At 41.1% G+C, this 64,850-nt stretch overlaps 2 protein-coding genes across 2 annotated transcripts; one reads left to right on the forward strand and one right to left on the reverse strand.

The window, feature by feature from the left end:
* Positions 1-6,044: 6,044 nt before the first annotated feature.
* LOC132772675 (adhesion G protein-coupled receptor E3-like) lies at positions 6,045-43,072 on the forward strand. Its single transcript, XM_067467946.1, has 14 exons — positions 6,045-6,197; positions 7,611-7,687; positions 14,705-14,791; positions 15,741-15,915; positions 18,481-18,600; positions 21,138-21,337; positions 22,250-22,423; positions 24,444-24,638; positions 30,888-31,123; positions 32,546-32,612; positions 34,975-35,066; positions 37,198-37,366; positions 38,272-38,370; positions 39,817-43,072. Exons 1-14 carry the CDS (start codon positions 6,047-6,049, stop codon positions 39,877-39,879), a joined length of 1,905 nt encoding a protein of 634 aa, XP_067324047.1. The 5' UTR covers positions 6,045-6,046; the 3' UTR covers positions 39,880-43,072.
* A 191-nt stretch (positions 43,073-43,263) lies between these two features.
* LOC132772674 (embryonic pepsinogen-like) lies at positions 43,264-56,748 on the reverse strand. Its single transcript, XM_060771546.2, has 9 exons — positions 56,664-56,748; positions 55,766-55,925; positions 55,407-55,524; positions 54,803-54,921; positions 52,011-52,210; positions 50,960-51,073; positions 48,769-48,913; positions 46,604-46,702; positions 43,264-43,408 (listed from the first exon to the last, which is right to left on the reverse strand). The coding sequence occupies exons 1-9, from the start codon at positions 56,717-56,719 to the stop codon at positions 43,271-43,273; spliced, it is 1,149 nt and encodes a 382-aa protein (XP_060627529.2). The 5' UTR covers positions 56,720-56,748; the 3' UTR covers positions 43,264-43,270.
* Between the last annotated feature and the right edge of the window lie 8,102 nt (positions 56,749-64,850).

The following is a 64,850-nucleotide window of genomic DNA, read 5'->3' on the forward strand; positions in this document are numbered from 1 at the left end:
TCCCACACTTACAAACCTCATGGGTTAAAACCACTACTGCCAAAGTCACCAGTACACAAACAGGAACACACATTTTAAAGCCAGGAACAGAACTCTGTCATCATCTACTTTTTTTAGAGTATGGCTGCCTGGTCATCTATCTAGAAAGATTTGGTTGTGTACTTGTGGCATTCAACTACAGGGTCCTGTTTCTGGGTTATACATGGTTTTTCTTATTATCCACCTGCATGACCTTGGCTCTCAGTATTAACATTCCTCTCTAGCACTTCAATGTCCCTCCTTCAGCCTGTAGTTGGTAGTAAAAAAAGGCCCTGGAGGCTCAGATATGTGGATGTGTGGATATCTGCATATCTGCAAAAGTTCGATTTTATGTGCAGGCTAGAGAAACTGTGCCCTCCATATGTTTCATAAAGTATCTGCCACACAAACAAAGTTCTCGGGGTAGGATTACTTCCGTCAGCACTACACAATGGAAGGGGAACACACACTTTGAAGCTAGGAACAGAACTTTGTCATTATTGTCACTTTTTACAGGCTGCCTGGCCATTTGTACAGACAGGCTTAGTAGTGTACTAATAGCATAGAACAACAGGGTAATGTTCCTGGGTTATACATGCCTGTCTCTGATTGCTCTTTTTGTCAGGAGATATACACATACAACATAGACTAAGGGGCCACAACTTTGTCCTGGCCAGAGAAAATGTGCCCTCCACACATTTCATAAAGAGCCCATCTAGACAGCTGCTTTATTGTGGAAACTTCCACAATAAAAAGGGACCTGTCCAGATGATGCTCTGGCCAACCCACAATTAATTTGCCACAAACCAGGAAAACCCTGGTTTGTGGCAAATTAATTAGATAGTGGATTTATTTAACCCACTAGTCTGGAAAACTCTGGGAATGCCACCCACTCCCCCAAAGCCCCCAAAGCCCTTTTAAAAGTAAAGAAAACTTACCTGGCCTCCATTACAGTCTTGCCAGAGCTCTCCTGGTGCGTAGAAATGATGTGCCAGGAAAGGGGAGGGGGGAAGAGGAGAAGCGATTCCTCCTCCTCTCCTGGCGCATCTTTTTTTTTTTTTGCACCAGGAGAGGTCCGGCAAGACTGTAATGGACACCAGGTAAGTTTTCCTTACTTGTAAAAGGGGTTTTAGGGCTTTTGGGTTGGGGGTTATGGTGCCCTGGTGTTGTACTGGAAAGTCCCAGGACAACATTTGGACACCCACCCCAGAAAGTGCGTGCTTTCAGGGGTGTATGTGAACAGTTTTTAAAACTCAGGTGCTCCTGGGGTAAAGGGCTGTCTGGAAGCACCTGAAGTTTCTGGCACACAAAGTTTTTGCCTTCTACTCAAGTGTTACCTACTTTTTAGGAACAGAGCAATCAGGAACAATCATCTAAAACCTGGGAACAAACCCAGATAAAAAAACCTGTGATTTCCGATTGCAGGGATATACAGGCATACAAATATATTTGGCTAAAAACCACAATATTCTCGCACCTCGAAATCTCACGTTTTTGCCTTTTGTAGCAATTACTTCCAGATTTACAGAGAACTGTGTCTGGGCACTCTCCTGTTTGCTACAGAAGCTCCTGGGATAAAGTTACTGTCTGGATGGGCCCTCAGCTTTCTGTCCCTGGTGTTAGAAATGTACTGCCATATGATGCTCTTTTGTTCATTCTGAGCTGAATTTCTAGCCTTGCCATCAGCCTTGCCATCAGCGGAACATTACGGTGGACGTAGTGTATTATGTGGTCCGAATGTTGTTGGTGTAATAAAGTTCATGTGCCGCTGTAAAGAAGGCTACCAGAGGGTGTTTCGGAATTTGACAATGATTGAAACACCTACAATCAGCTGTGAAAGTAAGTGTATCCATTTTCACTTCCCAGAAACGGCATAATCTGTAATTAAATTGTAATGAGGAGAAATGTGATTTTTCAGCACTGGCTACTGGGATGCCTGGAAACATTTAATTCCCACCGTTTCTGCATATATCTTGTCAGATTAAACCCTGGGTTTAAAAAGTAAGAAAAAGAATAATAGATTAAATGTTGCTCTTCTTGGTGAATGATGGTGAGCCAGATGAGATTAGCAGCAGAAAACATCTGCCATTTCGTTCTTGTTCCATATGGAGCACCTACACAGCTACCCCAGGAATTAGCTGGAGAATTTATTTATTTATTTATTTATTTATTTATTTATTTACTGTATTTGTATACTGCCTTTCTCAGCCAATTGGCGACTCAAGGTGGTTTCCAACAAATCAGTATACATAAAACATTATAGATAAAAACATTAAACAGTATAAGACATCACAAAAGCAATAAAAACAACACCATAAGCATCTCATTATTCTCAAGCATTGTCCAATTCCATTATCAGATCATTTGATTTCCTATATTCACTACTCTGTATTTGTAAACGCTTGCTCGAATAGCCACATTTTAACTTGCCTCTGAAATGTCAAGAGAGAGGGAGCAGACCTGATCTCCCTAGGAAGGGCATTCCATAGCCGAGGGGCCACCACTGAGAAGGCCCTGTCTCTCGTCCCTGCCAAACGTGCTTGTAACGAAGGCAGGACCAAGAGCAAGGCCTCCCCAGATGATCTTAAAGTCCTCAGTGGTTCGTAAGGGGAGATACGTTCGGACAGGTAAATAGGGCCAAAACCGTTTAGGGCTTTATAGGCGAAAGCCAGCGCTTTGAATTGGGCCCAGTAATAAACTGGCAGCCATAGAGAGCGTTGCAGTAGTCTATACGGGATGTAACTAGAGCATGGACTACCGTGGCCAAGTCAGACTTCCCAAGGTACGGGCACAGCTGGCGCACAAGTTTTAACTGTGCAAATGCTCCCCTGGTCACCGCCGAGATCTGAGGTTCCAGGCTCAGTGATGAGTCCAGGATCACACCCAAGCTGCAAACCTGCATCTTCAGGGGGAGTGTAACCCCATCCAACACAGGCTGTAACACTATGCCCTGTTTGGCCTTGCGACTGACCAGGAGCATCTCTGTCTTGTCTGGATTCAATTTCAATTTGTTCACCCTCATCCAGACCATCACAGCGGCCAAGCACAGGTTCAGGACCTGGACAGCTTCCTTAGTAGCGGGTGGGAAGGAGTGACAGAGTTGGACATCATCTACGTACAGATGACACCACACCCCGAACCTCTGGATGATCTCCCCCAGCGGCTTCATGTTGAACAACATGGGAGACAGTATTGAGCCCTGAGGAACCCCACAAGACAAAGGATGTGGGGTTGAACAGGTGTCTCCCAACAACAGCTTCTGCGTGCGACCCTCCAGAAAGGACCGGAGCCACTGTAAAACAGTGCCTTCCAGGCCCATTCTGGCGAGGCGTCCCAGAAGGATACCATGGTCGACAGTATCGAAGGCTGCTGAGAGGTCCAGCAGAACCAACAGGGACACATTCCCCCTGTCTAGCTCCAAGCGTAGATCATCAACTAAGGCGACCAAGGCTGTCTCGGTTCCATGTCCCGGTTTAAAGTCAGACTGTGCCGGATCCAGATAATCCGTGTCTACCAAGAATACCTGGAGTTGTGAGGCCACCACACGTTCCAGGACTTTGCCCAAAAAGGGGAGATTGGAAACAGGCCGATAGTTGATGAATTGAGTGGGGTCCAGTGATGGTTTTTTCAACAGCGCTTTTATTATAGCTTGTTTTAAGCTTGCTGGAATGTTGCCTTCCTGAAGGGAGGCATTAACCCCCACCTTTACCCACTCGGCCAATCCCCCTCTCTCCTCCTTTAGAAGCCAGGATGGGCAGGGGTCTCGGATGCATGTGGTCGCTCTCATTCCTCCAAGTATCTTGTCCACATCCTTGGATTTCACCAATTGAAATGAATCCATCAAAACCGGACAAGCAGATGCTCGTGTTACATTCTCAGAGACTGCCGTTAACATGGTATCCAGACCAGAGCGACTTTGTCCATGAAGAACCGAGCAACTCAGTGAGCTGCTGAGTTGTCAGTGCTCCCATCCTGAGTGGTGGGATTTAATAGGCCTCTGACAACTCGAAACAGCTCCACCGGACGGTTCTTAGCGGACCCAATATTGGCTCTAAAGAAAGATTTCTTTGCAGCTTTTATTGCCACTGCATATGCCCTTAGAAAGGCCACAAACCGTGTTCGATTTGGCTCGCTCAGATCTGAACACCAGACACTCTCTAGTTCCCTTTTGCTTCGCTTCATCGCTGCCAACTCCTCATTGAACCAAGGAAATGGTTTAGCTCGGTTACTTGAGAGGGGACATTCTGGAGCCATCTTATCTACTGCCCTGGCCATCTCCCCATTCCAGAGAGTGACCAGAGCATCGACAGGGTCACCTACCTGTCGATGGCGGGAAACTCCCCAAGAGCCATCAGGAAACCCTCCAGATCCATAAGCCTCCTGGGGCGGACCATCATAATGGGTCCTCCACCCCTGCAGAGGTTAATGTGTGCAGTGAGCCTAAACCTGATCAGGTAGTGGTCAGTCCATGGCAACGGAGCGGTGGACAGCTCCTCTATACCGGCACCATCTCCCCATCCCTGGCAGAAAACCAAATCTAATGTGTGGCTAGGATCTCGCTTTCTGAACATTGTAAAGGCTCTTCCCTAAATGATGAGTGCCAGAATTCTGCAGGAGGCAGCCACAGGATTTCAGATGGGATAATACTCTTTGTCTACTCGTTCAGCTCCAGTGTGATACCAGCCCTTGTTTTTGTTTCTAATTGGCTTTGTAGTGAGGGGTGGGGAAGGCATGTGAAGATACCCAAAAGTTATCTTGTCTGCATGAACTTTTTCCCCTAGCTCTCCCATTGGGGAGGCATCAGAAGTAGGAAGCAGTGCTTAGCTCAGCCAGACAGGTAAATAGCCATCTGACTGAGGTAGAGGACAAAAGATGGCAGATACATTGGGGCTAGGGCCGTTCCTTCTCCTTTCTCAGAAGAAAGGCAATTAAAAATACACCCCTCAAATACCTGAAAATCTGAGGTGCCACAGATTGTAAGGCACATCCTGCTTTTGGAGCCCCTAAAAGGGGGAAAGTATGCCTTAGAACAGAGGTTCTCAAACTGTTTAAACAGAGGGCCACGTCACAGTCCTTCAAAGTGTTGGAGGGCCGGATTATAATCTGAAAAAATCATGAATGAATTCCTATGCACACTGTACATATCTTATTTGTATTGCAAAAAACACTTTAAAACAATACAATAATTAAAATAAAGAACAATTTTAACAAATATAAACTTATTAGTATTTCAGTGGGAAGTGTGGGCCGGCTTTTGGCTAATGAGATAGGATTGTTGTTGTTGTTGTGTGCTTTCAAGTCATGTCAGACTTAGGTTGATCCTGAGCGAGGGCCGGGTAAATGACTTTGTAGGGCCGTATCCAGCCCCCAGGCCTTAGTTTGAGGACCCCTGCCTTAGAATCAGTGGCATATAGTATATATACATGTTGATATACATAACTTTGTTCTTCTTATTGCTGTTCATTGCTGTTTTATTATGGCTTCTAAGGCCCCTTCCACCTTCCACACAGTTGTATAAAATCTCAAATTATCTGTTTAGAACTGGGTTATACGGCAGTGTGTGGACTCATACCTGCCTTGATATTCTGTTTAATTTATATGTCCAACCAATGTTTTTAAATTTGTTTTAATTTATATGAATAATTGTCTTAATGTTGAGTTGATGACATTGAATGTTTGCCAGTTTTATTTTTTGTCTTTGCAAGCTGCTCTGAGTCCCTTCAGGGAGAGAGAGCGGGTTAAAAATAAACTGTTGTTGTTGTTGTTGTTGTTGTTGTTATATTCTGGGTTTTATGGCTGTGTGGAAGAGTCCTAATAAGGGTATAAAGGCCTGGTTAGGAAGTTCATGGCCACGTGCCCTCTTCTGCCTGAATCCTACTGACAAGGAAACTTGTGATGAAGTCAAGGTGGACACACTGCAGCACTTTCAAGCACTTGAAAGAGGGAGGTTTATCAACGTGTTAATATCTCTGTGGTTAAATAGTTGTTTAAAGATTTGTGTGTGTGTATTTCTTTGTTAGAATCCAGTATGGAGACAGGTGTCACTTCAACCTCTGATGTGACTGACGAGGCATTCACTTCAACCTCTGATGAGACTGAGGAGACATTCACTTCAACCTCTGATGTGACTGAGGAGACATTCACTTCATATGCATCTGGCTTTCCACCTTCTCCACCAGGTCAGGTGCAACCACACTCATCTGATATTTGTAGCATGCAATGGCCATTGGCCTGGTTTATTCCATAAAGGAATGTTTTACCTGGGACATCTGCAAATAGCACTGTGCAGCAATATATATGCTGTGGACCTAATACTTATTTTGTTTGCTCTGTGGCAGGTGCAGGTTTCCTTGTCAGATGTAGGACTAAAACTGTCTCTCAAAAACAGTCTCATTTTAAACAACAGGAAAACTTAATTTCACTCAGAATGTGACCTTGCAGCCTCATCACACTGGAGCTGAATCCACTTTAAATCTGGTTTCTGCCTCCTGCAGAATTCTGGGTTTTGTAGTTCAGTGAGGCTCAGAACTTGTCTGGCTGAGCAGTTTAAAGGCCCTTCCCAACCAGGGCAGACATGTTGATGATGAAGCACCCTAAGACGCTTCCACGCCAGTTGGGGGCAGAGCCTCTACCAGAAGTTCAGAAACCTCATGTGTTGGGTTGCGTGCCCATCCATCCCTCAACTGGAGCAGAAGCATCCTAGGATGCTAAAAATTCCTTGTGTGATGAGGTCCTTATCCCTCAGGGTGAATCTACAAATGACTCAATCTCTGTTGAGCTCTGCTTGGTGCATTATATATCCTTTGATGTATATCCATTGTGTGTTATATATCCTTTTAGGAAGTATGATGTTGAGGCAGAGCTTGCAAAATGCAATGTTAAGCCTGCATTTTGAACTATTGGGCTTTGAGTTTGAGGGAGCATTCTGTATGGACAAGGCTTTACCTATAGGCTGTTCAGTCTCATGCACTGCTTTTGAGAAATTCAGCACCTTTTTGTAATGGGTTCTCAAATTCATAACTGAAAGCCATAGTTATTATATGGATGATTTGCTTTTTATTGGGCAATTTGGGTCTAGGCACTGTGCACACCTTCTATAATTTGCTCTTCTCGTGGACCAAATAGGTGTCCTGTTGACTCATTAGAAGACTGAAGGCCCTTTTCATAAATTGTTGTTTGGGGGGCATAGAAATTGATACTATACAGCAATTCTCAGAAACTTCCACAGAAAGTTGCTGACGTGTCAACCACATTGATTTTTTAGCACATAAAAAACCATGCTAAAAGAGTTTCAGTAATAAATTTTGCTTCGAGAATTTTTGCTCCTGGTCACACTTTCCTCTATTATCTAGGATGCTATGTTTGACATCAATGAATTTGTATCACAAAGTATCACATCCCATTTATTGTGTCCAATCTTGTTTTTTCTTGGGCTGGTCAAGATGTCATCACTGGCCTCAGTCCAGTTAAAACTTCTTTTAACTTTGAATCAAGCATACCCATTGAGAATAATCCATCCATGCAGCAAAGTCAGAAATCCCACATGCTGACATGTCAATTTTCATGTACATTATGCATATCTTTCTTTACAGGAATTTCCCATCCCCCACCAAGAAACAGAAACTTGGAGAATTACAATGAAAAAATGTGTTTAAATCCAACAGAAGCAGTAAGTACGTTGTTCTGTGTGTGAAATGAGCATATATTTTGGACCGATTGAACCATCATGTTGAATTTTAGATTAAAGTGTTCCCAGAGTAACGCATAGAAAATAGCTGATATTATACATGTTAAAAATGGGTAATTTAGAAATAATGTTACTGTCTGAGAACTTTATCACACCAGGCTCCTCTCCCAGGAAAATCACATTCTTTACACAAGCACTGTGCAATCAGGATTGCTCTCTTCCTTGTTGAAATCTTACATTGAGTCTTTGTTCATCCTATACTTATAACATGTAGTATTAGGCACTGTAAACTCAGTACCACCCCATTTCCTAGTTTGGCACACATAGACATATATCCCCTCCCACAACAGAATATTAATTAAAAATAGTGTTTTCCCCTAGAGGGAAGAAATTCATGATAAATTAAATTAATCACTGCCAGATCAATGAGATTAATCTTCCAACAACTAATCTATTCTGCTCAGTCAATGGTAAACAAAGGCAGAGGTGACTCAACCCGGTACACAAATTACACTTTTGCGTACAGCGCACTTCTCGGGGGCGGGGGCGCTCTTGAGGAGCTCTTGAGGTGCCCTTGCCCCGAAGAACACCAAGAGGCAGCTCGCTCTCCCTCCCTCCTTCCCTCACAAGTTCCCATTGGGCCTCTCCTCCTCCTCCTCACAGGGCAAGGGAGACAAAAACACCAGCGTGCGTCCCTCTCCAGGTGTTATGAAGTGCACAGAGAAGGAGGGGCGATGGAGGGCGCGCACTTCCTAATGCCGGAAAAGGGACATGCAGCAGTGTTGCCGGGCATGTGGGAAAAGGGGCATGCACGATGCCTCTTTTCCTGCATGCCCAGCAACGCCGCTGCGTGTCTCTTTCCCGGCGTTAGGAAGTGCGCGCCCTGCATTGCCCCTCCTTCTCCGCGCACTTCCTAACACCTGGAGAGGGACGCACGCTGGCGTTTTTGTCTCCTTTGGCCTGCGGGACTTGCCGCGCATGCCTCTCATTGGGCCGAGCCCTGCTGGCCCCGCCCCCTTTCGCCCTCTGAGCCTCCAGAGGTAAGTAGAACGCGCTCGAACCCAAAATGGCCGGCCGCGGCGGGACTTTGCCTTTTGCACAGCTCTCGCTCTGCGCATGCGCAAAGACATAACCGGACATCCTGGCTCACTTCAGCATCGAGTTCTACCCTCGTAGCCTCGCCACTGGCTACTTGCTGCTTTCTTAACTCATGTTGAGAAAGATATTGCTGTCTTCTGGCTTATAAACAGGTCTGAATAATCAGGGTGTATTCTCTCACAAGACAAACATTCTGTCGATTGGTAATTTGCTGTTTAAGATAGACCTCAGAAAAGCAGGGAATGTGCCAGCCATGTCTGAGAGAAATAGGTCGTACTGTACAGACAAAACCATTTAACCCTTTGAAGACTTGCACTTTCAAGGCCTCTCTGTGGATTGTGGCCTGTTTGCATTGAGGGAGACTGTCAATGCAGTAACTCCAGACTATCTATATCTATCTTTGCTGTGGTTAGCATAAGAAAGAGTTAACACCCCTGTGGTGTTTGTTTTGCTGTCAGTGCCTCTGTTCAGGAGGTTTTCCCACATTTTCAATCCTTGTGATAATTAGATTCTGCAAAATGGCACTTTATCTAACCACCTTACTCACAGGTTTTACAATTTTCACTCCTTGCACTTGGCCCATTAAGCCTTGGTTTAATTCTTGTATTGTTTTTATACTCTGTTTCATTATGTTATTGTTATTATTTTATTGACTCATTATGGTATAAATATAAGCATTTTTACTTGATGTTGTTGTGTGTCTTGTGTGTATTTTATTTTGCTTTATTGTAATTGCTTGGGCTTGGCCCTATGTTAGCCGCCCTGAGTCCGGGGTATAAAGTTGTTGTTGTTGTTGTTGTTGTTGTTACTACTACTACTACTACTACTACTCTTTCACGACCGAATTTCCCTTCTGAGTGGTCAATTTCTCTCACTTCCTGCTGTCTCATCCCTGTTTGGGACTGCCTGTAGTCTTTTTTAATGGGTGGGTTGTTGATTTGATCTTCGAGATGTGAAATAAGAGGGATTTGGGTAGTGTTGGCCCTTTTGCAATTGGCTAGTCACTATCTGAAACCATAGTGTTTTTGAATGGATTGGAATATTGGGTTGCTGTGAGTTTGGCCATGTTCTAGAAGCATTATCTCCTGAGGTTTCGCCCATATCTGTGGCAGGCATCCACATAGGTTGTGAGTTCTGTTGGAAACTAGGCAAGTGAGGTTTATATATCTGTGGAATAACTACCATGTACTGTTAACCTACAAGCATCAAGAAATTACATATATTAGAAACCAACTTTCTCATTACTTTCTTCTCAAGATCACCAGACTGGATCACAGCAACGCATGTCAGGGGACAGCTAGTGTATGGATGGCATGGGACAACTTCGGCCCTCCATGTGTTTTGGACTTCAACTCCTACAATTCCAAAAAGCCAGTAGGAAGTCCCAAATTACCTGGAGGGCCAAAATTTGTCCATGCCCCCCCCCCTCTCTCATATATATATATATATATATATATATATATATATATAGGGGTGCCAAAATACTGTTTGCTTACCATTGAAAATTACCTAGGGCTGCCTCTGAGCAAAGGTCACCTAAAGCCTATCCTCTGACCACCTGAAATTGGCATTACAGCAAAACAAAATTTTCATGATGCAGCCGATAGCATGACAGAACTGAGAAAAGAAGTTACTCACAGAGGTTTTGCATTAATGAAAAGAAACACTTTTCAAACTGTCTCCAGGACAGAAACAGGACAGTGATGGCATCGTGCAATAAATCTCAGCCAAAGGTATGATTATACTACTCCAGTTGCTATTTATGGCCTCATATAATTACTGAGTGTAGTAGCAATGTAATGAGACATACTTATCCCTTTTTTATTCTCCAATTTTCTTAATTTGCTCATAAGGGCCATGATTTCCACACATGGCATTTATGCCCCTCTCACTTTACCTTGCTTTATTGTTTTTATTGTTATTTGACATCACATTGGCTTCAATTTGTGGTTGCCCTATAAATAAGAGATGGGCAAATACTCCTGTTACTAACCATCTTACAAACCTACAACTGTAGCTTCCTTGACTGGACCAAACCACTTTCTCCTGCCTTACTTTATCACCTTTTTCAGTGAGTCACATTATTTAATTATATATTAATAATGAATCAGCCTAATCACCAGCACGGCTTGTAGGGATGAGGGAGAGAGCCTTCTCCATGGTGACCCCTTGGTTTTGGAACTTGCTGCCCAATGAGATTAGGCAACCTCCTACCTTGGCAGTCTTTAAGAAAGGCCTAAAACCTAGGTCTTTAGGTGTGCCTTTGACGAATGAACACAAATCTCCATACCATGTCCATCCCAGTATAGATCTGTCCTCTTGATGCACTTTCTCTCGTCCCTTAGTGAAGGTTAACCCCATTGTTCGCCCCTTCTGAGTTTCCCCTCAGACACATTACTCCATTTATTCATCTCACCCAGGGTTTTATAAATTTTATGCTTTGCATTTGCCCCGTCCACTTTGTTTTAATTTCTCTACCATCTTATTTTGCATTTGTTTTATTATATATTTTGTTATTGTTTGCATTTTACTTTGATGTTATTATTTGCTTGTTTGTATTTTACTTTGCTTTATTGTAATTATTGGGCTTGGCCTCATGTCAGCAGCTCCATCCCCTTGGGGAAATGGTGACAGGGTATAAATAAAGTATATTATTATTATTATTATTATTATTATTATTATTATTAGGATTTTATCTAGTTTTTTCATAGCAGACTTTGCAAGTTTTAGCATTCTTCTGATTTCTTAATTATTAGGGGTGTGCACGATTCTGTTTTACGATACTGGGTTTGGGAAAATTCAGGAATTTGGCTGCCAGATCCCCAAAATGGATATGGTGGGGAACAGCTGAAGCCTTAACTGATACAGATCACAACAGCTGGATCATTCAGCTAATGGGGGCTAATGGGGCTTAGTGGCACTCTACCTGAGGTGGGAGCCACAGCATGTGGGTGGTCCCGTAAATCAGGCAAGAGTGGGCGCCTGGCAGCAGTGGCTCCTCCTCTTCTTCCCCAGCACTCTTCCCCATTCCCCCTAATCCCCAGACCCCACTTGAGGCAAATTGGAATTTGTTTTCCCAGCAGCACTTTCCCAGTACAGGATGGTGAGAGCGACCACTTGAGCTCTGGATCCTTGTCTATCCTGGCTTGTTAAACTAGCCAGAGAAGAGTTGTTGGAATGGTTTGTTGCAATAATAAATGCTTCATTGGGCCAGGGAAAATTCCCGTCCTGCCTTAAGCAGGCGGTGGTAAAACCTCTATTAAAGAAAACCTCCCTTGACCCAACGGTATATAATAACTACAGGCCAATTTCCAACCTCCCTTTTTTTAGGCAAGGGTCTGGAGCGGGTGGTTGCCTCGCAGCTTCAGGGATTCCTCAATGACACCGATTTTCTGGATTGCTCGCAGTCTGGCTTTAGGCCTGGGCACAGTACCGAGATGGCTTTCGTCGCCTTGGTGGATGATCTCCGCAGGGAACTGGACAGGGGGAGAGTGACCCTGCTGGTTCTCTTGGATATCTCAGCGGCTTTCGATACCATCGACCATGGTATCCTTCTGGGGAGACTCGCTGGGATGGGACTTGGGGGCATGGTTTTCCTGTGGCTCCGGTCCTTCCTGGAGGGTCGTTCCCAGTTGGTGAAGCTGGGGGACTCCTGCTCGAACCCCTGGCCATTGACCTGTGGGGTCCCACAGGGTTCTATTCTGCCCCGCATGCTATTTAACGTCTACATGAAACCTCTGGGAGAGGTCATCCGGAGTTTTGGAGTACGGTGCCATCTCTACGCAGATGACACACAACTCCACTACTCATTTCCACCAGATTCCAAGGAAGCCCCGAGGATACTGGACCAGTGCCTGGCTGCTGTGACGACCTGGATGAGGAAGAACAAGCTGAGGAACAATCCTGACAGGACAGAGGTCCTCCAGGTCAGTCACTCGGCTGACCGGGGTATTGGGTGGCAACCTGTGCTGGATGGGGTTGCACTCCCCCTGAAATCACAGGTCTGTAGTTTGGGGGTCCTCCTGGACTCAGCACTGACGCTTGATGCGCAGGTGTCGGCCTTGGCCAGGAGGGCCTTCACGCAATTAACACTTGTGCGCCAACTGCGACCTTACTTTGGGAAGTCTGACTTGACCATGGTGGTTCATGCCTTAGTTACCTCTAGACTGGACTACTGTAATTCACTCTATGTGGGGCTACGCTTGAAGACAGCCTGGAAACTACAACTTGTCCAACGTTCGGCAGCCAGATTAATAACTGGGGTAACTTACAGGGAGTGGTTAAACCCCCGTTTAAGGAACTCCACTGGCTGCCATTTATTTTCCGATCCTAATTCAAGGTGCAGGTTAACACCTATAAAGCCCTAAACAGTTTGGGACCCGCATACCTTCGCGACCGTATCTCCCTCCATGTACCATCTCAGGCCCTCTGATCTTCTGGGGAGGCCCTTCTCTCACCCCTTCAAGTTTCACAAGCTCGCCTGGTGAGTGCAAAGGAGAGAGCTTTTTCCTCTGTGGCTCCCCAACTCTGGAACTCATTGCCTGGAGAAATTAGGAAAGCCCCTACCCTAGAAACCTTTAAAAAGAACCTTAAAACCTGGCTCTTCCGCTGCGCCTTTGGTGAGTAGGTATACAATCTCACTTTATTGCTCAGCCTCAATGTTCTGTCATTGGAGTACACATCCCCCCACTCTTGGGAAAGCCTGATTCCACAACCCCCGCTAAAAGAGCCCTCCTCCACAAATAACCTGCTTTTCTTTTATCTTGCCCGAGTTTTAATTAGTTTTTAATTAGTTCTTATTTTAATCATTACATGTAGCCCACCCATTGTCATTGTGTTTGTGCTTATTGTAATTTTATATTGTTATGTATTCACATGTTCTATGTAATTATGATGTTGTTGTTATTGTTCGCATTTCAGTTTGCCTTTTCAGTTTGCCTCATGTAAGCCGCTCCGAGTCCCCATCGGGGAGATGGTGGCAGATATAAATAAAGATTATTATTATTATTATTATTATTATTATTATTATTATTGAAGGAGCCTCTGCACTCCCTCCTGGGGCATGATGGGAGTTGAGGTTTTTCTCTTTCTGTGTTTCACACTTTCTTTCTTAGCCAATCAGAGGCCTGGTTACTGTGTCCATTCTCCTCCCCTTTTGTGGCATGTGCTTGGGACTTCAATTCCCAGAACCCAGTCTTGTGGTTTATTTTTAAAAGTTATGGTAAAAACTTTAAAAAATTTCCCAAAATCAGTGGATTTGTGAAACATTCTGAAACTTGGCATGCTTGCAGCCATTAATGTGGCCTACAAGTGAGGCAAGTTTCATGTTGATAGACCTAAAATAACAGAAAAATAAGCCTCTAAAGTTCCCTTATTGGCACCAATGGACTGAATCTTACAGGCACAAAAACCGAACCCCCTTCCCAATTTCAGTAATTTCCTGGTAAACAGGATGTCGGGTGAACCAAAAAGGGGCAGTTTTTGGCTTAGTCATACACCCCTATTAATTGCACCTCAGTTTTGACTAATGAGTAAGCCAATGTTTATACAACCTTTAACTATTTTAATGTCTTCATCATCCATTTCAAAGTTATGTAAATTAGTTGTCATATTTATGTTTGTTTTCTTAATATTTACATGTAATTCCAACTAACTGTAATTGTGAGGGTAAGTAAGTAATGTCCTTTCCCTGTACCCATTAGTATGGCAAAAGGGAATGGATCATACCCGTGTCACCCCAGCCACTGTTCCTAGCCACATGACCAGCAAGAAGGAGAGGTGATCACATGTAAATGTGTCCTATGAGACTTATGCAGAGCCTCTCCGGTGCCCACTTGGGCTTCTATGGATAGTTTGTTTTTCTCTTTGCCAACAACATAGAATTTTGTTGTTTTTTTTTAGGATAATGCAAATAATGCCAGAAACTTCTACTGTGAATTTATAAATGGCACCATGAAATTTCCCTTTGGTAATAACAGTTCCTTAGAGGTAAGACTTCTTAAGAATGTCAAACATTTGACCACAAATTCTCCTTCTTGAGAATCCGTTGTGCTTTTTCGATTCAACATTGTGTGTTTCTCCTTGTGTAGTACAGTGGAGTAGGATGAAAATGAAATAAAGGGCAGAAATTTTAAGTATCAGGTTTGATGCAATTTTCTTTTATGAGGTTTCTGGTGTAGTTTTGAATTACTGAAATAGCTATCTTATTAATAATGAAGTTCATGGTTATTATTTTGTATTATTTTGAGATATTTGTATCTATTTAGGGCATTGAATGTTTACCCTTTTTGTGTAAACTGCCCTGAGTCCCCTTGGTGAGAGAGGGCGGTCCAAAGTTGTTTATTATTATTATTATTATTATTATTATTTTAAGTTAATTGCCAATTCTAATACAGTATTATTATCTACGTTGATAGGTCAAATGTGCTCACCATTGCAATCAGACAGTGTTGTATATCTGATTGTTTTAACTAGAAATATCTTGGACTGAATATTTATTTCATTGTCATCAGTATGTGCACAAACAGAGATAGATAACTCTCATGGGATAATGAATCACATTAGCTTTAAAGAAATGATGGAGGGGTGCATTTATGCCACACCCATTGCAAAAAATAACACACACTCCCCTGTACCCTTGGGTGGTGGTTTGCAACAGAATGTGATCAAAAAGTTAAGTTCCAGGTCACTTTCGATCAGGAAAAAAGTAGCTGGGGAGGATGTAGAAAGATTGTCCTCAATGGAGGCGGGGAATTAACCATAGTACCCACATGAATAGCCCTAGAGATGATGTTTACATGGTGTCTGTGCTTTTCCTTGCCCCTGCAATTCAGTGATGAATATATTCTGAAAAATCCTCTATTTATTTAACGCTTGTGAAAAATAAAATTAAAAATTGAAATGTTCTAAGTTCTGTTTCCCATCTTTCATACTGCAGAACAAAGTCCAGTTCTTTGAAAATCGTGTCAACAATTACCTTCACAGTGTCAAAGCACAGGAGGAACGTGTATCAGCTGTAACTTTTGCTCTGGAATTTCTAGGCTCAAATGCAGCAAAAAGAGCTCTTGAAAATCCAAGGGAAGGAGTACAAACTGCTGGTAATGGCTCAATAGGTGAGGGAAAGAAAGAGTGCTTTCATTTTATAAGGGGGAGGGAGAGAGGGAAGGAAGTTTATTTATTTATTTATTTATTTATTTATTTATTTACCATACTTATATACCATCTCTCTCAACCCGAAGGTGACTCGAGGCAGTTTACAGTTGGCAGTCAATGCCTCCAAACAACATAAAATATAGATAAAACATTACATATAAACCATATAAAAACAGTAGAACAATAAAAACCCTAAAACACAAGTCCTCAGCGTCTCATCACTAAAATCATTTTTCCGTCACATCGTCCAATCATTCCGTGGATCTAAATTAGTCTGTTACACTGCATCTGCAAATGCCTGCTCAAAAACCCAGGTTTTAACTCTTTCGAAATGTTAGGAGGGAGGGGGCCGATGTGATATCCCTAGGGAGGGCATTCCATAGCCAAGGGGCCACCGCTGAGAAGGCCCTGTTTCTCGTTCCCACCAATCGCACCTGTGAAGGAGGTGGGATCGAGAGCAGGGCCTCCCGAGATGATCTTAGGTGCCTAGCTGGTACATACGGAGAGATGCGTTCGGGCAGGTAAGCTGGGCCGGAACCGTTTAGTGACACCTCTTATGTTTGCTTCCCTTTCTCACATTTATCACTATGGAATTCCTTTGTGATGTGTAAGACCACATTAGCAGGTCACATATCATTCTTCACAGGTGTCTTGGATGCAGTTTTATCTTACCAGCCTTTTTGTAATAGCATTTGGCTTTCTTTTCTTTTCTTTTTAAAAAGGCCTTTTCCTCAAACAAACAAACACCTTTGAGGATTCTGTACCTTATAGTCCTGGCAGCTCTTCAGGAGTTCTGGGCTTTAGAGTCCTTGGTCTTCATGGCAAAAACTGGGCCCATAATCAATGTCGCAATGAAGATTAATATGTGTAGTCACAAACAGCCATGGAAGATTTCCCCCTCCGATCAAGGAGTAAACTCACACCTTTGTCTTTGCAGTAGACTTTATATATCTATATAAATAAAATGTAATGTTAGTTTGTGGGATTAACATAACTCAAAAACCACTGGACGAATCGACATCAAATTTGGACACAAGACACCTCTCAGGCCAACAAGTGACTATCACTCACAAAAACACTGAAAAGCACAGCAGATGAGACTTAAAAAGCCAAAAAAAAAACCCCAAAAATGTATCACAACGCATGCACAAAACCACATACATACACAAACATACATATATACACATACATATACGCATATACATACACACAAAACACATATACACAGACTGGGCCACAGCAACACATGGCAGGGGACAGCTAATATATATATAGAGGGGGGGGGGAGTGAGAGAGTGAGAGACCATTTACAGTGGCTGAAGACTGGATTACTTCTCCAGCCTTCTTTTACTGATACTTCCAAATAACTGGAGACTTATTACTTGCAGCAGGCTGGATTTGTAATCTAATTCTTCATGATACTCCAACCTTCAGTCTTCTCAAGACAAAAGCCTCTCAGAATGCCAATTTTCCAATTCCCCAGCAAACTCCAACCTTCCAACTCCTTTATTACCCCAGCAGTTACTTCACTCTGTCTGTAATTACACAATGCTAGCCAGGTGGTTTGGCTCTTGTTGCCCTGAGCCTTGCATTACTTGTTACTTAAGAACTGATAAAAACTCTAACAATCAGACAGGCAAAATTGCCCGTCCTATGACGGACATGGAGCCCAGTGGACCCCATCACACTACGATTTACTTCCAGCAGGACTCCATGCCTGAAGTGAGGTTGAACTGTTGTAAGAGGCAGCATCGGCAACATGGGAGGCTTCCTGTGTTGCATAGAGAACAGAGGGAAAGCCAAGCAGTGACGCTTATTCTCATGAGATGAAATAGGACCAATGTGAGCAATTCAGGGCAGGAGGCAACAGGTTCCCATGCCCCATGCAGGATTCGCCATGAGCCATGGCAAATACCCCTGCTATCGTCTAGGTTGGTGACCTCAATGTGATGAGGTCCATAGTTATTGTAACTATGAACCAGAGATATAACCAAAAAGAGGGAGAGAGTGTACTACTAATGTGGAAAAAGTGGCAGCCGCATGTATCATCTTTAACCTCCTGCCACCTAAGTAAGAAGGCAGAGGATTAAGGCTTGATATAATAAATAAATTCATTTCAATCCAGTATTCAAAAAAACATGGGAAAAACTAGGTTGTAATTTTTGTTGATTTGGGGGTGTTAGATTCTCAAACTAGCTGTTCCAATTTGTAGGGCCTTTTTCCCCTTTAACTTTTTGTATTAAAGATTAAAAACTTGAAATGATATTAAAATAATATATAAAAAGGCTAAATAAAAATAATACTACCAGAATGATTGCAAAGATAAAAAAGAAGTTAAAAAGATGGATTTTTAAAAATAAAACTTTATTTCTGACTTTTCTGCTTTCCTGCTTTATCATAAAAATAGTTAAAACTGCATATTATTTGTGTCATCTGCTACAGGAATTATATTATATGTTGTATAATAGAGCAATATGCCATACATATGCATGCAGGAATTTACATTTCTCCTTCACTCATTTTAGTAATCCAAACAAATCTTATAAATGAAGAATCAATTTCTGAAAACAAAGCGGTCATTTTAGAAGCCCAAGAGGACCAAATGACTATATATCCCAAAGCAGTAACCAACAATTCCATCAAAGGTATGCTATTACACAATGCTCAGCTTATATATATGTCATGATTCATCTTAAGGAATCCTGGGGTTCACAGTTTTGTGGAGTAGTAGAGGAAATTCGTATTTGAGTAATGATAAACTGGTGAAACAATCCATTTTGCTCTTCTTGAGATCTTTGGGCAAAAAAAACAGCTAAATCGTGTAAAAAGGAAATCAATGCAATTGTATTTTGGGGTCTTGAAGGGAAAGTGTCCAGTCTGTTTTAGCCACTTCTTCCAGTTTAGATGGCGAGCATTCAAGTTGTAGTAGACTTTTCTGTGCATGAAATCCATTCTTTTCCAGCTCTGTATTATTTCCCTTTTCCATGAAAAATATACATTTTATGGGTTCATTCATCCTATCTGCCATGTAGAGAGGGAAAAAGTTCCAGCAATTCGGATGCTTTGCAAGGATTGTATGCACTTGAGGAAATTGATTTTTGAATGCAATTCCCCAACTATTTTTGTGCCAATTGAAGCAGTTTCTGACAGCAGAGCGGCTATTGGCACATCTTCACTACCGCTATAATGCAGTTGGAAACCATTTTCACAGCTGTGCAAAGGATTAAAGTGCCATGCTTGGAACTGGTTTGAATTTAGGAAGGTAATTAGACAGAAGATGGCCTCAAATTGCTATGCAGTTCTCCGCCACCTGTCCTATAGAGATCCAGTGTTCCAGAGACTTTGGGGGTGGGGGGTTCTTTGGAGCATTTCTTGGCAATCACCATTTTGGTTTCTTTCCTGTGCTTCTTTGGGAGCAAGTGTCCATAATGCGTTTTGCGTTTTGCGGAACTGATTTTGCCCTGGGTCTAGGATATACTAGGATCTTCTGAAACACATTATGAAGGTTATTTTGGATGTTTCTGAAACTTTTAAAATGTGCTGTATCTCCTTTAATGCACACTGCAGTGTTCATTGGCAGTGTGTATTTTGTGGCCGCTACACTTTCAAATTGGCTTGGAGCCACATTAAATAGTTAGTGTAGATGGGCCCAATGTTATCAGGTGAATGCATTTTTAATTCAGCTGACCTGGAAAAAATATGCCATCCATATATATCTGCTCTTTTCTTTCAGTATGGATTGTAAATAGTATAGGGTTACTTGAGGGAGTCTGAAATATTAAAGGGAGTATGGCTCCATCTAGCACCGGCGGAGTCCCTTTATCCTGATCTTTATTTTGATTGACCAGAACTACCACTTTCTAGTCTCAGCTTTTTTGCCCTCATACAGTCTATTCTTGACAACAGACATTGATTACATACTAAGACAGCTTTCTCGGAATTAGATAAGAAGGAGAGGTAGAGTTAGGCTGACATCTAAATATCAATGACAATGAATTCCTAAATTTAAAATGACCTCTCTCAGTAGTTTAATGTAGATGTTAAATAGCATGGAGGTCAAAATGGAGTCCTGAGGGATCCCACAGGCCAATGACCAGGGCATCAAACAAGAGTCTTCCAACACCACCTTCACAATTCACCCTTTAAAAATACCAAACCCTATGTAATGTAGTGGTCCTAAGTCCCATCCCAAGGAGCTGACCCAGATTAAAAGGTGTAGATATATACTCTTCCCCATTTTGAAACCCTTGAAGCTAAGGAGTCACAATACATTCCAGAACATTGCCCAAAAAATGCAATATCAGATCCTGGCTGATAATGGTTTAGAATGATGGGATCCGGGGAAGTCATTTTTAGCAATGGACTTACCACAGCCTTTTTTAAGGCGAGGAAACTTCTGTTCTTTGAGGAAGGCAATCCTCACTCCTCTTCACCACTCAACCCATCCCTGATTCTTTCAAGGGCTGCTTTGACACAGCCACATAATCCACTACCACTCCAGAGAGTCTTCACACGTACCCCAAGTACTGTGAAAAAGCTCCTGCAGCATTCGCAAAGCTCTCCTCATCATGCTGAATTGATCCAACAAAACAACTTTTTTCTTACTCCATTTAAAGAAATCCAAGGAATTGTAGCAGCCCATCAGATGGGAATTGGCAATAGAGCTCATCTTCCAACTCAAAAACAAAAAGGGGAACGTGATTTCTTCTTGAGAAGGGAGGGAAAAGGCATTTGTTTACCTTCTTGAGAGTGCCATATCTGACACCTTTATCTGAATTTTCCAGAACTGGCACCATTTTGAAGAATGCTGCATATGTTCCTCCCAAATTTCTGCTGTGCAGCACTTGCTGTAAAATCCAAGATGTTGTAGATTTTAACTGATCATCTTCAGTGCATTTTTAATTATATTTTATTGAGTTTTCTTTATTGCCGATTCCTGATTTTCTCCTGATTTCTTTAATCATATGTTTTCCATGTGGGTGTGCATTGCAGCATGCATTAGGGGTGTGTTCTCTAACCACCCTCCCCTTTTATAATCCACAACATCCTGGATTTTACATCAAGTGCAGATGAGGCCGAAAGCAACTGTGGCTATCTCTACTGTGATGCTTTAGTTACTAAGATATAGCCAGTGTTTTGAAATAATGTGTGTCTTTTTTCCCTGTCTCTAAACTTTCCACAGGCCCTATTGCTGTGGCTTTTATATCATACAGTGGGCTGGGATCATTTCAAGCAGAAGGGATTTTCTTGCAAGATGACACTCTGTCAAACAATGAAGTGCTGGAAGACATTCATGTGAACTCCAGGGTAGTCAGCGTTTCCACCAGCAATACGATGAGGAATGTTTCCAGCCCTGTCAACCTCACTTTTCAGCATCTTGAGGTGTGTAAATTGAGACTGTAGAGGTGGTCTGGGAAATGTCAAATCAAGGAATTGTCAAACCTAGTGGAGAACCTGAATGACAACAATTTAGCTGTCCTCAGCAGAACTCCCTCTTATGATCCAAGAGGGAGTTCAGAGCCTCAACAGACACAGACTGGTTTTAAGTGTTATCAGACATACAGTTCTTTCATGAACCTTTCATTTGTCTCCTATTAATATTGATATTAATATTGATATTGATATTAATAAAGAAGGTCCTAATTGGAGCCGGTGTGTTGTAGTGATTTGAGTTGTGGACTATGACTCTGGAGAGGGTTGAAACTCTGCTTGGCCATGGAAATCCATTGAGTGACCTGGGCAAATCACACACTCTCAGCCTCATAGGTATGCAAAGGCAAAGTTCCTCTGCACAAAACTTGCCAAGGAAATTCCAAGATAGGGTTGCCTTTGAGCTTTCATCAGTTAGAACAGACATGGGCAATTTTTGGCTCTCCAGCTGTTAGGAATTGTGGAAGTTGACTTCCAAACACCTGGAAGACCGAAGTTTGTCCATTCTTGAGTTAGAAACAACCTGAGAGCACACAACAATAGTAAGACCCTAATCTGAAAATTGAGAGCCAGTGTGACATAGCGGTTTGAATATTAGATTATGACATTGGGAAGCCAAAAAATAAATTCATACTCAGCCCTGGGTGACCTTGGGCAAGGCATGCTCTCTCAGCCTCAGAGGAAGGCACGAGCAAACCCCTTTTGAACAGATACTGCCAAGATGAAACTAGGTTCACCTTAAGCATATCAGAAGATGGAATTATTTTGAAGGCACACAACATCAATGACAGTTTGGACATTTGTAGAAAGACTATGCACGTGGCCTTCCTACTTTTCTCCTTCAACAATTCTCTTCTCCTACAGGCTAATAAAGATCTACAGGAAAAAGTGATTTGTGTCCATTGGGATTCTGCAAGGAGCAGTGACACCTGGTCCTCTGCGGGCTGTCATTATCTATATTCTAATGCCACTCATACAAAGTGCAGCTGTCAGTACCTGTCCAATTTTGCTGTGTTGATGGCCACTACTCCTATCCAGGTATGTGAGATTTAAGTTAGAAAAGACTTTGGTCCTCCAGTTGTAGAAAACAAGGACTGTTCAAACTGTTGTTATCCATTTATTATTATCTTGCATATTATTTCATTCACTCCCCTCCTCCATTTTTGTATCACACCTTAGATCTACACTTCTGAAACATTGGTGTAAATTGAGTTCAAAGTGCAAAAGTAACTCAGTAGTGGGGAGAGGAGGGGACAGAATCGCCCCTTTTTAGTAGGCTCAGGTAAAAGCAAAGTGCTGCATGCCTCCTAGCTTGTGTACCTTTCCTCATTACAAAACATCTGACATCTTGACTACATTCTTACATTGCCCTATTAAACCTTGGAGGGTGTGAACCTTTTGATGTGGGATGTGGCTATTGGTGATGAAAAGTTTGATATAGTTCATATGGCTAAAAGTATGGGTGTGTCCAATGTGAAAAACATCACCCGGCTTACCTACAATAGCTTCTTTTAGTTTCCCTCAAAATTATTTGGATTTAGTTTTTCAAGTGTAATTCTTGCATTCACTTTGGATTTTGCTTGAAGGGAAATCCAAAGGTAATTGGGATCTCCAAAACCTGATTAAATATGTAAACACATTTTGCTTTCAGAAGACTGGAGGTATTCTGAAAATTTACATGTGATAACTCAGAATTTATTCCTGTCATTCATTTCATATTGCATATACTGTAAATATGAAAGCGCTTATGTATTTGTTGTGTTTCAATATGTAGCTGAGCACTTTATTTCCAACCATAGGATATCTGATGCCAATGGACTACAGCAGGCCTGCACAACTTGGCAGTAGTGAAGGGCCAAAATTAAAATAGTTTAAATCTCTTTGTGCCACAGATAGGTTTTTAACACTTCATTCAGTGTTTGTGAGAGGGTGCCTTTCCTTCAGAACAAGAAGCAAATTGAATTGTCCTCGATTTTCCCACTTCCCACCACACGTGGCAGGTTACAGTGCTTTTCTGAGGGAAAGAAAAAAATCCTTCAGTTCTTGCCTTCACAGTCCTTCCTTTCCCTTTGCCTCTGTGTTCCCTCTGTCATCTCTTCCTCCTGTCGTTTCCCTTGCTTGTGAGGGAGAAACGTGTATTCATCATGAAAATCCTGCAACAAGTTTTCCCCTCATAAACAAGGGAAATGAACAATACAGAGTTGGCATTTTTTGCCTCCGGAGGAGGAGAAGACAATAGAGGCAATCCAGAAGCAAACAAAAAGGAAACGAAGTACAGTCAAGTTATTTTGGTAACTTTGGTGGCAAGACAAAGGAAACGTGTAGAGGGAGGAATGGCAGGTTCTGACTGCTACTCTGCATTAGTGCTTTATGTGACCTGTCTCTTTAAGGTGTAGACTCAGAGCCTCTGTGGGCTGCACCAATTCCTTGTGAGGGCCGCATCCGGTTCCTGGGCTGCATGTTGTTCAGGCCTGGACTAGAGAGATTTAAAACAGTTAAGAATCTGTAACTTTAAATGTAGATCAAATCAAGTAGATTAGTGCTACTGATATCTGATAGGGGCACCAGCAGCTCACTCTCTCTCTCACACACACACACACACACACACACCAGTGTGCCACTGACTGGCATCATATGTACCCACTTTTCTTTCTTTTCTGGAATCTCTCTAAGGAGTTTTTTTCCCAAGTCAGGAGTGACTTGAGAAACTGCAAGTCACTTCTGGTGTAAGAGAATTAGCTGTCTGCAAGGACATTGCCCAGGGGACGCCCAGATGTTTGATGTTTTACCATCCTGTGGGAAGCTTCTCTCATATCCCTGCATGTGAAGCTAGAGCTGAGATGGGAGCTCACCCTGCTCCCCGGATTTGAACTGCCAACCTATTGGTCAGCAGCCCTGCTAGCATAAGGGTTTAACCCATTGTACCACTGAGGACTCTAAGGACTAACAATAGATGGATCATGGACAAGCACAAGGCTGCACACTCCTGCTTTGAGTAGCACTGAGCTAGATAAAGTGTAATTTTTTGTGTTCTAAAAAGACCTGTTCTATATTACAGGAAAGTCTAATACTCTACATTATTACCTACATCGGCTTGATCTCCTCAGTCATCTGCCTCTTCCTCTCTATTGTCACATTTCTCATTTGCCATTCCGTCCAGAACAACAACACATTTATTCACATACAGCTGTGCCTGTGTCTCTTCTTGGCCAACCTCCTCTACATATTTGGAATACAGAAAACAGATAACAAGGTATTTCAATGGTTGGTACTCTGTCCATCAGAGATTTCTCATGCTTCTAAGGTCCAATTATCATTACGCCCCCTGTTAGGCTTGGTTCTTATTAGTGATCCAAAAAACACAAATTTGGCTGCAAACTCTCTACCTGTGGGGTAACATCATTGAATTTTGTATGATTAATCCTGATGTATATGTGACAAAGGAGGGAACAGAGGTACTCCTGGTCAGTCGCAAGGCCGAACAGGGCATAGGGTTACAGCCTGTGTTGGAAGATGCAGGTTCGCAGCTTGGGTGTGATCTTGGACTCATCGCTGAGCCTGGAACCTCAGGTTTCAGCGGTGACCAGGGGAGCATTTGCACAGTTAAAACTTGTGCGCCAGCTGCGCCCGTACCTTGGGAAGTCTAACTTGGCCATGGTGGTCCACGCTCTGGTTACATCCCGCTTAGACTACTGCAACGCTTTCTACGTGGGGTTGCCTTTGAAGACTGCTCGGAAGCTTCAGCTAGTCCAACGCTCGGCAGCCATGATACTAACAGGAGCGGCACTCAGGGAGCACACAACTCCTCTATTGCGCCAGCTCCACTGGCTGCCAATTTGCTACCGGGCACAATTCAAAGTGCTGGCGTTGGCCTATAAAGCCTTAAACGGTTCTGGCCCAAGGTACCTATCCGAACACATCTCCGCCTATGAACCCACGAGGGCTTTAAGATCTTCTGGGGAGGCCCTGCTCTCGATCCCGCCTGCAACTCAGGCACGGTTGGCGGGGACGAGGGACAGGGCCTTCTCGGTGGTGGCCCCTCGGCTGTGGAACGCCCTACCCACAGACATCACATTAGCTCCCTCATTAATGGCATTTCGGAAGAAAGTAAAAACCTGGTTATTCGAACAGGCATTTGAATAGGCAGTGCAATGAATTACAATGAATTATAGGAAATCGGTACAACGGATGACGAGCTTGGATTATGATTTTAGTTATGAGACGCCAGTGAGTTGTTTATTGATGTTTACTGATGGTTATTGATGTTAATTGCTTATTGTATTATTGTGTTAATTGTCTTTTAAATGGCTGTACGTTGTTTGTATTGATTTTTTTGCCGCTACTTGTTGTTAACCGCTCTGAGTCGCCTAATTGGCTGAGAAGAGCGGTATACAAATAAAGTAAGTAAATAAATAAATAAACTCATTATCTATACTATGGGTATGAAGAATATTCATGAATTTCTTGTCTTTATTAAGAAAAGATATCCTGACACTTGTCAAAAAGTTAGAGTTTCCGTAATAAAATCTTTGGCACAGAAAAAATATATATTTCCCACAAAATAACTGAGTTTGCAAAACAATGTTGTACCAAAAAGCGAATTTTCATTTTTTAAAAAGTCCTGAAAGCCACCCTGAGCCCCCCTTCAGGAGTTGAGAAGGATGGGGTAGAAATGCTGGAAATAATAAAATAAATAAATAAATAAATAAATACAATCAAATCCCCATCAGAAATATTTATTTCTTTGTTTGTTTGTTTCGTACATTTCTATCCCACCCTTCTCCCCACAAGGGGGACTCAGATAAGCATTGGAAGATGCTAACCAATATATATGCCATAAAAATTATAATTAAAACAGTAGAATAATTTTAAAAACATTATACAAATCATCAGTAAATTCAATTAACAATAATTTAACATGCCAATAAAACCAAAAACCAAGCCGGGAAAATCTGTATTGCAAAAAATCTGTATTGCTGGCTTCTAGTCAAACGTCTGGCCTCAGAGCCAGGTCTTCAGTTGTCTTCTAAAGGAAAGGAGGGAGGTGACCAACCTGATGTCCTTAGGGAGAGAGTTCCACAGACGGGGGGCCACTGCCAAGAAGGCCTTGTCTCTCGTCCCCACCAATTACATTGAGTCTTCTATGTGCTGAGTACATACTCAGCACATAGAAGATGGCTTTGAAAGGCAGCAGATCACAGGAGCTGTCTTCATAGACCTGTCAGCAGCCTATGATACTGTGAACCACCGCCTCCTCCTGAGAAAAATGTATAATATCACAAAGGACTACCACCTCACCCGCCTCATAGGAAACCTGCTACAAAACAGGAGCTTTTTTGTTGAGTTCCAGGGCCAGAGAAGCAGATGGTGGAAAGAAGAACAGCCTGCCTCAGGAGAGCGTGCTTCCTCCATCCATGTTCAACATCTACACAAATGACCAGCCACTGCCAGAAGGAACAGAGAGTTTCATCTATGCTGATGATCATGCAATTACTGCTCAAGCAGGGAGCTTTGAGACGGTAGAACAGAAGCTTTCCGAAGCTCTAGGTGCTCTTACTGCCTATTACAGGGAAAACCAGCTGATCCCCAACCCATCCAAAACACAGACATGTGCCTTTCATCTCAAGAAGAGAAAAGCATCCCGAGCTTTGAAGATCACCTGGGAAGGAATCCCACTGGAGCATTGCAGCGCACCCAAATACCTGGGAGTCACTCTGGACCATGCTCTTACCTACAAAAAGCACTGCCTGAACATCAAGCAAAAAGTGGGTGCTTGGAACAATATCATATGAAAGCTGACTGGCACAACCTGGGGATCACAACCAGATACAGTGAAGACATCTGCCCTTGCGCTGTGCTACTCTGCTGCTGAGTATGCATGCCCAGTGTGGAACACATCTCACCACACTAAAACAGTGGATGTGGCTCTTAATGAGACATCAGCACAAACACAAAACAGTCTATGTATAATGTCAAAATATAATGTCAAAAGAGCATATAGTATGCTATTTAACAAAGTCCCGAGTATATAGCTCAATTCAGTGGCCCAAAACAAAATCAAAAGGAGCAACCGCTCTCAAATGTAACAGTTCCAGGTCTAAACAAGGGTACCACTGTATATAGGCTTCAGGGATACATACAATGAGATAAATCATACACAAAGTAAGCATAGAGTCATGAGGCTATATGTATACTAAAGTCAATAATGAAGATGGAGCACCACTCTCAAAAATCTTCATGGAATAAATCCAAATTAAGCCCAGTGAAAATGGAGCACTGCTTCTCAAAATAAATCTCTGTAGGAAAAGTCCGAATGGCATTCAACAGGGGTGCCCGGGTATTTTTGTACCCTGTTTCGGGGAAAGCAGTCCCCTTCCTCAGGAGTTGATAAATTCAGCAACTCTAGACTCTTATCTATAATAAAACATAACATCACATAGAGTAACAAGTATTTTCCAGCACAATTACAGTAGTAAAGATAATGGATACAACAAACATATAACATATACTCACATCATGCCAGGTAGCTAATACAAAAAGTGACTCTGCTAGAAGTAAATTCACACTGCGAGTAATTCTGAAGGGTCATCCACAGGTTTATAAAGAGTAGTTAGAAACTTAAAGGAAACAGCTAAAATTAAGTGACTCGTTAAGTCCTTGAGGGGAAAGGGTTTTCAACTTAAAGATCCAGAACATTTCCCTTTGGGATAGTAGTTCTTCCAAATCCATATGGGGTTTTGGTGTGATGCATTCCAGAGCACAAAATTTAAGGGAATTGGATGAATGTTTGTATTGTGTAAAGTGTGAATATAGAAGGGACTCCATAGATAAACATTTTATTCTAGATTTATGTTCAGAAATTCTAATTCTCAGAGGTCTGGTTGTTTTTCCAATATACCACAAACCACAGTCACATGTTAGAAGGTAGATAAGGTTACTGCTATTACAATTGGAAAAATGTTTGAGTGTGGTGCCCACTTTGTTCCTATAGTTGTGTACCTCCTTAGTTTTCCATGATTGCGGACAACATTTACAGCGTCCACAGGGGTAATGGCCTCTCAAAGTGCTTTTAGGTGTAGTAGTAGTAGTGGTTAAATCTGTATGAATTAACAAGTCTCTTATGTTTTTAGTACGCCTATTACCAAAAATGGGTGGTTTTTGGCAACCTGGAATATCTTGAAGAAGATGCCAGTGTTTTTTGATGATTCTGGTAATCTGTTTGGAATAGTGCGATAGTTCTTGTGTCCAAATAATTTGATTTTTTATGGGTTTGGGGCATTCTTTCAGTAAGGTAGTCCTATCTATTTTATCAGCTTTGGTTAATGCTTTCCTTCTTACATGTTTGGGGTAGCCTCTATTTCTGAACTCATGGCTTAAAGTGACACTTTCCTGAATAAACTGTTCCTTGGTGCTTGAGTTCCGTTTAAGTCTGAGGAGCTGTGAAAATGGAAGATTGGTTTTTAAACTAAAGTGGTGGAAGCTGTTGTAATGAAGATAAGAATTTTTATCTGTGGGTTTTCTAAAGTTCTTGACTAAAAGTTTATTGTGATCTTTATAGACTGTAACATCCAGAAAATTAATATGTGACAGGTTGAAATGGCTGGTGAACTTAATAGACGTATGTATGGTGTTGATCCAATTAGAGAAACCTACTGCGGCCTCGGTTGATTTAAATACCATGAATATGTCATCAATAAATCGTCCATAATATATAATATTGGTGTGATACATATTTAAAGATGGATTTAATAATACAGTGTTCTCTAAATTTGCCATAAATAAATTGGCAATTGAGGGGGCCAATGGACTGCCCATTGCCACACCAAAGACCTGAAAGTAAAATTGATTTTGAAAACGGAAATAATTTTTCTCTAAAACTATATCCAACAGGTCCATAAGGAAATGTGTGGGTGGATGTAACTTGGTTCTGTTATGGAGGACATTCTCTATGGTGGTACGGGCCTCATCTAATGGAATGTTGGTGTAAAGTGAGGTGACATCAATAGTTACTAAAACACTATCCTCCTCTACTTTGAGGTTTTCTATAACATTAATGAAGTGCTTAGTGTCTTTGATATAGGAATCACAGAGAGGGACAAAGGGTTGGCAGAAAGAGTCCAGATACTTAGCGACTGGTTCCAACACTGAAGAAGAACCTGAAATAATGGGTCGGCCTGGGGGGGGAATAACACCTTTATGAATCTTTGGTAAAGTATAAAAGATTGGTATTCTAGGGAATTCTTTCTGAAGATATTTAAATGTGGAAGAAGAGATAAATCCCAGGGATAATCCCTCTTGGCACACAACCCTAATAAGGGACTGTATGTGTTTAGTGGGGTCTGTAGCAACAGGTTTATAAAATTTACTATTAGATAACTGGCAGTTGATTTCCTTAATGTAATCTCTTTTGTTGAGTAGCACTATAGCTCCCCCTTTGTCTGACATTGAAAGAACCACTTTGAACAAACTGAGTAACCTTAAAGAGGTAGTCTGGAAACCAGCAGACACTGCTTAGCCGGTATTGCACCACCTGACATCCGCCGGGAAGTAGCAGCCAATAGTGAAAGGACCAAGGCAGAGACATCTCCAGCTCATCCCCTGTTTGGGTATCAGCCAGCACATCAACGACTTAAATCTAGAAATAGTTTTCTAAGATCTACAGAGACACTCGCTGGAACACCTCAGCAAGCGAGAGTCCAAAAGTGGCAGGCTCAAACCCAGAACCTCAACCAATGGCTGATACCAAATGAGAGACTCCCCCCTGGGCACACAGAGGACTGGGCGACTTGCAAAGCGCTGAACAGACTGCGCTCTGACACCACAAGATGTAGAGTCAACCTTCAGAAATGGGGCTACAAAGTGGAATCCTCGACATGCGAGTGTGGAGAGGAGCAAACCACTGACCACCTGCTGCAATGCAACCTGAGCCCTGCCACATGCACAACGGAGGACCTTCTTGAAGCAACACCAGAAGCACTCTAAGTGGCCAGATACTAGTCAAAGGACATTTAATCAACTACCAAACCCACAAATTTTGTATTTTGTCTGTTTGTTTGCTTTGTTCTGTTAGAAATGTAATATAATTTGACTGGTTGTCCTGACACGACCAAATAAAACCAATTACGTTTGTGAGAGTGGTGGGATCTAGAGCAGGGCCTCTCCTGACGATCTTAAGCTCCGTGATGGTTCATAGCAGGAGATATGTTCAAACAGGTAAACTGGGCCAGAACCATTCAGGACTTTAAAGGTTAAAACCAGCACTTTGAATTGTATACATTCATTTTTACATGGAAGAATGAAAGAAGCAAAACTATCAACCAGAATCCTGGTGAGTAGTTACAAATATGTAACCTAGAGTTATAAAATAGTTACTTTATTCTTATTCCTCTATGGAATTTATTTTTCTTGGTGGCTGAAGTTTGGAATCACTCCACCAGTGGTCTTTTGTGTAACTCCAGTAGCCATTCAAAACCAACTTTTGATTCTTCTGTTTCTGCTCCAGATCCTGTGCTCTGTCATAGCTGGAATCCTGCACTATCTTTTCCTGGCTTGTTTTGTGTGGATGTTCTTGGAAGGTGTGCATCTCTACCTCATTGTCAGGAATCTGAAAGTTGTCAATTACAAGGGTGCCAGAAAGCAAATGAAGATATCTATGTACTTTTGTGGCTATGGGCTTCCTGCCGTGATAGTTGCCATTTCTGCAGCAACTTTCCCTGGGGGCTATGGAACTCGTAAACTGTAAGTATGAAGCTTCTTACAGCCTCATTAGATGGGGGAAGAATTAGTGGCAAGCTCCACTTTGCTGCCCTTTAAACATGGAGGCCACCGGTTTCCATTACACGAAACACTGCTACTTCCAATGGGGCTCCGTGCTTAAAGGGATGTCGAAGTGGAGCATGCAACCAAGGTGGCAACATGGGAGACTTCCTGTGTTGCCTTGGACAAATGGGGGAAAGCTGAATGGTTGACGCTTCCCCCGTGGGATCGTCCTGCCAGTAAGCTGGGCGATGAGAGTTGTGGGGTGATGGGTTCCTCACACACGCTGACAGCAGTCGCCGGATTCACCGTGATGAGTGCCGATTCCAGTGGCTAGTGTGAAGAGGTTCTTAGTAAAAGACAGAAAATGTTATCACCAGTCCTGTAAATGTATTGGCTCAAAATGTATTGCTTGAAGCATCTGGGCTGTTTTGGACTAACAGCCACCAGAATCTCTGCATTTATCAAGCTAGATTTTTGTTCCAAATACAGAGTCTAGTCTAGTACATTATTGTGTTTTAACTTTTGTGTCAAGCATTTTAATATGTGCATGTTTTAATATATGCTTTTATGGTTGTGTTTTAATATGTTAATTTAGGGAGGTATTTAACTATGTTGTGCCCCACCTCAAGCTGAAAAGATAGGCAGGTAATAAATAAAAAAATGTTGTTTTTGTTGTTGTTGTTATTATTATTATTATTATTATTATTATTGGTTTAAAAAACTGTGTCCACATGCCTCAGTAGGTTAATATCATCTGCTTTCTACTTCTGTTAATTTTTAATAAAGGCAAGAAATGCAGTCAGCCGTCCACATTCACTGGATTTGGATGGATACAACTCCCATGAAAGTGGAAAACCATGAATAAAGTAATTATTATTTTTAACCTGGGAAAACACCTCTCTAGGAAATTTTAAATCTCCCAGCGGGATTCTATGGTCAACTTCTGCTGGAAGATGAACACAAAATTGTGTTGGAGAACATAAAGATTCTTACACAGATAGTTTTTTTAAAAAATCTCTAATTCCTCCAGAATGACTGGAGGAAATTGATCATAGAACCTTTTCTCTAGCGATTCCTAGAGAAAATGGTTTAAATCAAACATGTCAATCATCACATTTGCAAAAGTCAAAACCACAAATGAGGAGGGATGACTGTACCTAGAAATATTGCTCTGCTTCAAAACCTAGAATCTGCTGTTGTTATTTTTAAAACTTGATACCAAGTGTTCTTCCAATCTACATTCAGAACAATTCCTGTCCTGTATTTTCACTTGACTTACTCCATATGAAAATTAATATAAGCCTATGTCAATTTTCTTGAATGTGAATACTAGACATATACACGGAAAGGAGTTGTGGACTTTTTGTAGATTTACTGTTGAAGGTATTTCTTTCCTCTTAGTTGCTGGCTTACATTTGAAAAAGGTTTTGTCTGGAGCTTCACGGGACCTGTCTGTGCCATAATTGCCGTGAGTATGCATTGGCCCTCATTCTCAAACAGCAGCAAAAGGAAAGGACTTTAATAGCCTCTACTCTGAATTTAAAAAGAAACTATAAACCCCATAGAAATATTGCAGCATCAGATACATTACATTCCTTTTGTGCTTGTCATTTCTTCACACTTTTCAGATTGGAAAAGATTTTTGGAAGCAACAAGTTCTTAATAACACAAGTGCAATTCAGAAGTTCCATATTCTCCTAATCAGAGCTGCAAGTTTGCAGGGCAGGGAAGAAGAGCCCCTGCTAGGTGGCTAATCACCTGGCTGATTCCCTAATCACCTAGCCTTGCCGAACACCTTCCTGTTACATAACTGTCAAAGGGCCAAAGGGCTCTTTACAGCTTGAAAGCAGGATGGAAATCAGGTTCTCATTCACTGATCAATAAGATTCCCAAAAGTGTTGGATCTGAAATTTTGGTGGTAACAATCAGTTAATCTGATGTTTCTCTCAGGATGTCTTTGCTGCTAATTTTCAACATTGTACAAGATTTCCTTTTCTCTTTGCATAATAAAGAATTGCTTAGTTTACATTCAGATAAGAACTCTCCATATTCTGACTTCCCAAGTTTACTCTCAACATTTTGTAATTGTTGAAAAGTAAGCCTTAATGGGAAGGGGGAAAGTGAATTACCGTAATAGTGTATTATGCAAAAAATCAAATATGAAAAATACAATTATGAAGAGTTTTGTCTACCAGTGATTTCTTACTATCCATCATGGTATATCAATGGAATCCAAAAAAGCATGAAAGAAAACCCCTAAGTCTAATTGTTAGTCTCAAATAGAGTAGATCCATTATTTATTTATTTGTCGTGTCAGGGCAACCAGTCAATTCTATTACGTTTCTAACAGAACAAAGCAAACAAACAGTCAAAATACAAAATTTGTGAGTTTGGTAGTTGATTAAATGTCCTTTGACCAGTATCTGGCCACTTGGAGTGCTTCTGGTGTTGCTGCAAGAAGGTCCTCCATGGTGCATGTGGCAGGGCTCAGGTTGCATTGCAGCAGGTGGTCAGTGGTTTGCTCTTCTCCACACTCGCATGTCGAGGATTCCACTTTGTAGCCCCATTTCTGAAGGTTGACTCTGCATCTTGTGGTGCCAGAGCGCAGTCTGTTCAGCGCCTTCCAAGTTACCCAGTCCTCTGTGTGCCCAGGGGGGAGTCTCTCATTTGGTATCAGCCATTGGTTGAGGTTCTGGGTTTGAGCCTGCCACTTTTGGACTCTTGCTTGCTGAGGTGTTCCAGTGAGTGTCTCTGTAGATCTTAGAAAACTATTTTTAGATTTAAGTCATTGACGTGCTGGCTGATACCCAAACAGGGGATGAGCTGGAGATGTCTCTGCTTTGGTCCTTTCACTATTGGCTGCTACTTCCCGGCGGATGAGCAGATCCGTTGAGACAGGGAATTAACATATGTACTGAGTTATCAGTTTTCCGTTGGTTAATGGGGTCTACTCTGAATGCAATTTACGATTGGATTGATACCAAGGTCTCCTAATAACATTTGGTGTTCCCCAGTGGTTAACCATCTGGGGAAAAGTACCACCAAAAGCCATTCTAGATTCAAAGAAATGCACAGTATTATCATGGGTCTTGTACTTGCAAGTTCCAAGTAAAGTACATTAATTGAAAATTCCACCTCAATATTGACAATTACTTGATAAGTCAATGTTTGTAAATGCCATTGATTCAATGGATATCATTGATTATTAATGTTATTGAGTTAATGACCTATTCTCACAAATGTCTTCAGAATATTGGTGTTTTCTGATGATTTCATACTTATTTGCATATGAAACCATTAAGACTTACAAAGAAAAAAAGTCCAGTACCTACCTTAGTCTTATTATCAATATACAATCATGAAAATAAAGAAAATGAGGTGACATTATTATTGATGTTGTTATTTTGCTGAATTGAAGACTAGAACAAGGGGAAATAAGAGAAAAACAAATTGACATATATAGCATTCTACTTTTATACTGATATGAGTTAGGAGCTCCCAGTGGCACAGCAGGTTAAACTGCTGAGCTGCTGAACTTGCTGACCAGAAGGTCGGTGGTTTGAATCTGGGGAGCACCGCTTTGTCAGGAAGGTAATTGCACTTCATGTAGTCGTGCTGGCATCTATGGACAACCCTGGCTCTTTATCTTGACTATGAGTTAGGAACTATTATGTCAGTAACACTAGAAAATCTGTGAAGTTGGACCTTGCCTTTCTGAATGATGAAGAATCTGTCACCCCACAAAAGTTGGATCAGGTTGACAGTTTATTCCATAATTTCAACTGGAATATCTTTTATCATTTTTTAAATTGTCTTTTTTAATTCTTTAGATCAACTTGGTACTTCTCTGCCTGATTCTGACAAATTTGTATCAAAAATTTGCATCTCTCAATAAAGAAGTATCCACCTTCAGAAATACCAGGTAAGTTGAACTACAAAGCAAGATGTGCAAAAATCAAAGTGGCCAGTTGCTACTGTTTTTTTTTTTTTTTTTTTAAAGCTGAACGGCTGGCATCAAGGTGGTTGAAACTTTCAGTGTTGTTTCACTCCTACAGCTTAGCTCTAGAAAACATTGAATAATAGTTAGAAGATAAATCACAGAGTAATCTGAGGGCCCTTCTACACATGCTGTAAAACCCAGAAGTAACCAGGTTAAAAGGGCGGTCGAGGGGTAATGGGGTGGCTAAATGATGTTTGGCCAAAGTGCAGGAAGAATCGGGTTAAGAGCTAAAAGGCACATTTATTTATTATTTATTTATTACTGCGCTTGTATACCGCTGTTTCTCAGCCTAAATTGGCGACTCAACGCAATTTACAACACTACAACAATCAACAATATTCCGTTTAAAAAGCATAAAAACACATACACAATACACAATATTATTGGGCCACCAATAACAATCCAATGCATCTCTTAACTAGAATCGCAATCCAATTTCATCGTCTGTGATTACCAATCCTTGATCATCAATTTCATTGCACCGAATTAATCGAATGCTTGTTTGAACATCCATGTCTTCAATCTTTTTCGAAACACCATCAGCGAGGGGGCTGATCTTACCTCTATGGGGAGGGCATTCCAAAGCCGAGGGGCCACCACAGAAAAGGCCCTGTCTCTCGTCCCCGCCAGCCGCACCTGTGAAGCAGGCAGGATAGAGAGCAGAGCCTCCCCAGAAGACCTTAGGGTCCTGCTGGGCTAATAGGCCGAGATACATGTTAAAAAGGTGTGCTTAAAAACCCGATTCTGCCCGAAAAAGTGTACCTTTGCATGACTATCCCTGCAGTCATGCAAAACATGAACTTTCCTTCCCTCCCCGCCATGGTAGACTGCTCCAGCACACGTGCGATTTCTAAAAGCCCCTAACAGCTAATCATCTGATTGGTCTGTCAAACAGACACACGGGTTGTTTAAGGAAAGATATTTTTTTTAATTTCCTTCTGTTTTCCACTGGACCTCATAACTGCACATGCAAATCTCCTTATGTTTATATTAAGATATTCAAACGTGCGCTCATGAAGATCAATGCATAACAGAGTGATATATATATAGAGAGAGAGAGGGGGGGGGGGCTTCTGCTGGATGTCCTTCATCTGCCCTCCATCTTGACCTGGGGGACCATTTTCTAGGACTAACAGGTCTGTGTGTTGACCTGCTGTCAGGTCCCAGGATTTTTTGACTCAGTTCTAAAATGTGGATATTGGCATTGCCTGAGAATAATACATGAACACTATTTCCACAATGGAGAAAAACCTGGTCAAAGGCAACAACTTCTAGGTCACTTGTGTCAAATGCAAGGCCTGCAGGCTGAATCCAGTCCTCCATGTCATTTTATGTGGCCCTCTGGATATTGAACTACAGCTCCTGCATTCCTCATCATTAGACATCATGACTAGAGTTGATGGGAGTTGTGATACAGTAACATTTGGAAAGCAGCAGTTTGTTCTCTTTTATCAAGACAGTGTGGTTTGAATTTAGGTGCAAGTCTTGTGGAACTGATATCTGACTTTTAAATGTCCTTTAACCTTTCTTCAACCTCAGAGCCACAAATACTATTGGCGTGCAAATCCCATTATTCACAGTCTGCATGGCGGATAATAAAAAATGATGAGAGTTCAGTGACATCTGGGGACCCAAACTGGGTAAAAAAACAAAAGCACTGACTACAATGTTGGTTACATATATAGTTGGCCCTCTGTATCCACAGATTCCTCATCCATAGATTCAGTGGCCCATTGAAGGCAACCACAAAGCTGATGTGGCCCTCCATGAAAATGAGCTTGACACCCCTTCTCTGGGTATATTTGAGCATAGAATGCAATTCAAAGGAAGCAAGGAATAATTTTACTAGTTTTGTTCCCACTGTGAAAAAGTCTGAAGAATGTGCAGGTTTTGAAAACAATTTGTAGTGATTTGTGTACAAAACCATTCCCAAACTGTGGATGTATAATTAAAGAGATCATTATCGAATATGAAGTAGTCTTATATGGACTCAAACATAGATACTACTTTCCTGTAGTACTGATTGCCACCCCGTTGCTTTTCTTTGTTGTAGGGCACTGATACTTAAGGCTTTAGCCCATGTGTTCATCCTGGGTGTGTCGTGGTGCCTAGGTCTCTTCCTGTATGGTCCACTGGCTACCGTTATGGCTTACCTGTTCACAATCACCAATAGTGTTCAGGGGATCGTCATCTTTCTTGTTCACTGCTTGTTCAACAAAAAGGTGATGTATGAAACACAAGACAGGTGCATTTAAGCAGGAACATGCACTATAACAAGAGGTTTTAATTTACAACATAAGATGGAGAGAAGTTGCCAAGGTAGACTCCGTAGCTTTTGGTGTGCCCCTGATGAAAAGACAGCATTGTCCCATGAGGGAGACATGTTATGGATTAAATAATAAATCAATCTCTCAAGTCATTTACTCAAAAGAAACAGAGGGTGTATCAGATTGTAGAATCAATGCAGGTTTATACCACTTTAATTGGCATGGCCCAATGCTATCATGGAATCATGGAATTTGTAGTTTTGCAAGATCATTAGCCATTTCTATTGAAGGATGCTGGTACCTCACCAGACTATGGCTACCATGATTCCATAGGATTGAGCCATGACAGTTAAAGTGGTGTCAAACAGCATTAAGAGATGTGCTAAAGTGAGAAAACTGGCTTGTTTTGCCAATAGATAAGTGTCTTGTTTGGTAGCAGCACAGATCTCCATCACTCCATGTTGACTGGCTTTTAAGATGTTTTAAAAGGTCAAATGAGGAGTTAAAGCATAGTTACATCATTGCAGCTATGTGTGTGAAGTAGGATTGTGACCATAAGCAGTGGCAGAGCTGTTCAGCAGTGGAACTCTCTGCCCGGATTGTGGTGGAGGCTACTTTTTTGGAGGCTTTTAAGCAGAGGCTGGATGGCCATCTGTCAGGAGTGCTTTGAATGCGATTTTCCTGCTTCTTAGCTGGCCCACAAGGTCTCTTCTAACTCTATAATTATATGATTCAATACAGTGTGAACTAGAGAAAAGTTACACTAACATGTAGGTGAGAGAGGCATATATACAAGAAAGCAGGTTCAGTGGTAAAAGAGAGACAACTTTTATTAGTGATTTTGTATTTTGAATCTTCAGGTAAGAGAAACATACCTGCGCTGGATTTGCTGTGGCAAAAAAATCGAGCCTCCTGTTTCTGAAATGACTCTGTCTTCTGTTCCTGTTACCAATCCTATGGTAAGCCAGTTGCATGTTGCAATTTTTTAATCAAATTTCCAGTGTCAGTTCCTAATATTGAAGTTGTCCAGTATTTTTAAACATCTTTTCAAGGTAAGATTTACTTCATATTTGAGCAGCATAGCACAAATGCCATCTTTACACAGATTGCACAGAGGAGGAGACAGACTGGCACAGCCAGATGACCTTAGTGCACTGACTTGTACTTTTTTGTGTTTGGAGTTATCTTGTTTTATGTTGGAGTCATGTTGTTTTATGTTAGGTTTTCATGTTTTGTAAGACATTTAATTTTGTCATGAATATATTGAGTCCCTTCAGGGGTGAGAAAAGTGGTATATAAATGAGGAAAATAAATAAATAAATAAATAAATCTTCTCCTCTTTCCTATTCAGCAATTAAATAGACCAGAATAACCAAAATCTTCATCAACTACCTTGTGAACAACACAAACTTTCTAATATACCCATTTCCATGTTATTAGCAAACAAAAGGGCCAGCAGAATTGCGGCCAGCTATTTTTTTGTTTGTGGCCAGCTATTTTCTTATTTCTGTATAAACTGCAAGGATGTCTTCTGCATGAATATGCAAATGACTCCTATGGGTGCTGTTGCAAGGCATCCAGCTACAGGAAAATACCTGGACATTTTCTCATTGATCTCTCTGATCTCTGATAACAAGAAAATAGCCATGTTGTGGAGTGACCTCTTAGGCTTACAAGTGATTTTTTTTGGTACCATCGGAAAAGGTAGCTACAGAGACTGGAAGTATGATGCATACATATCTCCTAGTTCAGGAGTCCAGCTAATAAGCCATGAAAAGATTAAAACACTGCTTTGGTCAAGAGTTTGACACTAAAGAATTCATCTAAGCAACTCAAACCTGAAATCATAATAAAATCATTTAAGACTTGTGTCTTATAAACTTTGTAAAAGTATTTTACAGATTCAATATTTCATGGCAAATTCTGTAACTGACAAATTGAGGCATGTGGAGTTGAATACTGGTGTAGTTCTGATTTGATTAGAGCTTCTTAATATGGCTGTTTTCATTAAATATTGACAGTGTCTTGCTATCTTCTGTATCTATAGAGTCAGTTGATATAATTTTACGTTAAAGCCATATAGTCTCTACCACTGGAGTTCTATGTTGCAAACATTAAGGGATATTGTATTGTCAAAGGCTTTCATGGCCGGAATCACTGGATTGCTGTAAGTTTTTCGGGCTGTATAGCCATGTTCCAAAAGCATTCTCTCCTGACGTTTTACCTGCATCTATGGCAGGCATCATCAGAGGTTGTGAGGTCTAGGAAACTAGGAAAATGGGGTTTATATATCTGTGGAATGTCCAGAGTGGAAGAAAGAACTCTTGTCTGTTGGAAGTAGGTGTGAATGTTTCAATTGGCCACCTTGATTAGAATTTAATTTAGGAATACTTTTTCTTTTGCAGAAATGTCAACAAATCAGTAGTTCAACGCAGCAACAGTCGGTGGAATGGGGGAGCGGACCTTGATGCATTTTTTCTCCACATCGTTCATCTCATGCCCAAATAGAACAGAGAGAAACTGGGCCGACTTCAGCCATTTTTCATATATTGGCAGTGTTTCCCCCACCCCCACATGCCTCATTGTTCTCTAAAGAAGTTTCAAGTAACAACAAATCACAGAGTTATTTTCAAGCATTCCCTATCAATATGGGCATTTCCCCTTTAATTTAAAAATAGTGGAAAGTAGGTCTTCTCTTTCTCCAGCATTGCAAATCAGGTGGCCCTCCATACATTGAATGTAGCTAATAACTACCTCCTTCCTTTCAACAAAGAATATATTTATAAGAATCTAAATCCAGTTGCATTGCATGTGTATTTAAGGAAAATTTTAGAATGGGTGATGCATAGTTATGGTGAAATGAAAGGCATGGGGTTGTCTATTTTTATTTCAGATGTTTGTTCCTTCAATCTATTGAGCAATTTAGCAACTCAGCCTGTCAATTCTGGTTTGTCCTGGGCCAACATGCTATTTGTGAGTTTACTTGGAGATATATCGTTTTCCACTCCACTCTAAATTGCTGCAGACATTCAAACCCACATTCCAGCATATAGCACCATAACAACTGAACTTATCAATACCTGATTTTATCTGTTTCCAAATGTTAAGCAAAAACCACCAGGAAATTTGGGAAATCTGGGAGTAGCACTAAGGAAAAATTATACCTAAAACTCTGCTGGTCAGAGTATGTAGGGCAGAGAAGAATGTACCAACAGTATGATTCAGTACAAGCAACTTCCTATGTTCTTCCTATATTATATAAGTCACTTTTGAAGGATGCCATCGTTCAGTTTTTTTAGAATGGGATACAAAGCAGAGGGGGGAAATACGGTTCAGCAAGACCAAAATGCGAGTAGTAGGGATTGTCTTTTTTTCTACTTGCACTCTTGTTTAGATCAAAATGTGATTATGTGCTAAAAGTACCTATTTTTTCCCCAGTGTGGGACTATTAAGATGTTTTAGACTTGAAATCCTGTCATCTGCAGCTATCATGGCAATGCCTTCTGCTGGAGGATAGTTAGGATTTTGGTCCAATTCATCTGAATTAGTAAGCTTGCCATATAACTCTCCCATTCTGCATATTAAATAGTTATTGCAAATGATAGCAAGGCATAAAAATATACCTCTGCTTTTTCACAACTTAAATTGAAGCAGCTACATCTTGTTTCATGAAATATGAGGATATAAATCTGATTCACCACAATCACAACTCACTTGTAAGGAGCCCGCGGTGGGGCAATGGGTTAAACCCTTGTGCTAGCAGGACTGAAGACCAACAGGTCAGAGGTTTGAATCCAGGGACAGCACTGATGATCTCTCTCTGTCAGCTCCAGCTCCCCATGCAGGGATATGAGAGAAACCTCCCAAAAGGATGGTAAAACACCAAAACATTCAGGCACCCTCTGGGCATGTCCTTACAAACAGGCAATTCTCACACACCAGAAGCAACTTGCAGTTTCTCAAGTTGCTCCTAACATGAAAAAAACCTCAGTTGTACAATCTTTGCACCAGTTAATAGTCTCTTTCTTCTGACTACATATCCCACCCAAACCTCAGAGGAGAGGGAAAACAGTTTTGCCCTCTCCTCTGGTTCCCAATATAGCCACTTTCATGTTAAAGAAGAGTAGGGAATTGAGTGGGGAGGTATCTAGCTTTTTTCCTGTTGCTGGATGTTTGGGTACAGATTCTTCAGGTCTGGCTACAGGGTAAGAGCCATTAGGAGATAGCCCAGATATGTACAACACTCTGTCTATGCTCAAAAATTGAACCGATTTTCACTCTCCGGCCTAGGAAAATAAAGATTAGCTAAGAAAGGCTTCTTTTGGTCAAATCTTTTAGGCAGCATCTCTACTAAACTCCATTATTCACTATTATGTTTGGTTAAACTTCACGAGCAATTGAAATGCTAAATACCTTCCCCAGATAAGGTTCTACCTCTCTGGGCAACTAGACCTGTAGTTGGCCAAAAAATGCATTTTAGAAAGGGAATGATGCTGGTAGAAAATGTCACTTTTTTGGCAAGAGTAATTGGCTCTTAAGAAAGACTTCTATAATGCTTTTTCTTAAGTGGGTACTTGTCTTCACTAACCCATGTATCCTGCTTCATGAAGTCCAGGTAGACACACTATGAAAAAGTTCCTTTGTTTTAGAGAAATTATGATGTCATACTTGGGCCTGAGATGGTTTAAAATGAATTCCAAAATCATAGCAATCTGTTATTGGGTAATATCTACGGGAATGCAAAAATTGAGCTACCTGCTGCCTTCTGGAGGGCGCTTGCTAAGCTGAAATCACTCTTTAATACCCCAAAATCCATTATTTTGGCCAGATAATTGCATTAGTTTATTATCTTTTGCCAACTCCGAGCTCTGGCATAGAGAACCTTAGTTATTTAGTCTTCATTTTTCCTGCACTGCCCCAGTCAAAAGGGATCCCTAGCTTCTCACAAGTCCAATGTGACCAAGTAGAGATAATCATTCAGTCTCTTCAATCTATTTTTGGGAAAAACTTCCCCTGCACATTGTAGTTCTAGAAACTACTTTCTCTAGTATATGTTAGGGATTATGTTGTCCTCATTTGTGAACCTCTTTTTCTCATTTCTCCTTAAATAACAATTTCTCCAGCATCAAGCTGTTGTTAATTCCAAACCCTCACAACTTGGTTAGTGTGCTATTTCACCTCACTTTGTCATTTGTGAAGTTGTACCATAATATTTCCTATTCTCCAATGCAACTATTATATATATCTTGATTACTATTTGATCAATGAATGTTCGCCTTCTAGGGAGTTCTGTGTGAATACAACTTATCTGCTTCACTTGAAAAGTTACAAGATCCCTGATAGGCATACATACTTAGAGTATATAATATTTTGTTCACATGTTCTGAGGGCAGGCCTGGTAACAGAACTGGGCAAATCTCTGCTCATACCCAACTCTTCGTCAATGGGGAAATGGCTGTGTTGTGTATGTTTGGGTGCATGCAGTTGCACTGCTTAAAAGATTTAAGACACAGTTACGTCGCCCAATGCAGCCCAACAGTCAGTTCTTAGAATTTGCTTGAACTGAGTTATTCATTCTTACAATGAACTATGAAATGAGTCACCACATTATTCTCATTAATGATAGGCTACTGTACAAACAATAATTTTGAGAAAATTTATTAATTGATTTCTTGCAGACAAATCAGCTCAGAAACACTGCTACTAATGTCTTTGACATCACAGGGCAGAACACTTTTTTTAAAAGAATATCACTAAAGTTACTCCTATTAGCTCAAAATCATTAGTACAACATCAAAATAAATCTGAGTATGTTGATTAGCTGAATAATTTTAACACTTGATGTTGCTTGAAGTTGTTCTAGACTGCCTTTGCCAAGCCAACTTGGTTATTTGCCCTGTCAAAAATGCTGTAGTATTGCCTTATGAACACATCGCCTAAGATCCAGAGGTCTCCAGATGTGACTTGGAAACCACTGTGACACTCTCCTTGTGACTGCTAAAAGAAAGGAAAAGAGAACCATTAGCTGCAGCAGACCACATATATTATCAACTTTAAAAAATCAAATTTGGTTAAAAATGGTTACCATAACATCCACACAAAAGTTATTTCCCTTTAACAAACACCAGTAAAAGTAGGTTGTGTGCAAAATTCTCTACATTCAGTTTAATTGATCTTTTGGTACTATGACAGGCCTTTGCTGGTGGGATTTCCAAATGCCAAAGGGGCATTTGGCTCAAATGTGACTTCTAAGAAGGTTTACAGCTGAAGACTTTTTAATTTTGTTTATTATAGGAATGGTGTTCCTTTTAAAAGCCCTGTACTACAAATTGTACTTTATTTACATTCTTGCCTTCTTGTGTTAATAATGATTACTACCATAATTATTATTTTTGTACTGTCAACAACCATAACCTAGATATTGTTTATTCTTTTTATTGTTGTAGGCCACCTTGAATTATTTTGTGTGATGTAAATTTTGGAAGAGAAATAAAATATGATGTATATGCTTAATGAAAGTCAAGCTCTACTCCTGGGAGGTCTGACAGCAATGCGTTTCATATGCACACAGAGTCATGGAGTATGCCGATAGAAAAGATATTGTGAGCTGTTTTTGGAAGCCATGCCATAGTGACACCTCTGGTTGAATAGACCCACTGAATATGTAGGGTTTTACATGAGTGAAAACTCACAATGGAAGGAGAGTGCCTCTTTTAGTTGGAACCAACTGGTTAAAATACACATATAACACATACACACAATTTAATTGTTTAAAGCATTAGTGATACTTTTTAGTCTGTACTGATTTTAATAATTTATGAATCACACTGCGACTCAGTATTGGAGAGAGAGGATATAAGCAGTCATCCTCCTCCTTCTCATATTTGTAGGAGAGATCGGCTGGAGTCTGTTTGCTCCAAGGCCAGTGGGAATGCAATTCCAGTGCAGCTTTCAAGAACTATCCAAGGTGCTGACAACAGGCTTTAGCCCTGAAATAACCCCTTTCCAGACTGAAACCAGGCTTAGATTCAACATCCCAATGACATCAGAGCCATTAAATGGACATAATTATAAGATTGATTCTGTAATGTCATCATATTATGTCTATTGTTAACCAATTCCATGACTGCATACAAAAAGGCATTATTAGCAAGCATCATCAAGCTTAGCACATCAATGACAAAGATATTAGAATGCTGGGACTATTAGTAGTGTTACATTAGATTTTGTTTGACCTCCCATTTTTAATAGTTATTGACTGTATGTATATTATGAGGTTATATACAACATTGAAACAAAGCTAATCTGCCCGTTGTCATACTTTTATTATATTGAATATGTGCAACATACGTTTATGTTGATCTTATTGTTGTATCTTGGTTATTATATCCCTCCTTTTCTATATGAAGGAATAAAGGATACTTCCCCCCCCCCTCCCAAATTATACAGCTGGTCATACTGGCTGGAAATTCTGGAATATAAAGCCACAAAAACCAAGTAGCCAAGTGGCCAAAAGGTAAAACCCTATCACTACCACTACCACTACCAATATCTCTTTCTGTTGGGCAAGCTATAGTCCAACATTACCTGGAGATGTACAGCTTTCCCACACTGATTTTACATGGTACCCTGCTTAGAGCAGGCAGGGGACAGGGTGCCATGTTATCTTTTAAAATCTTATTGTTATTGCATAGTTACAACTGATGTGTTGGGAGAAGAGCAGTGGGTGTTTGTTGCATTTCATAGACCTCTCTAGATTGTGTCATCCTTACAAAGAGGAACTGATGGGTGATTTTTTTATTTCCACATTCCGCCTTCTTAGTAAACGCTTGCATGCTGCCTAGAGTCAGATGACACCATACAGAAGGAAAGTGTGAGAATTTTAACTTAGCAGTTACATGCAGCATACTCCTGCATGCTATTTGGTTGCTCTTGTTTGCAGCAGGGACAGCTAAACAAGCACAACATCTGGACAAGGGTTCAGCTTCCTCTTTGTTTATTTCCAACTAAATTACTAAAGGAAACTCAAAAAAATTCTAGATCTCTAGTTTATTAGGCTAGAAATGAATCAGAGCAGAAGTTGTACCCATGCTCAGATTACAACCTAAACAAATCATGAAGCAAAACCCTGTGCTTGTATAGCTGTTCTTACTATAAGCAGGTCATACAAATAGAAAATGCCAATTAATCTAGTTCTTGCAGGATTCTGGCTTATTGTGTTGCTTGAACCCATCAATCGCTTGACCCTCAAGTGCTAGGTGTTTAATATAATGTGTGATTTAAAAAACCCTGATGTAAATTTTGTTCTCTGGTAGAGCAAATAGCTTTTAAAAACTACATCCAAGAAATAGCCAGCACAAATATATAAAATGATTATCATTATCTTTTGATGGGAATTAGATTGTTCATCAACAGAAAAGAGTTTTTGAATTTATCCCGCCACCCTAATAAAACAGATATCAAATACGACTTGTTTTGGTCTACCTCTGAATAACTTACTAAGAGGATGCCAGTCAGTATTTCTTCCCACATAAAATTTCCATTCCACTGTTTTTGAACATATGTGTTGATAATTAATTGCAATTTTAGATGAAGATCCTATTGCTCTGTGTAACTTTGATGGAGAAGGGCCGACAATAGCTTGATGTTTATATGTTTTTATTTGTAAATTTATATATGATTATTGATTTTTATTTGATTGTGTTTGGCATTGAATATTGCCATATTGTAAGCAACTCTGAGTGGTTTCACCCCTTGGGGTGAAAGAGAGCAGGATATAGAAATAGTAAATAAAGAAATTGGTGGCAGGGGAAAGTTATCTACAGATGCTGCAGTGACAGGGTGTGTTTGTGTTGTGGTGGGCAACAGCGGAGTCTTCTATAAAGTGATTAAACTATCTTGTAATTGCTAATCTGCTTAGGGACTATCAAGGCAGCTTTCTCTCCAGATGGGAACAGTTTTCCCGATTGTCCCTCTGCCTCCACTATGAACCAGTTGGAAAAAAAATGAGTTATGACTGCCAAAAAGACACTTACATGTCAGTAACCAACAAGATCCTACCCATATCTACATAGAATACTTACAAATCCTAGGATGTGGGTGACAATAAAACTGGTAACAGACTACTGTAATTCAGTAATCTGGATAACCTTATATCTAAGGTAAGGAGAACAATTTCACATTTATTGTTACCTCTAGAGTATAGGCAGCTGGAGTCAGAGGAAACTGAATTCCGTTGATCACGAAAACAACATCAGGCATATTGCCAAGGTTGCCACAGTTGATGTCATACTGCAAGACATTAAAAATAGCAGCTTTCTGTTCTCATCACAAAGGAACTAAAGTAGCAAATCCTTAATGGATAAGAAATGCAGTGCCCCCCCCCCCCCCCATCAAACAGGGAATCTCATGACAGCAGAACTTGTGTAATATCTTTAGTATTCTGGAATTAATTAGGATAGCCATCCTGGTTAACTGAAGAGATATTGCTCTCTGAGATAGAGCAACAATCCAATGACCAATGCCCAGAAAAGATACAGTACATAGTTCTCAAGTTAAGTTAAGTGATTGAAGAAACTGTAGCATCATCATCATACATCTCGCCTTTGAATTAACACTTAAGCATCTTACTGCTAATCTTGGCTAGAGAAAACCCATTGAAACAATTAAATCTGCATTGATGTTGATTTATCATTCAACATTCGATTCAAAGGCTTTGCTCCAGTCAGGATGGACATTTCATTTTCTGAACTTTCAATTTATTTATTATTTATTTATTTCCTATATTTATACTCCACCCTTCTCACCCCCCGAGGGGGGACTCAGGGCAGCCTCACAAACACTATACAGTGTCATCATAATAAAACAATCAACAATACATTAAAATATTTAAAATATTAAACAATAATTAAAACAATTGATTAACACACACCTATTAAAATCAGAGTCTAAAATCCAGTCCGGGTCAAATCATTGCCATAAGTGTTAAAATCTTTTTTTACTTGCTTTTACTTGTTAAAATCTTCTTTGCTTGTCAATGACACTACGGAGCAGCTGCTTAAAGCTGCCTTTTCATTTAGTTTAATGGTATGGCAAGCCCGGAATCCAGCATAGGGATGGAAAGAAGATGCAAGCATATTCAAAAAAAGTGTTTCTTAAGTATTGGGAAACTCTGATTAGGAGACTCCTAGACTGATGTTAATCTTCATGTTTTCTTCACACATGGATTTTGCATAGAATAAGTCACCAACTACATTATTTTCCATTAAACAAATGTTTTCTATGCCAAAATATTGCATGCAATGTTTATCGCCTAGATCCTGAACCGTGAACAGTCTTTGGAAACTACTTATTTCTCCCAGTTAGAAGACATTTTCGGAATTGGAAAAGAATGATTCAAATCAGCCACTGCCTCAGTTAAAAATAATTGTTGTTGTTGTTGTTGTTGTTGTTGTTGTTGTTGTTGTGTTGTTGTTGATAATGGACAGGTACATCTCTAATCCAGTGTGATGTTTGGATCTGATGTTTGGATCTGAGAAACACTTTCATGGCATATAAATAAAAATCTAAAGACGAGCTTCACATCTTATCTGGACCCCACACAGAAAGCCAATTTACCTAATACCAAATAGCATGTTAACCCTTTGATGTGTGACCTAAGTCTGAATTTGGTGCTATTGCTATACACATACCCTGTGTAGTAGGAAGTTGTTTGGAGGAAAGGCTTATACAGCTATCAGTAAAATTATTCCAAAGAAAGAGAACAGAATAAAATAGTATAAGTAAAGTCTCACTGCAAAGTGTAGCCCTCCAACACTTCTGCTTGTAGAAAAGGGATATTCAGAAAGCACAAATTCAACACAAGGGAAATCCTTGTATTGCATTTATTAAAACATGAAAATGCAGGGGTCAATGTAATTATTTCTCTCATGTAGATTTTTTTCTCATCAGTTGGAAATAACATGCCATTTAATCAGAACCTCATGCCTTTCAGATGTTTTGAATTGAACATTGATTATCTTGGCAGATGTTTATGGAAGATGAAGTTCAAAATATCTGGAGGACACCAGATTGGGACAATTGTATGCAGTGGATAATTTTCACATTGTCAGAACTGTGGAGGCAGATTTCTGTAAGGTTTATATTACCACCAATTACTAAATTCTAAAACCAGGGTTAGGCCCATGTTAGGAGTTGTTTCCATTAGGTGCCAGATTTGTCCAGCCAAAACGTTGCTTGAGACTTTACAAATGAATTGACTATAGTGTGTGAACAAAGAAATGAAAGTGATCAAGATGACTTGGTTCTCTTCAACTACTGTGAAAAGGAACTGGCAAATTATAAAGGATTTTTCTTACCTGACCATATTGTCCTGGAGTGGCTCCAATGGCATTCTGGAGGTTGCTTATGTCAGATGGTGAGCCAGCCAAGAGGGAAGTACCTGTGTCAACAATGGCTTGGCACCCACCACTGCAAGCAATTGCTTGGCCATTCACTAAAATACTGAGAAATTGGAAATCATAAAATTATGTCATGCATTTGAAACAAGATGGTAATAGTGTATTAAGACCAGCTATCTGTACTCAATAGAAAGCCACCCATTGCCTTTCTGGGCCTACCGTTTCAGAGTAATGTTTCCAGCTGTGTTATTAATCAGTGTTAACAGAGACTTGTTCTGAATATTAAGTAATAAAAGATATGATTCATAGGTTATACAAATTTAACGTCAGAGACCTGTCTTTTTCCAATGTATAAAGCACCATGGATCTTTATAATACTAAAGCCAAAACATAACATAATGTTTTGCACAGATGGAAGTCTGCTCCATCTCCCATCTTCTCTCCATACTTCTATGGCCCTCGCCTGTTGCAGAGCAAAAGACTATATGAGTATTGGTAAGTGAGGAAGAAAAAGAAAGACTAGCATACAACACTAGATAAAAAGGACTGAGATTGCATAAGACAAAAAGGAAATGGAAAGATAGAACACTGGAAGGGGGTAGAGTGAATTTCTAAATCTCTTGAAATAATATTTCAGGTTGTAAAAAAATAAGTATAGCTTTCCTAACAGCTAAGGTGTAGGTTAACATTGCTTTTGAATAGGGCTGTGCACACATCTGTTTTTCAAAATGGGCTCCAGGTGATCTGGCAACCGAAAATGTGGAATTTAGTTTGCCAGATCACCTGTAACACCATGGATGGAGTGGCCATGTTTTTTCAGCAGCAATAAAGCACACGGCTTCCAAAAAATGGCTGCTTTCAGTATCTTTCAGCTTCACATGGAGTGCAGAGAGGCAGCCCTGTGTACACACAGGTTACTCTGTGAGGGTGTAAGCCCTGTTGCCTGCCTGTAGCAATCAGAAGAAGAAAGCTGCTCACGTGCAACTAGCTCTGTGTTCTATCTCAGTGCTGTCTTAGGATAGCTTCACTTGCTTTTGGAATCAATCCCAATCTTTTCATTTGGAAATTTAATTTACTTTTCTTAGTTTAATATCTTTGATTCCTTCTCTTTTTTACTATTTTTCTAGGCAAGTGAGCATGGGAGTGCAATTTGGAGGGCTGTGAAGGGACATTTTGGGGGTGTTTGTTTAAATATTGTAGTGGTTTACAATATTTAAACAATATTTAAATAGCCTCACACCCTTGAGGTCCCACATGAAGAATTCAATTCCTCCCCAGCCCAATCTTCTTGCTTCTCTCTGTAGTCTGTCCTGCTCCTTTCACCCCCCCCCCCACAAATACTTTTTTAAAATTACAAAAAAGCAATTTCTCCTTCTTGTTGACCTCTTTGAGTAATATTTTAAAATCCCCTGTAACCCTGTAAGTTGTTTGCTGTTCCTTTTTTGACAGTCTCTCTTGTATTTTTCTTGTAGCTTCTATGTGTGCATGCTCCTTCTCTCACACATATATATAATAACATAGATGATGATGATGATGATGATGATGATGATGATGATGATGTATGGCCGTGGTGTGGGTGCTGCTGAGTCAAGTGGCCAGGCTTTCAGGGGAGCAAAAGCGAGAGGGAGAGGGAGAGGTACTACTGAATCCCAATCACATCCTTTTATGGGATACCATTTGGGGGGTTTTTTAAAGGAGATTTTATTTCTAGAAAGAATTTCCTAAAAATCAGTGGATGACCCAAATGTTCTGAAACTTGGGGGGCTAGTAGTGGTAAATATGTCTTCCAAGATTGGCCATATTTGTCCTGGTAGCCCTAAAAATGATAGAAAGGGGAGCCTCGGAAGTCCCCCCATTGCCTCAAATGGACCGGATCTTCTTGGAATGAAAAAGGAACTTTGGGATTCCAGATTGAAAAATGGCATTTTGTCCTTCTGAATTCAGGCAGCTCCCAAAAAAACAGATCAGGGCCAGTCAAAAACTGGACACTGAAAATTGCACAGGGTTTACCCACAATGCACACCCCCTACTTTGCATTCCCCCCCCCCATCTTTTCCGATAGCAAATCTTAACATTATCTGATCAAACTTTCCAATTTTATTGTTTACTACCTGATGTGGGAATCACAATAACATTAATTTCTACTTACCTGTCCAACCCAATTTGCCAGTAACCTTGCTGAGTGACAGGTATCCAGTTAATGGAACCAGTATAGTAAGATTCATCAATTCCACCAAAAGTGATCATACTACCAGTTCCTCCTCTGAAATGTGAATATACAATGCATTATTGGCTGGCTACTTTAAGTTGAAGCACACAGTAGAAAGTGAATGTATAGCATCCTTGCATACCAGATGTTTCTGTTAAACTTTTTTTTTACAACATGGGTTCACAGCTCACATTAGTGTTGTCTATGTTGGTAAAAAATATCTCTCTGTAGCAGCTGATAGTTCCCATGTCCAAAGAGTAAAGAAATTTGCTTTTGGTTGTAGTCTAAAAAACAGAAGCAGTTTTCATCCTTTAGAAGACCTATCTTAAGTACTGAACACTTTTTGACTAACATTTGGATTTTAACCAGGAGTGACTACACTATTCTGTTGACATGGAAGCCAGCAGCTGCCACAGCTGCTACCATCTCCCACATCCCCTGAATAAGAGATACAATGGACCCTTAGTATCTGCTGGAGTTTAGGTTTTGGACCCCCTATGGATTCCAAAATCCGTGGATGCTCAAGCCTCATTGTATAAAATTGTTTAAAATGACATAGTAAAACAGTGTGCCTCATGTAAAATGTCAATATCCACGTTTGCTTTGGGGAATTTATTGTGAATATTTTAAAATAGTGGATGGTTGAATCTGAGTGTGCAGAAATTGTGGATACAAAGAGCAAACTGTATTGCAAGACAAGCATAATGGCAGCCATCTTATTTAGAATGTAATATCTGGCTGTAACTCATCTCAAAAGATGCTGCCAATAGGCAAAGCAATATGTAAAGCAGAGGTGGGCAAGTCATATGTTGCTGGACTGCGATTTTCATAAACCTTGAGAAGCAGCTAAACTGTCACAGGTTCATGGAACCTCAACATATGAAGGGCTATAACAAGTCACCCAGTCCTTGTACAGATGCAATTCTCCTCCAAGGATTCTTCCATCCACATGAAACAAATAATCTTACCAATCAAACAAAATACTATTTACCCGCCAAGATAGACAGAGAACAAATTTTCTTGCACCAAGCCTTCATCCACCATGTTATCAAACACAGGAGTTACATCAGAAACAGCAATTGCATGGTAGCCTAATCCCAGAATCCCATCAAATTTTACATAGGTGAAGAAGGCGCCTGGTTCACTGGAGCTCAAGGCAAACTCTTGGTTAGTGACCGTAATGTCAGATACCTAGGAGAGAGACAGAGCATCCCTTTAGTTCTCTATCAGGCTAGTGAGGCACAATAAAGCTTGTATCCATGTAAACATGTATGGAAAGTGAGTCCTCAAGATATTACAACTATATAGATTGGACTATATAAACAAGGGTGGGCAAAATGAGGCTCTTGGGCTGTTTTGTAGTCCTCAGGACACCACCCACCATCTGGGGTCAAGAAATTACGTGGTTCTAAATGCCTCCAAATATCTTTGATTGATCTGAGATGCATTTTACCATGCCCTGAAGGCAAGGGGGCAGGCACCATTTTACACCTAGGAATACATTTAGAGTGAAAAGCTAAACAAGTAACAGCTCTCCAAGCACTGCTAGTTTTGACAGTTAAGCCTCTCGGATGTGCATACAGGGATGTCCTTGCAGACAGGATGGGATAGCATGGGAGTTGTCGTTGATATCACTGAGTGATCCGAAATACAAAAGTCCTTCCTTTCATGTGTGTCTCTGCACATGATGAGGAGAATTTGGGGGTCATCTTATAGCAATGAAGCAGAGAGTATTTGGGCAAAATCAACACTGCCCCATCCCTAAAGGAGTCTTTTCTGTCATACACAAAAAACAACACACCTTTTCTGAATTGAGCTGTAAGAGTCTTGATCCTCTGAACTGACTGTCTTGGGGCCCTTCCACACAGTCCTATATCCCAGATTATCAAGGCAGAAAATCCCACATTATCTGAGTGTGGACTCAGATAACCCAGGTTAAAGCAGATAATGTGGGATTTTCTGCCTTGATATTCTGGGTTATAGGGCTGTGTGGAAGGCCCTTGCACAGCTGGTATAAGTTTGTTTCTTTCTATTCAGCACAATGCAGATAATTCTGAACTAAGATCCAGAGTATACAGAACAAAATGTGTTTCTGGTAAAAGTGCTTCCTCTTTTAATTCTAATTCTTTTTCTAGAATTTGGGGGAGAAAAGGGAGAGCTACAGTTTGCAAAGCTGTGAACATTTATGCAAAGATGAGTAACTTCTCTTGACTGGGACTTCTCTGGTTGCTAATTTTGGAAGCTTTCTTTTTACTGTATTGTTTGCCAGTAATTGAGGTCTTCTATTTTTGGAAACTTCCCTTTTACTGGTTTGCTTGTCAGTAGCTGAGGCCCTCTATTTTTGGAAGCTTCCTTGTTGTTAGATTACTTGTCAGTAACTAAGATCCTCTATTCATTATATATATAATAGCAACTTCAAAATGTTGTACTATGCTGCACTGATAATAAAAATTAACTATTTTGTTATAAAAACTTCAATTCTGAATTAACTCTTTAGAAATATACACATCCTACTTGGATGTGAATAACTATGGTGTTGGTCTGTGGTGCTCTAAGTTCAAACATTTTAATTGCATGCCTAGCAGCCATTTCAGGAGTGTTGGCATTTAAAATAAATTAATCCTATACACACCGCCTTTAAATTGGGGAGCTTTAATCCTTCCCTTGCCATCTGCATTCTGGATGAATATTCCCCCTTCTCCTCCGTAAATTGCCCTCAGTGTTAGAAAAAATAGGGGAGCATTACAGTCCCACAACTTAAACCTCCCCACCTAGCATGCTGCAATATCATTAAAACCAAAGGAAAATATTATCAGGTTAAAGTTGAAGTTACAATATTAGTTTGATCTAGGGTTAAGTTTATTATCTAAGATTGGAATACTTTTGAAACCCTGCCATACACAGTTGGCCTTAAAAATGCACAGAAGAGAACTGTGCGGAAATGTCCAGGCTCTCCAGATGTTGTTGAACTATTGTATATACCAGGTATGGGATGCGGCCTCTTGGGCTCTTTTCTCAGGCCCTCCTTTCTCTCATCATCCTGTCCTTCCTTCCTTCTCTTTCCTTCCTCCTTCCCTCCCTCTTTCTCCTTCCCTTAAATCCTTCCTTTTCTCTTTCCTTCCTCCTTCCTCACTTCCTTTCTTCCCTTCCACCCTTCCCTCCTTCCCTCCCTTCTGTCTTTCCTTCCTTCTCTCTTCCTTCCTCCTTACCCCCTTCCTCTTTCTCCTTCCATCCTTCCCTTCCACCCTTGTGTTGTTCTTTCCTTCCCTCTTTCCTCCCTCTCTCTCCTTCCTTCCTTCCCTTTTGTCTTTCTTCCCTTCTCTCTTTCCTTTACCTTTCCATCCCTTCCATCCATCCTCTTCATCCCTTCCTTCTCCTTTTTTTCCTTCTTCCCTTCCTTCCTACCATCCTTTTCTTCCACCGTTTCATCCTTCCTTCCCTTTTGTCTTTCCTTCCCTGTTTCATCCCTCCTTCTCTCTCTCCCTCTTTCTCCTTCCATCCTTCCCTTCCTCCCTTTCATCCTTCCTTCTCTTTTTAATTCCTCCTTCCCTTCCTTCTTTCCATCACCAGGTAGCCAGTCCCCTTAGCAGGGATTGCTAATGTGTGGCCCCCAAGTTAGAAAGTTTGCCCATGCCTGGTATATACTCAAATATACATCTGAAAATTTTAGTTACAAAAATTGTGCTGCATGACTCCCATCCCTGGTATAGATGGCGATTTAGAACTTTGTCTGTACAATTGTAACCATGCTACCCCAGTTTGTTTGTTTCTTTGTTTTTTTACCGTCACAGTATCATATCCTAAAATGCCATCCATGCTTCCTGTGCCATACTCAATTGACATAGTCTGCTGTGTGTTCTGGAAGGTAGAAGACTGAGAAGGATCGAACCTTGGGTGGTTTTCTGAAACAGACACAAAGATGAATCAGTTGCTAACTGATAAGTAAAAAGGCATGTGCATCCTGTTGATTCAATGGCTGTAGTCTTTTGAGGATTCAGGTTAAAAAAAAACAACGCTTTATTGAAATAGAACAATGAGTTATTCAGGTATTATGAATAAAAATTTGAAAGTCTACAAGTCCTTCGTGACATACCATCTCAATTCATGCCATGGGACTTGACCATTCTCTTCCCTACTTTCCATTCATATGTGTCTTATGGTCAACATATCTACTTCTTCATTTGCTTTCATGATGTTATGTTTTATTTTGATATGTTTCTATTTGGTTGTGTTCTGTTTTTATTTTATTGCATTATGTTTTAACTCTGTGCTTTCTTGGAAGCCACCCCAAGTCCTTTTGGGGAAATGGAGGTGGGGTATAAAAATTAAGTTGTTATTATTATTATTATTATTATTATTATTATTATTATTATTTTGCATTACTTACGACACGGTGCATCACTGCAGTAAGTAGAGGGTACCCAAAGATTGGATGATCCTGTGTCAAACACAACAGTAAACGCCTGCGGTGGAGTTCCAATGTAGACTGTTCCATAGTATTCTGTCTGTTAATTGATAAGACGCAGCTGTTTTGCAAAGTTTTCTTTTCTTAGATTTTTAGTTTTAATAGTTGATGTGAGTGATAACCACACTAAGCATTAATTCTATAGTATAGATACACACTTTGTCTTGTCATTAATTTGTTACTAAACCCTGGATAAAGTAGCAAGAAGTATATTGAAAACATTTGGAAAGTATTCTTCAGTAGTAGTATTGATCTATAACAACAACAAAATTCCAACTCACATCTAAGAAGTTCAAAAGTGGTTCACCAGCTACTTGGGCAGCATTAGATATGGGCTGATATTTGGTACCAATGTCATAAGGATGTTCCTCAAGAAAAGATTCCAACAAGTTTTTTTCCTTTAGGGTGTCTCTTCCTTTCTTCCCTCTCTGTAAGGGAATCCTAGGACACAAGAAACATAATTAATAGATTTACGCGTCCCCCATCAGAACCATCATTGGTTTAACATATTAGAAGACTGTATTGTCTCCAGGAAGTTATTCTGACTCTTCACTCATGTTGACTTTCCCGGATGCCATTTTTTTCACATCAAAGAAGAGGTAATTCATCCTTTTAAAGTCTAGCACTCCCTTCCAGTTTAATGTGAAACCAGATATGGACATCTAGCCACTTCTGATTTTGCTTTTTGGAAATCTTTGCAGCTCCTGGGCTTTCCACAGTTTCCCTTCCTGGGTTTAATATCATTGTCCCACCTCACATCTTATCTATTAGATTGAAACACATTCAACCGAAAGACTGCATCCCTTTGGGATTATTAATGTCTTATGTTTCCTGTGCTCCTAACAGCAGTTTTGATCTTGCGCACAGTCTCTCAGACCTTAATTCCATTGACATCAGTTGTACTTGGAAGACAATATTCCACCCAATGCATGTTGATCTGTTTCAGTTCTCAATAACTGCAAGAATATCATTTGAAAGAAAATCTCACCTGTAGCTGTATCGGTAGTTAGAGTGGCACATACTTAGTACAATGCAAGTAAGCATTTATTCACACATACACACATTCTGCACAAACAGATCTGAGATTTGAGGATGCAGATCTCTTTCCGTTTCTCTCTGTCCTCACTTTCCCATTGCTTGATTTAGTGCATCAGAAATTATAACAAAAAGATAACCTACCGAGTGATAGATTCAGAAAGAGCAACAATAGCGAAGAGAATAGCTAGGTACTTCATCCTGCTCACTTAATTATTCCAGATGCTCTAGTTCTTGTTCTCTGCAACCCTGTTGTTTTATAGTTGCTTGAGAAGTACTCACCTTTATCAAGAAGACTCGTCATCAAAGTTCAACAGAGAAAACCCAGCCCATTTCTCAAAGCTTTGTAAACAATTAGGTAGGTCTGCTTTTCATTACACATGCCAGTATTATGGTGGCATATGACTTTTTTAAAAAAACGTTGCCAGACCACAGAGACTGGTCCTGGTTTTCCAGTTTTGTGGAGTGATCTCCAGTAAGAAAAAAGATTCCATATCTTCTAATTGTGGAGACTCACCTCCAAGTAGAAGGCAAGAGTAGTTTGCAACCCTTCAGTTCAGTTTACACTTGCTAGAACACCTCAGCAAGCGAGAGTCCAAAAGTGGCAGGCTCAAACCCAGAACCTCAATCGATTGCTGATACCAAATGAGGGACTCCCTCCTGGGCACACAGAAAACTGGGTGACTTGGAAGGCACTGAACAGACTGCGCTCTGGTACCATGAGATGCAGAGCCAACCTTAAGAAATGGGGATACAAAGTAGAATCCATGCCATGCGAGTGTGGAGAAGAACAAACTACAGACCACCTGCTGCAATGCAACCTGAGCCCTGCCACGTGCACAATGGAGGAACTTCTTATAGTAACACCAGAGGCACTACAAGTGGCCAGCTACTGGTCAAAGGACATTTAATCATCTACCAAGCTTGCAAACTTTGTGGTTTGTTTGTTTGTTTGTTTGTTAAAAATGCAATACAACTGTTTGGTTTGCTCCTGACACGATAAATAAATAAAATAAGTTCAGTTTAGTCCCATTTTGCAACAATTTGCAAAATTTTACTGATTTGTTCCTGCAACTTGCAAAGCTTTTTGGTGGGGGGCGGGGGTCTATGTATTTAGAATCATAGAATCATAAAATCATAGAGTTGGAAGAGACCTCATGGGCCATCTAGTCCAACCCCCTGCCAAGAAGCAGGAATACTACATTTAAAGCACCCATGACAGATGGCCACCCAGCCTCTGACAGATGGCCATCCAGGAAACCTTGGTGTAATCTGAATTAATTTGTTTTTACCAGATGCATCATTTGAATGCCTCTGGTAAAATCTGAGACCAGTCCCACATTTTAGGCTTGTCTGGATGGTCCCTTAGAGCCTTATCACATTGCTCCTTTATGCTGTATTACTTTGAAATCTGCACCCTACATTCCTGTGGTAGTGGTTGATTGCTGACACCATTTATCATTACCTACTTGTATTTCTGCTTTAAAATAGTCATTTCCTTTTTTTCTCCACATAAATGATGTAATTGCCGACTCTTGTATCCCATCCCTTGCTTGCTTCCCAGTTGTGATGTCACTGTTCACACTTACCTCTGTTCTGCAGCCACCTTCTGGATAGAAGCAATCAATCTAGACTAAATGTTCCTTGCTCTGTCTCAAGAAAGTGAGAAACAACAATCCCTTCATTTCTCCGTGATCTGGGAACAGACCTTTTAGCTATGATTTCTGCCTTAATATTCAAACAGGAAAATAAATTCTGTGCATGTTTGTTTATTGAAGACCATTTTGGAAAATACCTCTATCATAACTACATTTCTTTGACTGCTGCTAATGCTGGCTCTAATATGCCAAATAATGCAGTTTGAGTTGCATTACATGGTCAGTGTAGACCCATCTAATGCAGCTTGATACAGTTCAAACTTCATTCTATGGGTCTACAGCAACATTTCTCAACCTGGGGGTTGAGACCCTGGGGGTGGGGGTCAAAAGGTGGTGTCAGAAAATGCAGTATTTTCTGTTGGTCTGTTGGTCATAGGAGTTCTGTGTGGGAAGTCTGGCCCAATTCTATAATTGTTGGGTTTCAGAATGCTCTTTGATGGTAAGTGAACTATAAATTCCAGCATCTACAACTCCCAAATGTAAAGGTCTATATTACCTAAACTCCACAAGTGTTCACATTTGGACATATTGAGTATTCCTGCCAAGTTTGGTCTAGATCCATCATTGTTTGAGTCCACAGTGCTCTCTGGATGTAGGTGAACCACAATTCCAAATCTCAAGGTCAATGCCAGCCAAACCTTTCCAGTTCTGTGTGCCAAGATTGGTTCAATTCCATCATTGGTAGAGTTCAGAATGCTCTTTAATTGTAGGTGAACTATAAATCCCAGCAACTACAACTCCCAAATGACAAACTCAAGCCTGTCTCCAACCCCACCAGTATTCAAATTTGGGAATATCGGGTACTTGTGCAAAATTTCGTCCAGTGAATGAAAATACATCCTGCATATCAGATATTTACATTACGATTCATAACAGTTGCAAAAGTACAGTTATAAAGTAGCCTCAAAAATAATTGTATGGTTGGGGTCACCATAACATGAGGAACTGTATTAAGGGGTCACAGCATTAGGAAGGTTGAAAATCACTGGTCTACAGTGATTATAATGCAGCTTCAACTGCATAATTTGGCATTGTGGATCCACTCTGTTCTTTATCCACAGATCACTCCTTGTCAACAATTGGTAGGTTTGTTCAGAAGTAACACCTACTAAATTCATAGGATTAATTCGTGCTTTGCAACTTCAATTGTTAAAAAATGCAAAGACTGTTAGGTGAGGAAAGGTTTATTAAAACGTTTAAAAGATTTATAAAAACAAATTGTCCTGCATATCCTTTTTATATAGTTCTGGGAACTGCATGTGCAAAGCAAATGAACCATTGTTATCTGAAATCCTTGGTGCTTAAATGTAAAGGAACTTTGAAATCTTTTTAAAAAACATACACAAATATATACAGATAATATTCCAGTCAGTAATGCCATTTAAGTCGATAAGCCAATTAAACACCTAAGCAAATATATACATTTTAAAATATGACGTGGCCAACATTGCCTTGTTGCATAGAAATGTTCTGTCAACATTCTCTCCATGGGAACGGAAATTCAGTTAATCAACAGGTTAATGTCCTTTCAGGTGGAGTCCAGTTGTATAATTAGCCATAGCACTGCGCATACTTGCCCTTTGCTCTTTCCCAATAACTGTTGCATGATATCTGGTCTAGGGGTCTCATCTTCTGGCCCAATCTCTTGTTTCATTTTGGATGAGCTCATTATAAGGTTTTCAAGGTAGAAGTCTCCAGGAATGGTTTACCATTGCCTTCTTCTGTGCAGTATTTACAAGGGTGAACTATGTTGCCATTTTCAGCTAGGAGTACAGTGTTCCCTCCGTACTTAGTAATTCGCTACCTGTAGACTCGCTGTTTTGCAGTTTTTTAAAAAATAAAATAAAATACAAGTAATGCGGGAACACTATATACACAGATCTATAAACCCCACTTGCCGAAGTGGCACTGGTGAGGGGGGCGGAGAGGGTCGCCAAGGCAGCTTCCACTGGGGCTTCTTTCTCCGGGGCCGGAGAGGGCCAAGGCAGCTTCCATCAGGGCTTCTTTCTGGTCGCTTCCCGGGGCTTCTTCCTCTGGGGCTGGAGAGGGCCACCAAGGCAGCTTCCAATGGGGTTTCTTCCACCCGGGGCTGGAGAGGGCTGCCAAGACAGCTTCCGCCAGGGCTTCTTCCCTGCGCTCTTTCTTGGGCGACCAGGTGAGCCCCATGCCAGTGGGGAAGCAGGGAGGGAGGAGGAAGGGTGGCTCCAGCAAGGGGAGGGGGGAGGGGGGGAGGGAGGGAGAAGGGGGGGAAGAGGAGAGGAAGAGAGAGAGAGAGAGGAGGGGGAGAGAGGAGTGGGCAGAGCTATATTTATTTATTATTTATTTATTTGCTGCATTTGTTGACCGCCGTTCTCAGCCCTAGGGCGACTCACGGCGGTGTACAACATATAAAAAGACAGTTTACAATAAAACCATAACAAAATATCAACATATCACTAATACCACAATAATATAATTATACTAAACAATCCGCTCCGTCTCATAGTAGAATCATAACCAATCTCGTAATCCATATTCCGTTCCGGTCGTCATTACCAATTTTTGTAGCACTCAATTAAATGCCTTCTCAAATAGCCATGTTTTTAGGCTCTTACGGAAAGACATAAGGGAGGGCGCCTGTCTGATGTCAACAGGGAGAGTGTTCCACAGCCGGGGGGCCACCACCGAGAAGGCCCTCTCTCTTGTCCCCGCCAGACGTGCCTGTGAGGCAGGTGGGATCGAGAGAAGGGTCTCCCCAGACGATCTCAAGGCCCTCGTGGGCTCATAGGCCAAGATGCGGTCTGAAAGGTATTTTGGGCCGGAACCGTTTAGGGCTTTGTAGGCCAACACCAGCACCTTAAATTGGGCCCAGTAGCAGATCGGCAGCCAATGGAGCTGGAACAACAAGGGCGTTGTGTGCTCCCTGCGTCCCGCTCCTGTTAGTAACATGGCTGCCGTGCGCTGGACTAGCTGAAGCTTCCGGGCCGTCTTCAAGGGCAGCCCCACGTAGAGAGCGTTGCAGTAGTCGAGGCGGGATGTGACCAGAGCGTGTACCACTGTGGCCAAGTCAGACTTCCCAAGGTACGGGCGCAGCTGGCGCACGAGCCTAAGCTGTGCAAATGCTCCCCTGGTCACCGCTGAAACCTGGGGATCCAGGCTCAACGATGAATCCAGGATCACACCCAAGCTGCGAACCTGCGCCTTCAAGGGGAGTGCAACCCCATCCAGCACAGGCTGTAACCCTATACCCTGTTCGGCCTTGCGACTGACCAGGAGTACCTCTGTCTTGTCTGGATTTAATTTCAGTTTGTTCGCCCTCATCCAGACCATTACAGCGGCCAGGCACCGGTTCAGGACCTCGACAGCCTCCTTAGTAGCAGGTGGAAAGGAGTGAAAGAGTTGGACATCATCTGCATACAGATGACACCGCACCCCGAAACTCCGGATGATCTCACCCAGCGGCTGCATATAGATATTAAACAACATGGCGGACAGTATAGAGCCCTGTGGAACCCCACAGGTCAAAGGCTGTGGTGTTGAACAGGAGTCCCCCAATAACACCTTCTGGGTGCGACCCTCCAGAAATGACTGGAGCCACTGCAGAGCAGTGCCCCCAAGGCCCATTTCCGCAAGGCGCCCCAGAAGGATACCGTGGTCGACGGTATCAAAGGCCGCTGAGAGGTCCAGGAGCACCAACAGGGACACACTCCCCCTGTCTAGCTCCCAGCGCAGATCATCCACTAAGGCGACCAAGACCGTCTCGGTTCCATGTCCCGGTCTGAAACCAGACTGTGCCGAATCCAGATAATCCGTGTCTCTCAAGAATACCTGGAGTTGTGAGGCCACCACGCTTTTCATGACTTTGCCCAAAAAGGGGAGATTGGAAACAGGCCGAAAGTTGTCAAATTTAGTGGGGTCCAATGATGGTTTCTTCAACAGCGGTTTTATAATAGCTTGTTTTAAGCTCGCTGGAATCTTGCCTTCCCGAAGGGAGGCATTAACCACCACCGTTACCCACTCAGCCAATCCCCCTCTGGCCTCCTTCAGAAGCCAGGATGGGCAGGGGTCTCATTCCTCCAAGTATCTTGTCCACATCCTCGGGCTTCACAAACTGAAAAGAATCCATCAAAATAGGACAAGCAGGTGCTCGTGTCACATCCTCAGAGACTGCATTTAACATGGTGTCCAGTCCAGAGGCGACTTTGTCTGCAAAGAACCGAGCAAATGCTTCGCAGCGCGTGGTCGAATTGTCAGGGCTCCCGCCTGAGATGGCAGGAGTTAAAAGACCTCCGACAATCCGAAACAACTCCGCTGGACGGTTCCTTGCAGACGCAATAGTAGCCGCAAAGAAAGTTTTCTTTGCGGCTTTTATTGCCGCGGCATATTCCCTTAGAAAGGACACAAACCATGCTCGATTTGACTCGCTCGGATCCGAACGCCACACGCTCTCTAGTTCCCTCTTCCTTCGCTTCATCACTGCCAGCTCCTCAGTAACCAAGGAGCTGGTTTAGCTCGGCTACTTGAGAGGGGATGTTCCGGAGCGATCATGTCAATTGCCCTGGCCATCTCCCCATTCCAGAGAGTGACCAAGGCCTCAACATGGTCACCTACCGAGGTGGCGGGAAAATCCCCAAGAGCCGTCAGGAATCCATTAGGATCCATAAGCCTCTTGGGGCGGACCATCTTAATGGGTCCTCCACCTTTGCAGAGGTTGGGGGGCGCAGTGAGCCTAAATCTGATCAGGAAGTGGTCGGTCCATGGCAACGGAGAGATGGACAACTCCTCCCCACCGCCACCCTGCTCCCATCCCTGGCAGAAGACCAAGTCCAATGTATGTCCAGCACAGTGGGTGGGGCCAGATATTTGTTGGGACAGCCCCATGGTATATACATATACAGTATAGCATCCCTACATCACGGTTTTTCACTTATCGCAGGGGTTCCTGAAACGGAACCCCCGCAATAAGTGAGGAAACACTGTCCGTCCATTGGATCCTTCCCATAAGTCTTACTGATGTTGAGATTCCATCAACAACACTTCTACCACCAATACATAGCGACTTGCCTCATAGGAGCATGCAATGTTACAATAATGTAAAAAAATAAATGGCAGGTTAATTTTTGAGTCCTATTTGGGAGAGATAAAGTGGGGTATAAATAATAATAATAATAATTATTATTATTATTATTATTATCATTATCATTATCATTATTATAACTAGTGCATTTTAGTTGTGAGGAAAATAGAAAGAAATTTGCAGAGTTATTCCCTCTAATACAGGCACGGGCAAACTTTGGCCCTCCAGAAGTTTTGGACTTCAACTCCCACAATTCCTAACAGCCTAACAGGAATTGTTGAAGTTGAAGTCCAAAACATCTAGAGGGCTGCAGTTTGCCCATGCCTGTTCTAATAGATGCAAAATAACTTGACTGGCCTTGGATACTGCCTACATTGTGGCATGCGAGCTCTGCTACTTTGTCTCAGGGGGAAAATGCCTTGTATTTATCATCTCTGGCTTTGCCATAGCAATATGCAAATCACAATTATTATACAGTATACAATATGCCAAAGCAATCAAGTCTTTGTAAAGGCCATTTGACTTGTGCCCAACCCATCATGAAACAAAAGGGCATTTGAATTTGCTTCAGTTGTCCTTAAATGACTCAAATTACAATTATTATACAGTTTATCGCAGTGAGTAAAGAAAACATTAAGAAAAGTTTATCTTATATTAGAGGTCACCTTGCTTATCAACAGTCTTATTAGAGTGTTGTTTTGGAAATTATTCTTCTGCCTCTACTTTTTTTTATCTTTGTCATTATGCCTTTCCCCCAAAAATTCAATGTATTTTTTTGATGAAACTGGGTATAATATAGTGAAAACGTACAAAAGATTTATGTTAAAATAGAATTAAAGTATTAAATTATCACAATAATTGAAAGCATACATTTAAATGATTTAGTATTCACTGTGAAGGTTCACATCCAGTGAAATCTACATGCCTTATATACTTTAAACAACACATTTTTTTGTTTGTTGATCAATGCAGGACATTTTCCAGCTTGTTTCAAAATGTACATAAATGTATGAACACAGACACGTGTATGCACATACACTATTCCAGTTGTGAGAGTCTTTAGGCACATCAACACTGACAATTTAAGTTTCAAACTTGTATTGAAGAAAGTGGCATTGACACTGAAATACAACACTGTCTGAGATCTGTGAGCGCAGCATTTTTTCAAATTTAGCAAGCATGTTTGAGGATCAGGACAATTTTAGGCATACCAAGATGCTTGTTTATACAGCATTTGTTCTTCCAACTCTATTGTACACCTGTGAAACATGGACCATCTACAAATGTCACCCTCAACTTCTGGAAAGATTATATCAGCATTGACTTTGAAAAATCCTGCAAATCTCTTGGAAAGAGAGGTTATTTATTTATTTATTTATAGGAGCAAACCAAACAGTTGTGTTGTATTTAAAACACACACACACAAAGTTTGCAAATGTCCTTTGACCAATAGCTGGCCACTTGGAGTGCCTCTGGTATTCCTATAAGAATGTCCTCCATTGTGCATGTGGCAGGGCTCAGGTTGCATTGTAGTAGGTGGTCTGTGGTTTGCTCTTCTCCACACTCACATGTTGTGGATTCTACTTTGTAGCCCCATTTCTTAAGGTTGGCTCTGCA

This window comes from Anolis sagrei, chromosome 4 (assembly GCF_037176765.1).
Source record: "Anolis sagrei isolate rAnoSag1 chromosome 4, rAnoSag1.mat, whole genome shotgun sequence".
Lineage (NCBI taxonomy): Eukaryota > Metazoa > Chordata > Lepidosauria > Squamata > Dactyloidae > Anolis > Anolis sagrei.

Bases quoted from the DNA above. Each gene is read 5' to 3' on its own strand.
- LOC132772675 (XM_067467946.1), top strand. From the start codon at position 6,047: ATGGAGACAGGTGTCACTTCAACCTCTGATGTGACTGACGAGGCATTC. The intron at 21,338-22,249 runs GTGTGTAAATTG...CTTCTCCTACAG, and splicing joins TCACTTTTCAGCATCTTGAG to GCTAATAAAGATCTACAGGA. The intron at 22,424-24,443 runs GTATGTGAGATT...TCTATATTACAG, and splicing joins TGGCCACTACTCCTATCCAG to GAAAGTCTAATACTCTACAT.
- LOC132772674 (XM_060771546.2), bottom strand. From the start codon at position 56,719: ATGAAGTACCTAGCTATTCTCTTCGCTATTGTTGCTCTTTCTGAATCT. The intron at 54,922-55,406 runs GTAAGTAATGCA...TGTCTGTTTCAG, and splicing joins CTGCAGTGATGCACCGTGTC to AAAACCACCCAAGGTTCGAT. The intron at 52,211-54,802 runs GTAAAAAAACAA...TCTCTCTCCTAG, and splicing joins TAGGATATGATACTGTGACG to GTATCTGACATTACGGTCAC.